This window comes from Gymnoscopelus braueri, assembly GCF_963280865.1.
Source record: "Gymnoscopelus braueri genome assembly, chromosome: 14".
In the NCBI taxonomy this organism is placed as follows: Eukaryota; Metazoa; Chordata; class Actinopteri; order Myctophiformes; family Myctophidae; genus Gymnoscopelus; species Gymnoscopelus braueri.
In genome coordinates, this window is record NC_137619.1 from 16,065,284 (window position 1) to 16,137,372 (window position 72,089).

Below are 72,089 nucleotides of genomic sequence, written 5' to 3' on the forward strand. Positions count from 1 at the left end.
TCCCTGCGTCGCCGGACGACGCAACAAAACTGACCAAGATCGAGACTCTGCGCTTTGCGCACAACTACATCTGGGCACTGACCGAGTCTCTGCGCATGGCTGACCAACGTGCTGGACACGTCGTCTCAGACTGTTTTCCGCCACCATATGATGGCAGCCCGACATGCAGGGTGCTTTCTAACCAACTGGTGGTGGGGTGGTTCTCAACATGTGGGTCCCCACATGATTTTAATGGGGTCCCCAGATGACAGTGAAGGGACAATTTAAGGACCTTTATAATACCTAAAAAATAAAAAGAAGAAAAGTAAAAAGACCACTGCTGCATCAAAAGTAATCAACAAACTATACTATAAAATTGGTCAAACATTGGCCAAATTGTAAATTAATATAAGAAAGAGACATTGCGAGGCGATGAGCTTGTAGAACAGCTATTTACACAATATTTATCTGTGGAACTGAGTCAAACAAAAATGTAATGCCTCAATTTCTACAATTCCAAGTGCTTGCCAGGGTGGGTGGGTCCCCAGTATCATTATTTTGGGGGGGGGGGGGTCACGGCCTGAAAAGGTTGAGAACCACTGTACTATTGGGGGCATAATCATCATCATCATCATTAGGGGCCTCTTATTATGGTACCTCCAACGACCCATCCTTGCATCACATCTGGTAATGACATTACTTATAAGGCGCTTATGAGATGCAGTGGTGGAAAAAGTACTCAAATGTTTTATTTAAGTAAAAGTATCAATACTGCAATGTAGTCCTCTGTTACAAGTAAAAGTTCGGAATTCAAAATTACCGAAAGTGTTGCTATCAAAATGTACTTAAAGTACCAAAAGTAGAATTACTCATTATGCAGTTTTCAAATGTGTAAAATGTCAAAAAATCTTTTGAAAATAGCAGATCTACAAGCTCACAATGCGTCGCATCACGACGCATTGTGAGCTTGTAGATCTACTATTTTCAAAATGTATATAGGGTTGAAGTGGTTAATGTATGTTTCGTAATAATAATCAAAATCTACAAAGTAACTAGTAAGTAAAGTTTTCAAATAATTGTAGTGGAGTAAAAGTACAATATTTGCCTCCGAGATGTAGTGGAGTAGAAGTAAAAGTATTGAAAATTGGAAATACTTAAAAGTAAAAGTACCTCAAAATTGTACTTAAGTAGAGTAGGCCTACTTGAGTAAATGTACTTAGTTACTTTACACCACTAATGAGATGTGCCTTCAAAATCTTTATTTGCAAAAGGTTAAATGCCAGTAGGCAACTTGACAGCACTTGAACATAGTTAGGAATTTTCTTAAAGATCGGGTATCCGAGTGTTTTTTGTTTTGTTAAATTAAGTGTTGAATAGCTTTATATTCTGATAGTATTCATTAGTGTTTGTTCCGTCTCTCCAGCTCTTTGGTAAACAGAAAAAAGGTTGGGATACCAATTGCATACAAACAGGAGGGAGTAAAGTAATGGCACAAAGAAATCAGAAGACCAAATTGGAGCACTATAACAATTGGAACACTATAACATTTAAGCTGATAAATTGGTACCCTCTCCTGATTGGCAACCTACCTGAAAATGTGTTTTCTGTTCATTTAAGAGCTCCAGAGACGGGGAGACCCGTTACTGAACAATCACTCTATAGCAGTGATTACTACCAGAATACAGAGCTTTAAACTTTTAATAAAAAAGTTTTTGTTTTAACCCCAAAAAATCCCTTACCCTAACTTTAACTTGATCGTGATCTTTCCTCGATTACGCCACAATGCTTATTTTTGATGCATCTTTCACACTATCGCATGTACTGTATTTGCAGGACAATCTCACAATGGCCAGAGTTGACAATAAGGCCGTGAAGTACAACCAATCATTTGTGAAGACGAGGTTTAAGATATAAAATATTTATTCAGCAAAATTTTGGTTTCTGAGCGGTTTGGAGGAATAGGATTCGCCTTATTTGTTTAGCATATGAAAAAAAGAATTGACTGTCATTTATGGATTGAATATCATGCAGCTTTACCCTTTTCTTGCATGTCAAAAAAAACATAATAAAACATAACATAAAGCAACATACATTACTTGAGTACAGTGGCTGCATCCCTGTACAAATTACATCGAGCTTCAGATAGATGAATCCGTCACTGTCGGTTGGAACCCTTGTACGTCCAAAACTGTTCTTTTATTTATATTTTTTTCCATGCTTGAGCTTGGAGATCTGCTATTTTCACTACTTTTGTGTGACACTCTTGTAGGATGTAGTAGGGCATTCATTTATGAATAAAAAAAACATAAAAAAGCTGAAATATGGAGATACAAGGTTTCTGACTGACAGCAGTGATTTGAGATTTGTTGGGGAAACAAAGGATTTTTGGTGTACAAATGAGTGCATGTATTACGACATCATAGAATTCATGGGTCTCCTTTTGTACTAATGTGCAAATAGTCAAACATTTACTAATTTACTCTCATGTGTAAAAGTGGCTGCATCGAAGCATAATACAAGTTCATAGTTCGGCTGAAGTACAAGTAAATTCCTCTGTTCATTTATCCATTTGTAACTCTGAGCGTGTCCATGTGGTTACATTTTGTACACTATCAGAGTTAAATGAACACTGAGGATTCGACAGCATAAGGATGAGCAAATGTAATGAAAGTCTTGGATTATGAGGTGTATCCTAATAGTGATGTGCAGTCCAAAAGCCCTACAGAGCAAAGAGCTCTACTTGGGGAAGACAGTGACCACATCGTAGCCCTCAGGTGGAGTCATTCGCTCGCGTGCGTGCTTCTCACAATATATCTGGTCCTCCACAAAGAAATGTCCCTTTTGTTTTAGGTTGATCTCGCAGTCTGTGCAGGAGTAGCATTCAGGGTGACGGAAGTTGTCTCGCAACTTGACGATCATCCCCCTGTTTGACAAATATATCACATCACTGTCCATTCACAGTTTTACATTTCAAACTTCACCAAATCATTACTCTGAGTGTAAAACTAGTCCCTTAAAAAGTATATATTTTTTAATGCGATCAGAATTAAACTGAGGATTTTGCTATGTAGTTTTTGCAGACCCTAACTTATTAACTGTGTTTGAATACAACGTTTCCCTTTAATAGAGGCTATAGAATAGGCTATATAACTTCTGTCAATCATGTCACTGTTCTGTCAATCACTCTGTAGTCTACACAGTGTCATCATGCAGCTTTCTGCCAAGACAATTCTTTATAGTGCAGCCTTTTAATTTTAATTAACAAACAAACCCTGTCAGAAAATTAACATTCCAATTTTCATTCCAAAAGAAATTACACCATTTATATAATTGAAGTCATTGTATTAGCTAAATCATCTATATGGAGAAAAAGAGAATACCTCACATACTGTATATGCCATATCCCAACAACACTATAACTTTGTTTGCTCCACCAAGGGCAAAAGAGGAATATTTTTCATAATAACTGCGGTCAATAGAAAGCATGTAAATTAAAGATGCATGCAATCCAGAAATAAAACCTATTTTAAGCACTATAATATGATAGAGTATGTAAATACAATATAACTAGCACATCTGCAGTGGTTGGAGGTGGTCTCTCTACTTATCTATTGATAAATCTAGACACTGGTGTCAGATAGGACACCTACTGGTTGACAAGTAGCCATGCTTGAAGCTCATAAGATTAATACCGCTGCACAAGCAGGGATTGCCTATTGGTTGAGTAGTAGATGTTTGGTCTACCACACGGGAGACCCGTGTTGGAATCTCAGTGTTGATGTAACAATTACAGAAACAAACATCCACTCACTAAAAACTGTGCTGGGGTCAGAATCCACAAAGAAGAATATAGTCCGCACACTAGGTCATGCTCCAAAGCTTAAACATTTATTTTGGTTCCTTTTTACACCATTGGACAATGGTGTAAAAAGACCCCAACATTTTTTGGGGAGCTTTGGAGCATGACCCAGTGTGCAGACTTTATTCTTCTTAATGTAACAATTACCTCTCAGCAGAGGACGTAAAACACGATTGCATTTAATTTATGCTTCAAAGTCCAAAGAGTCACTGTGACAATGTGATTCAAAAGCTTACTTTCCAAAGTGTCTTTATACCCTACTGACTCTTAGTCAGTAGGCCTTTATAGGAATTAAAATACGACTGACACATAATAAAATATAAAATAAGATAAATAATGTAATTAAAATGTTTGGAATTAATCCATCTAAAGTAAGGACAAAATATTACAGACATTCTGTTTAATAATAATAATAATAATTATTATTATTAATAATAATAATAATAATAATAATAAGTTCAAAGTTCTATATAGAGGATAAAGCGGCTGTTGTTTCTCTGCTTCTTCCTGCAGAGAGGCTAATACTGTTATGCCTTGTGTAAGCATAATAGACAAGTCTTTGTGAGACAACGTTCTTTCAAAGTCACGCATTAGGCTAGTCAAAACACCCTAAAGACATCCCTTAAGTCTTAACACCTCCTAAACAAAGAGTTAACAACCCCTCAATTACATACTTATGGCAAGCATGCAGTCAGCTTGCCAACATCAGCCAATTACACTGTCAGAAACTTTATCCCGTGCTGTTCCTTGAAAGAATAAGATCAACCACAAGGTGGAGACAAAGAACAAAGGAAACCACAATCCTTTTTTTTTTTTTGGAAACCACAATCCTTCTAGGATCTTGTGTTCTGTGTTACATCACAATGTTTTGTCACCATTTGGCAACCTTCCTGGTGTAGAGAGACTGTGCAACATTGACACCAGTCAGTCATCACTTCTGAACCTTTTGAAGGAAGAGTGATATGCTGATGCTGATCTACAGCAGGGGTTTTCAAACTTTAATCACAGACCCCCAAATTGACTTTCATTAGGCCATGGACCCCCATTTCAAATCACTGTCCTATAGATATATGAAAATATGTTCCCCCCCCCCCCCATAGATATTGAAACATATTGGCATAATAGTCACAATTTATTTTGTATATTATATTGTATATTTCCAAGTGACTTATAAATTGTGAACTATGGTGACAGAGGTTAATTTGGCTGGGGACCCCTGGAGCCCCCTCAAGGAACCATGGGGGTCCCCGAAACCCATTTAGAATAACACTGATCTACAGTATGCTGTCTCAGTTACAGGCGGGCTTTTAGAAAATGACCAATGACTCTTCCACACACACACTCTAGCAAATAAATTATATACAAATACTTAGAGAAATACTTACACAATCCCTGATCCACATTTGTCACATATGGGTAATTTATCTGCATTTCCAAGTGATGCTCCTACTTTTGATGTGGGTGCCCTGACGCTCCTGAACCCTGATGGTTTCTCAGGGTCACCTACAAAAATGAGAGTGGAGACAGATGAGCACAGACACTCCCATTTTTTGTTCAATATTTTCTTGCCAACAACCGTTGATGTTCTATGCATTACATAGACATGAGTGCAATATACCCCCACACTTTCTCATTTTAAAAATCCTGTTCTGTTCCCGACAGTATGCAAAGAGAGACATCAAACAGAGGGCGGGAAGTATAATGCTATTTCTTAACCACTTGAACCCTAGGGACCCTATTTTCTGGGCATGTCATAACAGGTGAACATTAGGCAAAAATATGCCTTTTAAAAATAAGCCTTTATTGACAATGACAGTGGAGAGAGACAGGACACAGTGGAGAGAGTAGGGGATGACATTCAGCAAATGGTCCGGTCAGCCAGGAACCAAACCGGGGTCAAAGCATTTGCACCCATGAGGTATGCGCCCTAACCATTCGGCTATCAGGTCGCCCAAGATCGGCTATTTTCAGCAGAGATTTGGTGTAGAGGGAAAGAAGTAATGGGCCAATGATAGACCCCCGGGGGACCCCGGTCAACAAAGTATGCAGGGTTTAAGTGGTTAAAATGACTGGTAGCTGTGTATCCATGGGTCCCTGAACTCATTATCGGGGAATCTGTATGTGATGATAATCTGGGATTCCTACCTGTCTCAAGAATCTCCTGAAGTACTTTGAAGGAGGCCGACTGTCGAGGAGGCTCGTCAGACTCCTGGTTCTCCTGCAGCATTTTGTACACCTCAGAATCTTCTGTGACTGGCGGCCGTTTACCTGGCTTTGATGGATCTGGTCTACAGAACAAAAGGGGATACGCAGTAAAATTCAGTGTGTTAATTTAACTCTCAAATAATTTCAGAGTTAACTTAACGCAAGATATTGCTGTGTGTTTTAGTTTGACTATGGAGCTCATAGTACATAACTATAGCAGACCACCCTTAGCGTAAACAGTAACCAGCCTAATCTATTAATATTCAGTGCCACTGGACGTCTAAAACGTCCGTTGTAATAAGCCCTGTGCCACTGGACGTCTAAAACGTAAAAATAAATAAAAAATGTTCAGAACCCAAGATATTCACTTCTTGTTTAACTTCTTACTGAAAAAGGCTGTATCTCGGCTCCTAAGCACTTTTTTTTTACAATGAATTTTGGCTGTGGCACTGAATGGCACTTTTTTTACAATGAATTTTGGCCAGTGGCACTGAATGAGTTAATTCAAATGAACATACTAGATAAATGGAGTTGTCGTATTTACTGAAAATCTAGTTAGTCTAAGAGAAAGCTCCATGTATTTCCTGGTTGAGAAAAAGGTGTGGGCCCAACTTACACATTGCTGGGTTCAGTAGCAGCAGCAGCAGCAGCAGCAGTAATGGTTTTAACATCATCCACAGCTGAGTTGAAGTTTTTAATGTTCTCTGAGGAGTAGAGACCAGCAGGATTGTTGTACTGATTGGTCACCACCGTGGACCCAAAGGCAGCGAATGGCAGAGCACTCCGGTTGTGAGCGGAACCTATTTGTTTAATCTCCTGTCAATTGCACATTAAATTGTGTTAATAGAGCTTTTTGCATGTAAAGAAAGACAAGAGACTTGCACAACATGCACACTCATGTCAAAGGAAGTTAATGCAACAGTACAGACAGAAGCTTTCAGACAAAGACTTTTTTTTCACAGCCAATGAACTTGGGACTTGGGACTTGACAATGTCTGGAGGATAAATGGAGCATGTCAACTGAAACTACACAACTTCTGCTGTGTTATGGCTGCACAAGCACTGCAGCTTGTGGTCTTTAGAAAAGGAAATCTGGAACACCTCTAAACCTAAAACTGTATTGTATTCATATGGTTCTTTGTCTGAAAACAAACTCTAGCCTCAATTTAAATACATACAACCAAACTTGTGGATGACACAATGTATGACTATGGATTCAGCCTTGAACTTAAAGCTAACCAACTACGTAATATGGACCTCAAAGACACAAGAGTCATGCGCCTGGCATTTCATCAAAGTGAACACATAAATACCTCCAAACCTAGCTCATGCTTCACAGTGGGAACACGGAAATGCCTCCAAATATAGCTCATGCTTCAAGCATCCAACATTTATATTTTAGAATAACCTAGTCTCCTCGCTAGTAGCAAGGGACTGGAGCTACTGTAGATAGACATCTTTTGTTTACCAAAAGTAGGTAAAGTACAGTACAACATGAACAGTGAAAGGACATCCAGGTGGAAACAGACAAGTGCTTGAAACAGTCATACATTATGTGTGAGCAAAACGCATTACAATGGTGAGCTGTGAAAGCCACACAGAATTGGACACACCACACATTTCCTACATGTATTCACACTTTGGCCTCTATTTTCCACTCAGCGGGCAGGAACTGAGTCTTGCGTCAGAGCTTGGCTGATAAAGTACCGTCTCCTAGGAACTCGCCTGTTGGGAAGTAAACAATGACTTCATCGTCGGTACAGTAGTAGTAAAAAACCCCAAGCCTTTGTTGGCTTTGTGGGAACGTGCAGGCCTTCAGAAACTGCATGGCTACCTGGGCACATGACTTCCATGTTGACTCTCTAAATGACAGAGCTCAAGTAATTTTTTAAGACTAATGCCTTACAACATCTTTCATGTTGAGTCAGAAGACACACCTGTGGCTCTGTTGCAAGATTCATCTTGTACGGATTTGTCTTCCCTTCCTCGGATGAAAGCGGCGACCACAGTTTAGTCTCCGATCTGAAAGAAAGAAGAGAGCACACAGAATGCTTCAAGATGTGTAATGGATATGCTATCATCTTGGAAAAGCCTTTGACTGTGCTATAAATCACGTTCGATACTTTCTGAGTTAATGGGGAGTCATAAATTAGTCCTGATTTACCGTTTTGGAGAGATTTAAATTCAATGTGGTTGAAATTATTCGGTCACAGTGCAACTATTTTGGAGCAACTGTGCTCTCAAATGATGGTATCATCAAATGTAACCATGTTGAATTTGATGACCAGGGCCTCATAAGAGTATCATTTTGATACCCTTATGAATGCAACATAGTTCTTTGTAAGTGTCTATTTTGGCGAAGGGATGAGGCCCTTGTTTTGAATGCAACATAGTTCTTTGAAAGTGTCTATTTTAGCGAAGGGCTTCTCACTAATTTCACCCCTCAGTAGACTGTACTTGTTCTCCTAATTTCATGAACAAAAAAGTCCAAAGCCAAACAAACAAAAACATTCTGCTTACTTACATACTTCACTTATATTTATTCAAATTGCTTGAGATCACGACATGCAATAGCATTGCAGTGTGCCATACACATCGGTAATTGGAAAGTAAAGTAAAACCAAGGACAGTCTCGCCTTCCCAAAACATGAACGAACAAAACCACATCACTCCCTCAACAGCTGTACCGTAGCGATGCTGTCTCACATGACTCACTCCTCTACAGGCCTGAGGGCATACAGATCATCAGACAGGAGCAACATCCTACCTGTCTATAGAGAGGACCATTTCCTCTAAGCACTTCTTGATCTTGTTCTGTGCTTGCAGGTGTGTCATGAAGCCGGTAGACTCTCCATCAATAGCCAAGATGGTGTCTCCAATACTCAGGTCGGCCTGTGCAGCTTTGCTGCCTGGGGAGACCTAGAGGATGCAATCATATAGCATGTAATAATAGTCATCAGCATCAGTGAAATGTATGCCAACGGAAAGAAACACTGTCTCCATACGACCGATTAGTCATCAGTATATGTTTTATCTTTCTTAAAGGTGTAGTTCACCCAAAACATGACTTATTTTCAATCAATTACACACCCCATGAAGCCTTGAATTCATGGAGATTATTTGTCGCATTCCTAAACCAATAATTTGATGACCGGTCAGTAAGAGACTCAAGAGTCTTAGGAATGTGACAAAAACAATTCCATGAATTCAAGGCTTCATGGGGTGTGTAATTGATAGAAAATAAGTCATGTTTTGGGTGAACTACTCCTTTAGGTTATGACCTTTAAGGTCATATAGCTAGATGGTTGAGTTTATTTGTACTGGATTATTTATGGAGAACATGGGCATGCCAAACATTCTTTTGGTAATCTTTTGCTTTCTTTGAGATCGGACAGTGTAGACTGAGACGGGGACAGGAATTCAAGAGAGAGAGGCAAGACATGACAGGGGTTGGAATTGAACCCGCGACCCGGGTCCTCACGCCCACGTGGGAGTAAATGGTCTGTGGCTGAGACACCAGGCACCCCGGGGGCATGCAGACCTGGCAACCATTGTTATGTAGAGAGGTGTATTTGAGTCAGTGGCATGGGCTCAGACCTGTCTCAAGAGACACAATCTGTGATAAAAAGCTTGGAGCTATGAGGCTCCGGAATGGTGCTGGAATCCCTAATCACTTTTCCATGGGTGGAGCAGACTGAGTGACCACTGAAACAACATTTACAACCAGGACTATAGGAAGCAGACAGGGAGGAATGACAAAGTACAAAGTGTTTTAGTACTGTGTATCTTCAACCATTATCTACTGCTTACCATGCAGAACTGTATAAAAACTGTAAAACCTGTAAAGCTGTACTATGTTGCAATGGAGGAGCTGGACGCATTTTCTCAGATTAAAAGTCTTCTGTGGTGCTAAAACCCCAAAACAGATACTTCAAAAAACACAACATCCAAAGCTGTAGCACTCAGAGGACTGGGACAGTGACTCAGTTCACCTTTGTGTTTTGGTCAAACAGATCATAAATATGGGGCGGGGGGGGGTACCTTTGAATAGGACACATGAATGCAATGTTTATGAAGAACTATGAAGAATAATGTCATCCAAATCAGCCAAGTTTTATTTATTTGTAACACACACACACACACACACACACACACACACACACACACACACACACACACACACACACACACACACACACAGGTCCTCAACTGGAAACAAGCCCTGAGGTCTTATCTGGGTCATCCTTTTAACATTATTTTCTATAAATCTGTGCCACCGTGCCTTTTTTTTTGCCAAACTGTTAATAAAAGCATTCAATTCAATCAAAACCAAAACTACAGTAATCCCTCTGGGTTTGGCCAATTTAGATGAAAATGATCCTCATGTCAGCAGCACATTTCTCCACTATAGAGTGAAAGTTTGTGAAGTGAAAGTTTGTGAAGTGCAGTAGTGAAAGTTTATGAAGTGAGAAGGGAAACTGCAGATGTAACGCACAGCGCGCTAAACAACAGATTTACAAAGAGAAACTACTTAACATTCAACACTTACCCGCGAGATAGTTAGTGGTTGCTCGAAGTCCTTTCCACCGACCAGACGGAACCCCCAGGGTCCAGGACCCTGCATTACTACACGGACAGGCATGCTAGGCTACTAAACAATCTAGACCTTCTCAGTTATTCGTGTCGTGGAGATCAGATGAAGTTCAGTTCCTAGGACTTCCAACGGCAGACAGAGAGATGTGACATGAGCGCTTGTTACTGTTAGATGGTAGCAGCCCACTGTGCTTTGCAACTCAAGGGGAGGGAGACAGTGTTGCCAGGTTTTGCGAGAGAAACAAGCAACCATGTAAATGAAAACAAGCCCAAAAGAAGCGAGCCCTTCGCCCTTTCAACCTATTATGCACTGCAGTGGATATTTGAAAATAGCCGATCTACAAGCTCGCAACGCATTGTGAGCTTGTAGATCGGCTATAAAAAAACTAAAAAAAAAAATTAAGAAATTTAAAAAAATGTGGAATCTTTTTTGAAACATTTTAACAACCCAAATCTATCCCACTCCCTGGAATAAAATAATTTCAGATGGGGGTCCGCAGACGATAAATATTAATTTGGGGGTCCTTGACAAAAATGTTTGAGAAACACTGGTTTAAACAACACAACTACCAATATTTACAAGCAACTTCACAGAAAAACAAGCACAACGTTTGATTGATTGATTGAATACTTTATTAACAGTTTGCAAAAAAAAAGCACAGAAAGTATTCTATACAAAAGGGATGCTAAAAGGATTGAACCCAAGAAAGCACTATGGCTTGTTTCCATTGGGGTCCTGGGTATTCAATTCATCGAAATATTAAATGATAGACACTCACATATACAATACTATGCAAAAAAAAAACATAATATAAACGAGTAGTAATCAAAAAGAAAAATGTGTACAGTAAAGGGGGATGGTCGCTTATATTAAGCGGACATGGCAACCCTGGGAGGGAGGTGGGGCCGCTGGGCGGTGCCTAGTGGTTAAAAGTTGGACGAATAGCTTCAGAAGGTTTCGCTGATAAGAGCGGCCGCCTAATGTTTGTTTTAGGGATTCGGGCCCTTGCCATTACGTCATCGTATTATATGCAAGCTTACCATTTATGGTAGAGCCAAATCCTCCCAGGATGTGGAGTGTGGAATGTGTGCCGCTCCCAAAGAGCCGAATTCCTGCCCTGTGCTCTGCTGCCACAGGAGGAGCGCTGGTGGAAGTGGAGAAAAACGGGGCACTCGGAAATAGCAGATCTACAAGCTCATAGCGCTTCGCGGGCGGGACGCGTTGCGAGCTTGTAGATCGGCTGTTTTCGGCGCGCGACGCCGTCGTACCGACGACACATAAACCAGGCTTTATACAGTCTGAATTATGTTTTATGTAGTGGTGGAAAAAGTAGTTCAAATTTTTTACTTAAGTAAAAGTATTAATACCACAAGGTAGAAATACTCTTACATAAACGTTCGGTATAAAAACTTGAGTAAAACTACAAAAGTGTTGGTATCAAAATATACTTAAAGTACCAAAAGTAAAATTATTCAGAATATCCCATTTCAAGCTTTCAAAATGTATAAAACATCTTTTAAAAATAGCAGATCTACAAGCTCAAAACACATCGCGATGCAACGTGTTGTGAGCTTGAAATATATGTAGAGCATAAGTGGTTAATGTATGTTTAGTAATAAAAATCTAAATCTAAAAAGTAACTTGTAAAGTTTTCAAATAATTGCAGTGGAGTAAAAGTACAATATTATCCTCAGAGATGTAGTGGAGTAGAAGTAAAAGTATTAAAATAAATAAACCAGGCTTTTATGCAGTCTGAATTTTGTTTTATATGATACTGAAATAAATAAATGTGTGTGAATGTGAATACATTTGAACCAGAGACTTGCAAAACAAGACTTTTGTCTATACTGTACACATACACTTCTAGAGGACATTGGGGTCACTCTAGGTGACACTTACTTGAATTCAAACCAAGCATTTACTTTTCACTGAATTTTCACACCAGAAGGCAAAAAGGCTTGAAACCTAACTCAGACACGTTCTCTCTCGTCTTGTTTTCATCAGAGTGCATTCATTCACAATAGCCCCCCCCGGGCTATGTGCTCCAAATAACAGGTTTACAAGATAAAATAATGCCAAAGGCATCTTTCTACCTGTGAGTCTTCTTGGCCTATTTATGCAGTTAAACAGTAACCACCATGATCACATTGTACCGTTACATGTGGAATGCAGGGCGGATATTTGTGAGACAAATGCAATAGGTCCTCTCCAGTGTCTTCAGGTCAAGGACCCCCAAAAGTGATATGTGTATTATACTGTGTGCCATGCCCCCATAAGACATTTTGTGTTCGATTTCTAGCTTGGGAAATAATATAGTGAAATTAAACGTCCTCATTTTTCTGGGCAGTCGGGACCCCCTGGAACCTCCTCAAGGACCGCTGGGGATGCCCGGACTAGATACCCACTTTGAGAATCACTGGATTAGTACAAATACATGTCGGTTCAAATAGATAGGATACTGACATGCCAGTTGACTCTGAAACATGCACATACATAGTAACTATTGATTTATAATAACTGAATACATCCCTATGCTGTTTAGAGCTACCCACTGTACCCTTTAGACTAGAAATCAAGACAGTTAACTTCAAATTGTTTATATGGTTTATTAAATATTGCATAATACCGAAATCACAGCAGTGTAGGCCTATAGCATCATCTTCATTTTAATATTGTCAATGTAACAGCACTGCAAATTGAAGCAAACTAACCAGAACCTGTTGCAGGTTGTGCATCTCGGCAAACTAAACAACACATTCTTATGATTATTAATCATTTATTCGAAGCATTGTGTCACACTTTAGATACTTGCACAGTAACTGACAAGTTCTTAGTAAATGGTTCTCCCAATCACATAGACTAGGACTATGGGAAAACAATCATAATATTAAATATGTCATGGATACATTTCAGTGATAAACAAACAAACAAACAAAAAAGTAAATGAAAATGAGGCACAATTTTGCATCTGACATAAGGCATTACGTTTCTCACAGGTGGCAGTGTAATGGTGTATAACATCACATCACACTCCCTGTGCTCAATAACTCTTCACTCTGTGCTTTGCCAAAATCCTTCAGGTAAATAAACTGGTGCAACTGATAGAGAGCTCATTTTGACTTTTCCATCACTTGCAATCTGTTCTTTATTTTACATATTTACAATCCTTATTGTGCCATGCTGCTCAATGGTTTGCATGTTCATTCAAGATCAAAGTTAGATATAATATTTTACATATTATGTATACACTCCTCCAACATTCAGAAATTCATACATTCACACATCCGGTGATGTTTTAGGCCGCACATTGTCCTATCAACTTTCTACAGTGATTTCTTAAGCCTGATTTTTACTTAGTTGTGTGCCGGTGTCTTACATCGAAAATAATAACACGTTGCTTACAAGGCACAAAACCAAGTATAAATCAGGCATTAGGGTTTTGGATGTAACAAAATTAGTGAGTCTATCATAAAGTCTATCTGAGATGGAGTACACCTCTCTGCAAATTGCATGTGGATCTTTAGACTACCTTTGTTCTAGAAAATAAAAAGAGTAAAAAGGTATAAGTACAAGCATTACTGATGATAGCCTACAGTTCATACAGAGTCCGCCATCGGAAGCCATGTTTACAAAAATCTTTTTGTTTATGTCTATGCCATGGGAGTATTGATTTCATTTACAGAGATGAAAAAGCATCATACCTCTGTTGTGTGACAAAAAGCCTGATAAGACATATCAGTCAAACCCAGCAATGTATTAGTGTTTATATCTTCTAGAGATCTAAAAAGTACTATCTCCAGCCAACTGAGAGAGAGAAATACAGAACTGTCATATAGAAGATTAATAACCTGTCTATGTTGCTGCCACGTACAGTTTTCAACCATATTCCAACCAGGTTAATATTTCACATTCACATGGCAGAAGTAAAAATGTGTTATTATGTTAGCTTGAATATATTCATTTTGAATAAATCATGTTACAAGTTTTGTATCATATGGCAATCTATGAATTATATGAATCTGTATGGTTATATAGGCTGACAATCTGTGTGACGTGTTTCAAGCATCTGTTCGTTATGGTATGGATAAGGTAATTGATTTGTCTAAACAGACCTGGGCCATGTAGTTTTTACAAACTACCAACATTGACTTACTGTAGCATTTAATAATAATAATAATTTAAAAAATAGATATATTGATTTTAAGCTACACCACATAGTCAATGTTTACCACATCAGGACAATTCAGACAGTGACAGGTAAGCTGTCACTCACAAAAAGTCAAATCATTTGACTTTCACATACATTCCTGTGGTTGTTATTGTCATATGTGGGGACCCCCCCTCCGCCCTCATCCATCTGGTACTCCACGCAGGATAAAATGAATGCTAAAGAATCCCTGCATGTACTATGTGACCCTGTTCTGCTTGGGATTGATTGCATTCTGATTGAGTACAACACGGTGGATGATAACAACGATGAGGAATTTGATAAGAACAAAGGGACGAGAGCTCCATGACTTAAGGTATCACCCTCCGATCTGCATTTGTAGAGGATCTATTCCACCATATGGTGCCTGTCATGGGATCTGATGATGCTTGAGATGGGGGAGCTCTGTTCTCAAAGGAAGACTGATCTGGCGCTTTGATATGGGAGTTCAAAACAATCTTCCCTGAGGGACCTGTTGCTGCCCAAGGACCAAACTATTAAACTTATGATGTCTGTTATTTGTCTGCTAGGCTTACAGCACAAATACTGAGGCAATGGTTGATGCTGTTTCATGCTCTGAATTGATCTGTTGATATCTAGCCTTTTATAGTGCATGCTGTACTGATGTTGACTAATAATACCTTATGAGTTCATTCCAATAACTGTATAACCTAAGTTGTACACAATACATATGAAAATATTTAGCCATATCAGTTAGGCCTCTGAAACGGTTTCTGTACACATTTACATGGCTGGAACATACAATGTTGAGAGGAAGCGCATGGTTAAAATGTCAATGTGCCCTTAAAAATCAGTATGATTATACACTAAACAGCCTGGCGGCTTTCACTTAAAAGACATAACTGTTTTTGTTTCATGATTGATTAATCTACAATTATCTTGCAAAGGGGAATCTCCCAAAATGTCCAAACAGGAAGTTAAGTGCTACCACGCCTGTCCTGTGGTTATGCTGGAGCCAGGCTAGCCTAGGCAGCTGTCTACCATCAGCTACCTTACAGTCATCAACCGTGACCACACAGCTTATATTACCTCTAGTTTTAAGGACGAGGTATGACATTTTAACATGTGAGATATACATGTTAGCTTAAACATGACATATATGATGTTCTTTTTTTAATTAGGCTACAAAAGATGTGTTCGTCTGCCTTCAGAGGTATTTACTTTGTTCCGGCAAGGGACGTTTAATTTATACTCTGTTGTCCGATGGTGTTGCGCGCCGAAAATGGCCAATATACAAGCTCACACTGAGCTTATAGATCGTCTATTTTCGGTGCACAACACAGTTGTACGACAAAGTATAAATCAGGCTTAATACAGTGAGCGTGTCTCAATTTTGTGTTTTGTGATACTGACAGAAATAAAACACAAAGCTAAAGGTGTATATACTATATACATTTGAACCTTAAGGATTTCTGTCATACACTAGAATTATTGCAAAGGTTTTAAATGGAAAACGAAAGCAATACTGAACTGGCAGCCGAAGCTTTTGGACTGCATCAAGTAATGAATTCTCTCATAAGGAATGAGCCAATACTGACAATAGAGTTCTTCAAAAATGCATAAACGGATAAATACTTTTCAATGTATTGTGAATTTTCACACGATAAGGCAACCCCCCCCCCAAAAAAAAACAAACAAAACAAAAAACAAAATAAAACAAAAACAAAAAACAGGGAGCTCAAAATATTCTTTAACTTCAGAGACTTGCAAAACAAGTCTTAATGTACATACAGTACATTTACTTCTGGAGGACATTGGGGTCACTCTTGGTGCCACTTTCTGAAATTCAAACATGTATGGCCTGTTGGACTGCACGGTACATAGGTATGTCCACTGAAACGTTACAACTTATTGGGTATCCTTTGGAAGAAAAAAGTATCCGTCCTCTAAGCGGCATATCATACTGTACATTAAATGTAGTTTTCTGTCTGCATGTGTAGCTGATAGTGAAAAACACCCCTGGTCCTTGAAGGTAGCTGATGACAAAGAGCTGCCATCCCACATGACATCAACACATTGGCAATTTTCAGACTGGCAGCCCAAATCCAATTTTTTGGCCTATCTAGACTGGAATCAGATTGTTTTTAATCATGTCTGAACAGCAAACAACACATGGAAACTGATTTATGAAAATCAGATTTGAACCAGGTGGTCTGAAATGTCATTCAAATCACTTAAAGATATGTCTCAGTCTGGATACTCAAGTCTTTTTTATATCGGATGAGGGTGTCAGCCGCCAAAAATAGCCGATCTACAATCTCAGAGCGTGTCACGAATTACGATAAATCAGCTATTTTAGGCGGTATAAGTTAAGCATAACTCAAGACTATGTCATTACTACAGCAACCAATGCAGATGGACCTACGCAAAACTGATCGGATCACTTGCAAATGACAGTGTGGACAAGTCAGTCCTAAAGATCATACTTGAGAAACCGGAATCAGATTTGCCTGCAGTCTGAACAAAGCCTTCGAGTACCCAAAATCCAGCTCAGGTTAGAAGATCCACTCTTTCATCCATATTTTGCTTAGCTGCTGCTCCCCGCACCATTACGTGCTACGTAAACACTTGTGTACAAAGTAAATGACACTGACAAAAATTAGGCTATAATACTAGTATGTACAATGGTGGTGAGCGACATTTTCGAAGAGTGATTTTGACTTAGAAATGACACTTGTGGTCAAGGTATACACCATACTGAGGTTTGGGTAGTGAGTCAACAGCTGTTCTCTATCTTCGCCTCATGCACTTTGAACATACCACACACCAAACTGATCACCTACCCAGACAAATGGATTCACCTGGCTAAATGACAACACTAACCAACGGCCATGCGCAATAGTAATGACTTCCCACACTCCACATCCACCCCAAGTGTTAGAACCATGATTAAAAATCTTTAGAGTTCTTTACAAGTTCACCTCCTTCACGTAGTTTCCTGGGAACGTCCCAAACAGTTTTGTCCTCTTTGAGGTACCTAGAGAAAAAACAAAAATGGAAATATGTAAGACTATTGTCCTTACAGAAAAACACACAAAAAGTCAACAAACACATCTGCTTTTACACATTTGGTGTTGTGGTTAAAATGATCGCCTGTGAGGTCACACATGCCCATGCTGACTGGGTTGGAGTCCCTCTGAACATTTCCCCCTGTGACCCCTCTACACTAATGGTACGTTCAGCTCGACCCTGTCAACTCGTAAAATCAGAAATTTCTGAAATTAACACCAGGAAGTTGCACTTGAATGGCTTAAGAAAGTCATAAATACCAGGGTAAACTTGGTCCATGATTCACGCGGTGGACAACTGTTAAACAAAGTGTCATGAAACACATATCTATAAAAGTTCCATTCCTCTGTGTGTAAATGATTATTAATAGTGAGCCTGCAAGTAACAAAAACAAACACCAGAGGTTATGCCTGTGCTTCCGCTATTCTCATCTTGCAGTGGGCAATGGGATTGGCCCAGCTTCTATTGTTCACATGATACATTAACCCAGGGGTCTTCAACATTTTTCAGGCCAAGGACCCCCTGATTGAGAGAGAGATGAAGCAGGGACCCCCACTACATTATTGTATAAAATTGTGTTGCAGATTAAATGTTTTCATAGATAGCTTCATAGACTTGTTTGACAGCACTGTCATCAGTGTATGTTGGATTCATGTTAATGTGTATGTTCAGACCTTTAACCACTTAAACCGTTACAACGCCTCACAGTGTGAAGCGTTGTGAGCTTGTAGATCTGCTATTTTTGGCTATTCTGAGTTCTCCTCAGAATAGGGATGCTAGAGTTCAAGTGGTTAATGTAAAAAATAAATCCTATCACACAAAGATTTGACAGCCCCTGTGTAGTAAATCTGAGGACCCCCCTAGGGGTCACGGACCCCCTGTTGAAGACGCCTGCATTAACCTGTTCCCGATGACCATCAGAATGCAAGCAGGTGGTAAATATGACTTGGTCATGTGACAATTCTCAGTCTTTACGAGTTGACGAGGACCAACAGAATGCACCATATGTCCCTTTCCCACTCTTAAAATAACACTGCTCCTTTTAACAACCATATCTCCACATATTTGTCCTCACTAATGCCTACAGGTGGCTGTGGATAGTTCAAGAATGTATCTGCTGATGACATCATTTGCAGGGATTTCAAGCTAATGGACACTAAGTCCTTACTCCTCATGGAATATTAGCATTTTAGCACGTTTGAAATCCCCACCGAACATCCTACTACTATAATTGAAATGACCTCCAAAAGTTTGTCCGAGGTAAAAGTACGTACGATCGCTACACTTGCCTCCAAACTTGCCACAGACTGTTGATCAGTGCTCCGGCTAATATTTAGGCTTCTTTCCCTGCCTTCAATGTACTTACATATTGTACAGTTAATATAAAACTACATTTTAACATTTTAGCCACAGCATCTTTCCTTCTTTTTGGCCGCAGCAGCTTTGTTTTGGCCACTAAGACCCCACCCTACTGCGCATCTCCATATATGGCCATATCAGTTGGATCACTGGTGCAACGTAGCTGTGATGTAGCTGATCAGGCCTAGATGTGAGGGCCGCAAAGCGGCCCAAACATCTAGTTACCTTAATTAGCAGATATAGTACTGTCCTATACTGAGCATGAGTGAGAACTGATATGGAGATGGTTGGAGAAATGGTTGGTGGAAAAAAAGTGTTCTTCTAATAAAGAAAAATTACAAAAAGGAGAGTGGAAACACCGCTCTCCTTTTACAAAACCATTTGAACTATATTTAATCTTCCCGGTGTCACCACTAAACATGCACATTGCACCCATGCAAGCCTCTCCTGTCACTCTGAGGAAACCCTATATGGATGGATGTGACACAGTGACTATGACTATATCTCTGAGGAATCCTATCCTTGGGGCCTACAGCACATACCAACAAACCAGCCGTCATCACACTTCTCCATGACGCTGACAAGATCTCCCTCCTGCAGCTCTAGCTCATCCTCATTCTGTGGCACGTAACTGTACAAGGCCTGAAAACTGGAGCAGAGCAGAACACAGGTTCTTCAGAAACATGATCACTATCGGGTTTGAGACACATGCAAGTAAAGTAGGAATGTATGAAATAAATAACAATAACAAAATAGAAACGGTTCTGCTATTATATACAAAATGTAGGTCCATATATCAGTGTCATTGGTGGACCACTAAACTATTGTAGCGAGGCTGTGTTACAATCACATTACAAAATACTTGTAAATAGATGTTTCCCACTATGTTAGCACAAATAATGTGACCTAAAATATCTGGCATCTTATTCCTTTGATTATAAGAAGATTTGTATTATTGTTATCATTAGATGGTATCCAGTAGATATACTCTGGCATTCTTGATTCAAAGGTGGTGTGTAAGTGATATTCTTTGTTCAAATAAATGTTAAATACCTCTATATTCTGATAGTAATCATTTCTAGTGTTTGTTCAGAGTGTTTGTTCAGTAATATAATAGGTGTCTCCCCATCTATCCATCTCTCTAGCAGTGAACAGAAATTTGATTTTCAGGTCAGGATACCAATTTTATCCAATCAGGAGAGAGAACTCATAGAGAAAGATAAACAAGTGAAAGTGGAAGTGATGAAACAAACAACAACAAAAGAGCAGAAAAAAGTGGATACAAAATAATTAGTGGGTTTCTCTGCCCTGGTTGGATAAAATTGGTATTCCAATCTGAAAATGTATTTTCTGTTTACTAAAGAGCTGGAGAGATGGGATACTCCTGATACTGAACAGACACTCTAGTCCACATCAATGACTACCATAGGAATATAGAGCTTTAACCTTTTAACAAAACACTTTTTATGGCGTGGCTCTCCAAGAGGCTAACTGTCTATGAGTGTGTGTGTGTGAGTGTGTGAGTGTGTGAGTGTGTGAGTGTGTGAGTGAGTGAGTGAGTGAGTGAGTGAGTGAGTGAGTGAGCGTGTGCGTGTGTGTGTGTGTGTGTGTGTGTGTGTGTGTGTGTGTGTGTGTGTGTGTGTGTGTGTGTGTGTATGTGTGTGTGTGTGTGTGTGTATGTGTGTATGTGTGTGTATGTGTGTGTGTGTGTGTGTGTGTGTGTGTGTGCAGAGCTAATTTCACAACCCGCTGGACTGATAATCGCCAAATTCCTTGTGAATACTGCCAGTAGGCCACAGAAGTACCGCCACAAAATAGTTTTCACATGTTTTGTACTTTTTTTTTAATACAGCATTTTAACTCAAATTGCATAATAGAAGTCAATGGGTTTTTTTGTTTTTGTTTTAAACAATAAAATATCACTTACACCACCTTTAACTCGAGACTCCTTACAAATATATGTACGCATAGTAATATCATTAGATATTAAAAATGTGTGTCCTACTGAATTGAGCCTTTGGGGTGGACATTATTAGCGGCATACAAATTATCGATAGGTCTGACTGGAAAGTTTCACTCACATTCCACAGCTGAGGCGGCTGGGCTCCGGGCTGCTGCTGTGGGACAGGGGTTGCTGGGAAATGATGAAAGATTGTTTACTGGGGTGGGAGGGCAGTCTGTGGACAGAGTCATGGCGGTATGACAGTGTGCTGCAGTACCTCACCGAGGTCTCTGCTATATTCATGATCTCATTACACACCGCCTCCTAGTGGTAGGCCGCCACAGAAAGACACACAACAGCCCGCAACCGGTCCAACCAGGCAGGCCGATTGAGAAAGAGATGAAGTTGTGGGATTAGGGTGTGAGGAGTTAGAGGTGGAAGGGTGGGGGGCAGACAGGAAGTAGGTCCAGTAAGTAGCAAGGCAGAAAAGGAAGTGATCCGTTAAAGGCCAGGAAAGCCAGAAGAGATGGTGTTGGAGCCCGGGGAGGAGGTGTAAGCATAGAAAAGCAAGACACCAGAGTGAGTGCAGGTACAGAAAATATGAAATATTAGTTAACGTTTTCATATATATCAAGAGTATGCAGCATTAACCCATTAAGACCTGAGAAGATTCTAGAAATGTCTTCTAAATCCTAAAAAAAAATTGAAAAAAAACCCCTCATTTTTTTCCCCTCGATTTTTCAAAAATAGCAGATCTACAAGTTCATAGCGTTCGGTTCGGTGCCGCGCTATGAGCTTGTATATCTGCTATTTTTGAATAGCCTAAAGAAATCTAAAGTGACACAGATGCGTTCCAGGTATCAATGGGTTAAGGCAAAGATGATAGAATTAGCATACAGAGACAGAAGTAAAGTAAATGTAAAAGCTCTGAAGTAAGTTAGACAATGGAATGGATCATTAGCAATGACAGGTTAAAGAGTTAACGAGATCATGAAGCCCATATCTTCTAATCTGTCCTACAACATAGGCCTATACAACATATTGGCCCATTGTGGAGCTACAAATCTAAATAGCGCCTTACCGCAAATGAGTTCGCATTGTTGTTGTCGTGGATGTCGAACAACATGACAGGGCTTCTGGAGGTCCGTCCTTGGTAGTCAGTGTCATTCTTCACCAGCTGGAACAGAGACGGAGAGAGAAAAACACTGGATTCAGTCTAAGGTTTTTGTCAAAGGAATATTGGCGTTTTGCCAGAGCTGAGTGGCATTTCCCTTGCATTTCCCTGTGGTGCAGCTCTCAAATGTACCACAGCTATTCAAACAATTAAAGCCAACACCTGAAACCTTTGCTGTCAAACTGTACTTTAAGTACAGTATACCTAGAAGAGAATGATCAAGTTAGTTAACCCACATCAACCGTCTCAAACATTAAGTATCACTTCTGCAACATGCAGCCACATGCGGAACTAATTTGACAACAAAATTATCTGATCGCGGATCTTCAAACTTTCCACACTTTATACTATGTGTGGAATGTGGAACCGACCTAAAAAAAAACATTGGCGCGTTAGTAGTGTCACACAACACCATGCAGGTAACTCACAGCCTTAGACAGTGTAAAAACTGGTTTCCTTATGATCTATTCATTACACACCCATCATTTTTATACTCCGGATACAAGGCAAAAATCAACTCCAGATTAATCCGACAGTTAGCCTGCACGACAGTGTGCTGCACAAAATGCTCTGACAAGCGGCCATTCAAAGGCACCATATTGGGCCCTGAAGCCCTTGTCCCAGTGTGAGCTTGAGATGCAACACCGCACACCATGCAGACAATACCTCTGCTGGGCTATTTCGCCAGCTGCCAGGGGCTTCGCGGCCGCTGCCCCCGTCTCTCTCTGTTCCGTCCCCCTCTGCCAGCTCCCTCTCCCCCTTCAGCCATCCCTCCAGCACCGGCCCCCCGCACGGGCTCGTGTTGCGGGACACGTGTGGGGAGGGAGGGGACAGCAGGAAGTCCTCGCCCGGCGGCGGGGTGAAGGTGAGGAAGGGGGTGGCCGAGCTGGGGCGGGGAGGGTACGGCGGCGGCAAGGGGGAGGCGGAGGGGGAGACCCCCGGGGAGTTGCAGTACGGGCTGCCGTGGGCGACGGGGGGCACGGGGCTGGCGGAGAGGGAGGGCGGCAGGTACTCGCCGCAGCGGTAGGACACGGTGGGCAGCGGGGGCAGAGGGGGGGTGGGGGCGGCAGGGGGGCTCGCTCCGCCCACGGTCAGTGAGATCCATTCGCTGGAGATGGCGTGCACCTGGGGGGACACGGACCGGCGCGGGGACCGGGGGAGGGGCATGGGGGACGTGGCCTGACGGTTACGGTACAGCTATCAGAGTGGCGTGGTCGCCCGGGGGAAAGAAGGCATGGCGGAGGAAAAGAAGGAGGAGGGGAAGAGGAAGACAGACAGGAAAGGTAAAGGAAAGGATGAAACAACTTAAGTATGACGTCAACCAAAAAATAAATATACATGTGGGAAAATGAAATGCCGGAGGCTTCATTTGTGAGCAGCACAGTGCTCGCCATACCTGAGGAGACGCGTTGGTGCTGCGCTGAGGCGACTGGCTGACGGGAGGGTCAGGATATTCCAGGCCATTTTTGACGCGGGGTCGTTTGTGCACTTCTATGTAGGTGACAGGGAAGATGCCTTGGCGATTGGTGCCGGAGATCTTGCCCTCGTACCAGTTCTCGTCAACTCTGCGAATCAACGTGATCCTTTCTCCCTGCGCACACAAATTAACACAAACACACGCACGCGTGCACAAATGCACGCACACACAGAGTAGTCAGCATGTGTGCACAACCTCAGGTGATAACAATAGTGTATGTAGGGCATCAAGGAGAAACCACATGCATCGTGTTTCAGCAACATAAATCAACGTTGCCTTTGTGTGTACAGTATGTGACTCTGTGGTGTCTGAAGGGTGGAAATGTAACATGAGGCAAGGTGTTACAGTAAAAATAGCATGCATGCTCAGCAACACTTCACTGGATGGATAAATCAGTAGCTTTGAATGAGAAAAATGGGGGGCTGGGGATTTGCTAAATGGCAATTCCTAACATTAATCTGTTTAATTTGCAATGACTGTGGTGTGTTTCAATTCCATTCCGTATGGTCAATTCCATACCTTTCTGAAGGACATTTCAACCACTGTGTCCCCAGTGAAGTTAAAGCGTGCCAAGGCTTCCCCGTACTCCAGAACCTGAACTGGGACACATTTCTTTGGGTGGGCCTTCTCTGTGGGGGGGAGGAGCTATGGACAAGTAAAACAGTGTGTGAGAGACCACCATTTGACCACATTCTCAGGCCGGCCATATTGCTCTTACTTCATACTCAGGCGAAGGGTAACAGCAAAATGGCCGCCATGTGGTCAATATGACATCCAGACAGTTTACAGTATGTCTATTCAGACTCACAGTAATTGAACAGCATGTAGAAATGTCATCATATTTTAAATTACATTTAATTGGCTCATTGTGAAAGGGTCTGCTATGGTGCTATGGTAGTATGGTTAATACAATTGCACTATTTCAGTGGTAATGTGTCTTACTTGCTATTTTGTCTAGGTTCATTATCAAGAGTTAACACAAAATAAGCCTGCCTACCTCAACGTAACTTCTTGGGAAAATTCCAACTCTGCCATGATGCTCTCCTTCATACCAGTTCTGATCCACCTGTCGGACGATGTACACAATGTCTCCCTTTTGAAACGGCAACTCCCTGCCAAAACACCACAGACATTGATCAGAAAAGATGGTTTAGTGAAATTACATAAATAAATAAAATGGAAAAACTTAAGTTAAGTTGTCAAAGAACATTATACACTAAATCATTTGGCCTAGTCTGGCTCAGATGTGTTACATTATGTGTTGTACATGATGACTGTAAATGTGAATGCTTATATTTCTCTCACAGAATATTTCATGCATGTTGTGGCAAACAGTCTTGGCATGCCATAATGACTTTCACCTACTTTAGAGTCTCAGCTCTGAAGTCGAAGCGGGCCAAGGCTGGAGTTCTCTGAGGATACACAAAGTACAGACGGTTAGAAGACAGGCTTATGGAAAATAACATTTAATTATAAAAAAAAGGGGGCCACCTAATTTAAACATACCGTTAAAATTATACCCTTGATCGTGTTAAGAGCAACAAAAAATCACAAAAATCATCTAAAAGAAAAAATACAGTTGTTACACTGTTTTATAAACGATGTATAATTATCACTCTTGCTATGATGGAATTCTGAGAATATTTGTTGATTAGCCAGTATTAAGAGTAGAGAAGCTCCCAGTGTTGTATGAACCATGAGTCTGTAAGCTCATCTGCCTGTTTTATGACCTTTCTGTGTCCCCCAATCTCCCTAGAAGATTCTAGCAATGACAGGAATGACACTCTTGTGACTGTGTTTCTGTTTCAGCTCCAGCCCGTTCGGGGCTGCCAAGAGAGCAGGCAGACCGTAGTAAACAGTACAAGAGTGCTAGTTCACCTCAAGGTAACGCGGTTATGTCGTTATGACGATTCACTTGGACAGGGTCTCAAAATAGAGACAAATATTCACTGTGAAAATTGCACAGACCCTGGTGTCCGACTGCACATATTCTGTGATAAACTCAGCTGATATATTACTCTGACCCTTTTAGTCCACAACACTGCAGAGGAAGCCATCTGTGAACACAGACACCCCACTGACACATCCCCCCAGCCAGGCACCAACTGACATAGCATCTGCCATGTTATTTTCCTTTAAACCACGTTCAACCTGGCGTCCCTATTTTGGGCGTTTCATTATTAGGCGAAACGTTTCCGAATTATTTAAAGATTTACAAACAGCTTAAAAACCTTCAAAAATAGATGAAATATCGTCTATTTTCACTTTTTGTACACGTTGTATATGTTTATAAGTATATAAGGCGTTATACTGTACATATATACTGTATGTACACAGTAAATGGTATATAAGGCTTTGATGCCAAGTATTTGCCAGTAAGTATTTAGTATTTTTATATGGTATCTGCATGTCATTATAGGCGATCATTTCATACAATTTCCAAATGTTTAAGTATACTGTAGCAAAAATAAATAGCAGATCTGTTGTGAGCTTGTAGATAGATTATTTTCAGTATTCATGGTTTCATAAAGTATATATAGGCCAGGGATTGAAGTAAGTCCTTTTGGTCTCCAGGCTATACCTCTATGCCTGATTTCCTTTTCTCTGTGTTGTCTGTGATGTTGAGCAGGTCTCCGAAGCGCTCGTTGGTAATGAACTGATGGTGGGTCGGGACAATGCCTGCATGCCGCCTCGACGCCGCATCCGCCTCTTCCTGCTCTCGCTTCAGCCTCCGTTGCTCCTCCAAGATTTTCTGTCAGGAAATGAGGACAGGACTGTTTGTCTCAACCCTGCCAGATATGGCTCGCTTTCTTTCCCACTGTTTTATTCATGCGACAGACTTGGCATTATATAATACATATGAATGTATAATGCATGAATATGTGTCTACATAAAAAAAAATCACACCCTGTGTGAAGTGGGCGGTGTCTTGCTAGCTAATCACAATACTGAATGGAGTCAACCAATCATGTACAAAAGATAAATACATTTATTGAAACACTCTTTATGATGGACAAAACCATAACTTGAAAAAAACCAAATTTTGGTTTTTTTCAAGTTATGGTTTCTTATATAGGGCTATGCACATGTGTCATGTGACACTGGCCAATCACAGTCCTGAATAGACTGTGATTGGCCAATCACAGCGCAGGATAATTGTACAAATTTCCTGGGCCCAGATCACAGCGCAGGAAAATGTAAATTTTTCCAAATCTCACTTATAGGGGCGGTTTCACCGCCCAAAAAACTCCAATATGAAGATATTGGAGTTTTTTTTTATGTAGACACATTTCTCTGTGCGGAAACATTTTCCGCGATGATTATTATCATTTTTGCCTAATGCCTAATTTACACTGTTGCTTGCCGACAAGAACTGATCGGTTATTTTCGGCAAGCAACACAGTCACGCAAATGAGTATAAAATTGAGCGTAAAAGATAGGGTAACAGATATGGGACAATTTCAGATATTAATATACTATGAAGTATCTAGACTACAATAGCAGTTGTACAGCCTGAAAAGGTGGCTGTAAAGGTAGTAGAATGGAATTGAAGAAGCATGACATCATGAGTGGATGCTAGTTGTACAGTACCTAATGTATTGACTGTATGTGGTAATATCGGCCTATAAATGTATATTGTAAATTCTATGATTTAAAACTAGCTCTAATTGCAATGCTCTGGAACCCTTTCTACAGCCTTTTTATAGAGAGCTCGGGTGACTTGACCAAGTTGGACTTCTTCCACTCCTGACATCACAGCCTTGAGTATGTTGGGAAATGTTGGGGCGGATTTAGTTGTTCAAACACCGATTTCCAACACTGATCTAACATATTTACTGTTCATGAGAATGCCAAATTATGAAATACTGTAGATACTGGATTTTATTTCACAGCACATCCACATTAATTGAATTTCCACCATTTAAAATGATTTGTTTCCATGTTTTTAAGTGTGTCTCCCCAAGCAAGTTTGTTTTTGAGATTAAGAGGAAGTTACCTCTTTATCTCCATGACGTCTCCTCAACACATCATCCTGGTTCTCCCCATGAGCCGGGGAAGAGTCTGAATCTAGAAGGAAACAGAACCATAGTTATACTGTGAAGCACTGTCTCAATCGCATTTATGCAAGAATAAAACATCGCGGTAAAGTCCTCGATTTCAGTGAATATAATAACATGTAGGAATATATACATTCGGCCTATTCATGCTTTGAATAAACACCATCATGTGTGTAATAAAAACACCAGTGGTAACAATAAAACAAAATGCACACACATCACACATCCAAAAAGCAAACCGTATTCCCACATGCACATAGGAATAAACACAGAGTGATTGAATGTATGTTCATGAAAAAAAGAATGATTAGAAGAAACAAAAAATGAACAAAATATTTTTGTTCTTCTTGGACAGAAAATAAATATGACAAAATGGTTTACTGTTATAAACTGACCAAGGAGCATCAGTTTATAGTAATTTCACTCAGTGAACTACGTAGCTGTGCTATTTAGTTTCCTCCCCACCTCAACATACTGTAGATGATTTCACTGTATTCCCAAGGAAGGGTATTGAGAAATAACTTCCAGCTATCATTCTGTTAGCTGTATTTGTCACCCGCTATACTGTACACAGTGTGTGCGAGAAACAATGCTCCAGCTGTTATCTAAGGAAGCCAAAGCAGGAAACATCTTGCTTGACTTTGGACAAAACCCCATCGTAGTGATAGAATGGAAGATGCAGATGTGAACAGTCCCCCAGACAGAAAAAAAGAACAAAAATTCAAATAATACTGACACTGTAATACATCACTTTGAGAAGAGTGTATGCAATGCTACTGCAGCGACCGCCATAAACATTACAGATTCGCCAGTCTGTTTACACAAGCAATACCATAATGTTACAGCACTGTGACACTGTAACGTTATAGAGCTGCATGAACAACAACACAATTGAGTCACTTTGATTTCAACTTTACAATAATATTTGATTATTTATTTTTAACTTGTTATAATTAAACTTTTATGCAACCTCCAATCATATCCTAGTATAAATCAACCCCTTAATATAGAACACTGTCATGGGTGGCGAGCAATGCTTATGTGGCCTTGGACGTTCTTGCATGCACCTCAAATCTGATGTCACCAGAGGACACGTATACATTACCAAAAGCTGCCTGAGTCCCCTATAGTCACTGAAGTTTTTTGATGGGTGTCTGGGGGGGGAGTTGTCGGGCAAGACCTTTACTCATTCACCATGAAATGGAAGAGAGTGCCAAAACACCACACTCAGAGCTGAGACGGAGGCTTCAGCAACACTTTCTAACACACCACACAGATCAGAGATGGAAGGTTTCAGCGTCACGTTGTGGCAAGAGGGACACAAAAAAAAAAGTGAAGACGAGAAGTCGAGAAAACGAAAATGAAGGGACCACAGAGATGGGCACGCATGTAGGAGCGGGACAGAGGAAGAGGGTGGTGACAGTGGAGAAAGTATGGAGATAGCCACCTCTGCGGTAAGCGGCCATGGGATGCAGTAGGTTTCCGTTGGCGTCCAAGAAGCCCTCCCCGTTAGTCAGGCGCTCTGCGGTGCCTCCCTCCCCGTTGCTCAGCCTCTCCAGGACCTCCAGGGAGGACAGGCGCTGGGGGATTAAAGGCCTACACTCAGGAGATGCACAGCTGGGCCTTGGGCTCCCGGTCATTGCCCTGGTGGCCGTTAAGGTCCTGCGCGCCTGTTGGGACTGCAGGGACTTGCGTAGCCGGAACGGTGCCGGGCCCATGAGGAAGAGGTTACCAGGGAGGGTGGTTGAGGCCTTCTTCTCTGGAGGCTGTGCCGTGGCCTGCTGCCGTTCATGCCTCAGGATGGTGGTGAAGCGTGTGTAGGATGCAGGGCAGGAGCCTTTACACTTGCTGGGTTTGAGGTGGAGGTGGTGGTTTAGGTGGTGATGGTGGTGGTTCTGTGGAAGGGAAGGTGTGGTTGGAGTTGTGGGGCTCTCTGACGCGCTGCTGGTCGGAGTCATGGGGCTCCCTGATGCACTGGCTGCTGGGTGGGATTCTCCCGGGGAGTTGTCCTCTGTCTTAGTCCCTGAGGGGGACCCCGTCCGTTCCGAGGATGCGGCCTCCTCCATCGTTTCGTTGCCCGACGACGAGGCCTCCTCCCTGGGCGCCTTGCCTTTGGCATCCCCCAGAGGGCAGGTATTCATCTGGGCGGGGTCGGCGACCAGCAGAGACTCGGCGGACACAGCGGATGCCATGTAGAGGTGTGTGGGGCTGTGCACGGGGCCATTTCCCTGTCCAGAATGCAGGGTCGGGAGGGAGGAGCAGCGAGTTGGCAGGGGGGTGGATCGCTGGATGATCATCTCGAATTCACTGATCCGTGATGAAACGGCGTCCCGTGGAATGTGCCCATCGCCTTCTGACCTTTCACCCCCATTGACGCTCACCTTCTCGAAAAGAGACGCCAGGTTGCGGACGCTGCCCATCGGGCTGGAGCCCACCGAGCCGGGCCGCTGGATGTGATGCATGGTCCTGTACAGGCTAGAGAACTCAGATACACTCCTCCGAGGTGCCGAGGAGTCATTCCCCAGGCCGTCCATGCAGTTTGAATCGTGCCCACTCTCCCTGTCCTCTGCTCCAGCACAGTCTGAGCCACATGTCCTTGTGTATAGATCCTCACAGCTGTGGGCCTTAGGGTTTCTGTCAGACCTAGTCCTGCACTCCTGACTCTCGCCACTGGGGGGCAGAAGCTTAGGCTTGAACTTAGAGGGGAGGATTTGGGGTATGCAGGCTTTGGCAGCGGACAGGGCCTTCTTATTCTGACACTGGTTACCTATTGCATTACTGGCAATACGACTATTTACAGAGGAGCAGGGTGAAATTATATAGCCATTCCCACCTTTATAATCCACTGGCAAGCATGCAGGACAACAGAATAAACAACATATTAGGTTACAATGGTCACAGGTTCACACACATACACACTAAAACACAGTGTCAGGCACATTTCTAAAGTAAACACCAGCTTCCGTCCAAAATTGATGAGAAGAGGAAGCAGACTTGATGCATTAAATGTACATCAAGTAATCAAATGACTGTTATATTAATAGCATGGAACTGCTGTGTAATATGAAGTATAATGCTTTGTAAAGATGGAGCAGGACAAAAGCTAATTTACTAAGTATATTTTAATCTAATAGTTTACTCTTTTAGTCAAGATCACAGTGAGCAGCAACATAAATAGTGAAACAACACAAAATAATACAAGAGTGTTATGCCATGGAAAGCTATGTGATGCTGGAAGTTAGGTAAAAAAATTGATAACAAATACCCATACCAGAAAACAAAGGTAACGTATACCCTGCACATGCGCATGTCTCACTGCAATATCAATATATATTTATAACAACAACAAATAACAAAAGCATAAAAAGTGAATGCCTATGCACTCAAAACTACTTCAAAACTGCTATCTGCCTGCTCATGACCATATAGTCCTGATATTCCCACTTTGATGTATTTTATATCACATAATAACACAACATTATGCCCCTCTCTGTAATATTTCACTGTGCTCTCTTAACAGAGCTGTACATGACTGCCGTCTCTGCTGATTGGTGCTCCCACCACCATCCAATCTGTCGCTGTAATTATTAATGTGTTCTGCAGTGAGAGTTCAACATAGTGGGGGCATTAGTCTAGCGGTTCCTCATAACGGCGTGATAGCAAAAGCACCACAGATGGAATGAGGAAAGGACACATCACTTTCACACCCTGTGAGAGTCTGCTGAAGCGTGACTAATCTCTCCGTCTCAGTCATGTCTGACAGAGACAAAACGCACAGAGCACAGAAGAGGTGATGTTGATACTAATATCTGAATCTGGCATCGAGAGGGAGGGTAACCCTGATCGCCCTCAGGGAAGTTTAGTGCCTTGAGAGACACAAAGTGTTATTGTTTTATTTATTCATTTTTATAGGCAGAAGGCAGAGACTAGCTCAGTAGCCTTGTGGTTAGAATGTCCGCCCTGAGACTCGGAGGTCGAGGGATCAATCCCTGGCCGAGTCATACCAAAGACTATAAAAATGGGGACCCAATGCCTCCCTGCTTGGCACTCAACATTAAGTGTTGGATTGGGGGTAAGTCCCTGTGGCATACTTGCGCCATGTCCATGGTACGTCAAGCTGCCTCATGCTACGGAAACAGGAGATAGGCTCCTGACCTACGGGCCAAATACCTCGGGAACTGTTGGTTCCCAAGACAGGGACACATGATGAAGGTTATGTTCCTTTTCTTTGTGCTTTTCGACACCGCACTGTGTGCCTGTTGAACAGCCACTGAGTCTATGCATGAAGGTGGTGCCTCTGGCTGGAGATAGGCCTAATGATGAGAGAGTGTGCCAGTCAGATGACTTTGCTCAAGCCTTGCAGCTTTGAATCCTTTGACAGCAGTTTCTACAACTTGATTACCTGAGGATTCTAGTCAAGCTTTTAGACGCATGAAGCTCATAAGCCTGACGCATAATCAGTCAGCTAAAACATCAGCCATCACTTCTCTTCATTTCCTGAATCAAACCCCTTCAGCTACTATAAAAACAAAAATTATAAGTTAGGATTATATACGTTCATCATTTACGTGAAAAATACTAACTAATAGACACATTTAAACACATGCTCTCTGACATGCTTGACTTTGGAGCAAGTGTGACTTCTCGGTTGAGATGACAGGTATTGGGGACAACATTGCCTATTGCGCATGACATGTCCCCTTCCTTTCTCCTCCTTCTCCCTCTCCTCCCCCTCAGCATTTCTCTATCTGGTCATGTGCACTGGCATTCCAGGCTCTGACCTCACAGTGACAGCTGACTTCCTCATGAATTCCCACCCTCTTCTGTTTATCTCACCCCTGTCTGGTTAGGCTGAGAAGAGCAGAGGGCTGTTTATCTCTCTCCCTTTTCCTCCTCATCCGTCCCTGGCTCTAAAAGCCTCGCCCTAAAGCTTGCCTAATGGCTGCCTGCTCACAACTGAAGCACAAGAGGGGAGGGGGGGATCCCCAAAGTTAGCTTCCATTGATCTAAAAAGAGAGCCTCACTCCTTCCATGACTTTTCCAAAGCAGATGGCCAGCACAGCATTCGATGGAAACTTCCAAAACTAAAAACCAGGGGGAAAAACAGAAAAAGAAAAAAGAAAACTGCAGTGGGAATGAATGCTGCGAGATGATTGGCCATTGCCATGATAACCTGGAGCGAAGAGAATGTGTGGATTCCAACGTAAAGTTAAAAGGAAACACATGTATCCCTGACATGTTAACAGCTTAGCATTGCTGTCTCCAACACATTGGTTCTGTCTCAGTGGTTAAAGGGCTTTAAGTGGACCACTGCCTATCTCTTCATTCACAAACGCACACACACAAACACACAAACACACAAACACACACACACACACACACAGTACATACATTTCCCCGGGAACATGTGCTGCATGTTTGGAAACCTACCTTTAGAGGAGGTGCTGCCGTGACGCTTGTTGAGGGCCCGTAGACCTTGCAGGGGAATATCTCCACCCTCCAGCACACTCTTGTAAACATGGCGGTCATTTTCAGGAGCCCCAGGCTCACTGTTGGGTGATCCCCTGTCCGTCTCCACCTCGCTATGTCCTGACGTACAAGAGGAGCTGGGCGGTAGAGAGAAACATTAAAATTACTGCTGGAAATTTAAACACAAGTCTCATTTATTTGGATAAGTTGCGTAAAATGCATTTATTGGAAGAACAGAGGCACCCCCTTTGGAAACAGTAGTATGCTGCCATATGGCTCTCATTCGATTTGGTCTGACGTAATCAACTTAAGCGCAATGCAGATTTAAAGGAGACAAACTAAGCTGGGACACAAATAATGGTGCTTTTATACAAGAATGTGTGGAATTTGGACAACTGTTACGCGGAAGCATGGACTCCTACCCTTATTTTGACATTCCAATGTGAGAGATTGCTAAAAATATTCCCTGACTGTTCCCACATGGTTGCACCTGTACAATTCTCAGGTTTACTCTCTGTTCTGGACGCCACTGAAGTGCTTTGCATTCTGCTCCTCTATTTGTGCAGACAGAATGAGCTCATTAACCCACACAGAAATTCGAGCATCATCATTAATCTAGGTGAAAAAAATAATACATACGCTGTAAAAAAGAAATATTTTTTTTATGTAAAAGAAGGAAAAGAGGAAAACGTAGTTTTTTTTAAACAATTGTTTTTCTTCTTCTTTTTTTTTGCTTCCTCTGCCCTTGCCAAGTCAGTTTTACAAGCGTAGGCCAATTTACAGATATATTGCACTAGTTATTCACCACCTCAACAATAATCCCTTTCATAGATCTCAGAAAAAAAGCAATTTGGACACTGCTGGCACTGGCAGCAGAAGGCCACATTTATAGGTAACAGAAGGCCAACGTTTAGTATAGTTACATTCAATAATTTGAATAAATTCTGCACAGGACTTGTACAAGGATCCGAGTAACGCAATGGAAGATCTCAGCTAGTCTCTTGGAAGGACTTTGGTGAAGTCATAGAGAGAAATAGGAAATTAGGACCCAGCGCAGCAGCATAACCACTAAAGTTTAACTGAATCATGACACCACAGACCAAAAATGTCCATACAAACTCCATTTCAACGGGCACACATTGCCAAACTTGCTGACACATGCTGTTTGATTCACTATAAGAGGTTACCGTACATTGCAAGACTCCTGGAATAGCTCAGTGGTATCCTGATGGACACAATAACTTGATTTGGATGCTATTCGATTTATCTACTAAAATGACTCTCTCTCTCTCTCCCTCTCTCTCTCCCTCTCTACCTCTGCCTCTCCCTCTCCCTCCCTCTCCCTCTCTCCCTCCCTCTCCCTCACACAGGATGTCTGTTACTGACCTCACTCCAACTCAAAAATAACATTAGCTGTTCATTCAGTTATCTGTAACTGACATTAAGAGACATGCCAAGGGAAGAGTTTAGTCTTACAGCAAGCTATTATCTTTGCAAGAATGATCTTCAAACTGATATCCAATTTCAAAGGCCCAAGTGAATTCCCAAGAAAACGTTCCCACCCTAAACACATGTGCCTTTGAAGAAAGTTGGTGTGTGGCTTTGTGCTTTTTCCTATGAAACGTTAGGGTCAATGAACTCTCACTACAGTATCTATCTGGAAGCCATTAAACCGTTTTGTTTGTTGACACCAAAGCATCAGGCATTACTGTATAATAAACGCTTAAAGAAATGCGTGTACCGTAAACTACTTTGTTCTGTCTTCTTTTCTACCCAGTACTGAAGCAAAAAGTTTAGTTTTACAGAAAGGTTCAAGCTGTATTTTAGGGAACTCTTCCCAGTGTATTGGAACAACAAAGCTACACTCCTGTTGATGCTTACTGGCACATAATCATTACAACAGATGGAAAGTTCTCTGCATAAACTGAGGGGGATGTTTTTTTGCTGGACGGGAGCACACGAAAAGTCACCATGGCTCAGTGCAGAATTCCTTACATTTTATTACATAAACAGAAATAGAACACATAAATCTCTTCTGACAGAAACAAAGCCATGGAGGACTTTACGCTGTTTGTTGTCTTGTTGATCACCCATCTCCTTTCATCATGCAACTGTTTGTGTCTATATTTTACAGTGACACACACACACGCGCGTCCATCCCAGAGTGACCTAACGGTTTTTCAAAGATATGCAGCAGGGTGGGTTTGGGACGGAGTTCCCTCTATTCTTATACCATTCAGGTTGGACTCCGTGGACTGCTGCTTTTAAATCAAATCAACACGGAATGGCCATGTCCCCCAACTACCACCCCAAATATACCCTGAAATCCAAACAGAGGACACACTGTTCTGTCAGGTTTTTCACATTATTAACAGGAAGCAGGAGTCCCCTCTGTAGGCGGGCAAGCTCTACAGGATGGAGGAAACGCTTCGATTCCTCATCTGACACTGGGCTACACAGTAGCACAGCATGCCTCGAATAATCATCGGCATTCCGCTAAGAGTCAGACAGCCTTAAAACAGATGCATCAATACAGGAAGAAGAGAAGGGTGGACTTACTACTGCTGCAGGTCGGACGCCTTTTCCAGGGGGCTGAAAGAGGGGGCACTCTGCAACAAACCAAACAAAGAAGTCATTGATAGATCCACAGGAAGGACTCCTCCACACAGAACAGAAGAAGAAGGAGCATTAGCTATGCTCAGATTCTCTCGTCTCTCTCCCCTGCGCGCTCTGCTTGTCTGGGCTTCTCGTCCTCCAGTGCTGGGCGCTTAAGATTTTGCTGGACCAGGCTTGGCATGGGGGAGTAAAGCGTGTGTTTTGACCTGCATGCAAGTTGGAGAAAACAAGCAGCAGTAAGCAGGGAGGGGGGGGGGGGGGGTTGGGTGGGCGTGCATCGGTCAGGGGGCACCCATGCGGGGAGGGGGGCTGTCACAGCCTCAGCCAATAGGCTGCTGTCTCTCGGTGAAGCCATCTCTTTTGTCTGGTATTGAGTCACTCTCATTACCAATGGAGCAGACCAGAGCGGGGGACAATTAACCAGCTGGTGGAGCAAGCGGGCCAAATTACACACGCGCGCACACACACACACACACACACACACACACACACACACACACACACACACACACACACACACACACACACACACACACACACACACACACACACACACACACACACACACACACACACACACACACACACACACACACACACACACACACACACACACGCACACACGCACAGAAAGTCATTCAAGCATACACGTGTCTCCAACAAAACAAACTACAAATAATACAGTCAGGAATAAGACATTTGAAAAATACATGAAAGTTGTTGACAATAGAAAATTGAGATATTATAGAAACAAGCAAACAAAAAGCAAAAACAACATTAGAGATAAAGGTAAAACAACACAAGTGCAGTGTGAGTGATTGAAGCACGAAGGTGAGGGGAAATACAGCTGGTATTTCTGGGCAGTTACTACCCCCAAAACACAGGGAGAGCCATTCGCTGGGGTACCACCCTGCTAGCGTTTTGAATGGTTTAGAGACGGCTAATTTTAGCCCACTGTCTCTGTTGCTTTTCTCCTGTGTTCACGTCACGGAGGGTAAAAATAACGTGACGTGACACAGAGGCTATGAATAAGAGCACAAGTGTTGTTTGCAAATAAGATTGCACAATCCCATGCCAGCCAGCCAGCCTGGCCCTGTTAGTAATGCCACATCCACTTCCCCCCATGGCGAAGCCCCCCCACACCCCGGCCCTGTTCCAACCAGACCAGGAGTGATCTGAACAGCTCATTTCCCCACAACATGCCTTTCCAGTCAGTTGCTGGGGCAGGAGGATCATTATTAACCTTTCAAAATGCCTGTCTTTATAAGAACAGAATTTAAGTCTGGCAGGTCTATAGTCTGATCTATTTATAAAGCCAAATGTTCCATGTCCCTTCAGCCTTTTGAGAACACGCCATGACTCAGAACATGTCTGACTCAACAGAGGGTGAGATGGGGGGGTGTTTGATAGTGTCCCCTGATACCCGTGGGTAATTGGGCTTACACATACGGCGCTGATGGAAAGTCAACAGGAAACGAGCATGAAAGGCTTATCTCAACCCGAGGAATGGAATCTTAATCTTATTATTTACAAGACGTTCTGCAGATGCCCGAGTGATGTCCGCGTGTGTGACAAGACAGTATGTATGTCACGTACCAAGCTGAATTTTAAATTCATCCTAAAACTGGCATGAAAAAGTCTTTCACATCCCGAGAGAGCTGTGTGCGTTCAAAAATGGCTTATGGAATGATTAAGGCGGAGAACATAAAAGTAGGTGAGAGATGATGAATGCACATTTCACTTCACCCGTTGAGCAAATAGAGGTAGAGGGTGATATTGCTTGCCTTATCTATCACACCAGAAGGTGGATGTGTCATTTCCCTGCCACTGTATAAGGACAGGGACTGGAGAATCTCCTCCTAATGAGTCAGTGGAACGCTTGCTCACTTTCACAGGTCTGTTTCCAAACAGGTGTCTCCTATAAGTCATAAGTGTGTGTGTGTGTGTGTGTGTGTGTGTGTGTGTGTGTGTGTGTGTGTGTGTGTGTGTGTGTGTGTGTGTGTGTGTGTGTGTGTGTGTGTGTGTGTGTGTGTGTGTGTGTGTGTGTGTGTGTGTGTGTGTGTGTACGCCCGTTGGTTAGTGTAGGATACTGCGTACTTCATTCGCATTCAAAAGAGCAATCATGAGAAGTTCATAGTAACATGAATCCCATTCTTTCCAACACCTTATATATACTGTATGTTGCTAGGCTCTAATGAAAACAACCGTTCCCCCTGTGTGAGGCGACCTTTTACAGCTAGACACTCGTCTCATCAACACAAAACACTTACAGATAAAAGGTTAAGTGTATGACAAAAGGTCAAATATGAAATCACAATGATGTAGCAGGCGTATGGGTTTATAGCTTGCTTGCTTCCGGTGGTATGGGGATAAGGGGATGGGGGGGTGGAGTCTCACACTCGATGGTCTCCATGTGAGTCTGAGCAGAGACAGAGTGGCAACAACCCCCCCCCCCCCCCCCCATCAGAATATGCGATCCAGATGGAGTCACTCAGTCAGGCGTAGGAGGGTAAAAGCGCTTCTTCCAAACCAGAGTTATGTATGGAATTCCAGCTCCAACAAACCATGTATGTCCACATATCTCTGATTGAACTCCCCCCCCCCCCCCGTGGGTTTCCAACCTGCTAACATTATTCGAGCGGGCTGTGACTGTGCACAGGTGTCGCTGTGCACTAACCACTTGAGAATGTATTTCACTAGGTTTAAGATTGCATCACGTCAGTCTCCGGCATGTTACATGTCAGGCATTTAGTTGAAGTTCCTATTGTCTCAATCGAGGGGAGTGATTGAGTCAATCACTCACTGCGTGATTGACTCAGCCAATATGTTGACATATTGGCTGCTGGGAGATCTTTTCTGTTATCTTCTGTTTATGGGCTGGTCTCACAGAGCCACACTGCCATTATTAGCACTTTTCTTAAGCTAAATATGGAAAGAGAGATTTCCATGGAATCAGAAGAACTTTCGATAATGTGAAGTACTAATCCTTAGACCTCTACAGCAGTCTGATGGTCATTTATCAGAACAAGGGTCCATCTAACCAGAGGCCTTAAGGGCCAGCTTTTCATGTACCCCCTGAGCAGTCCAATCTATTCTGGCTTCCAGCCAGAACACCTCTCTCTAGCCACTCTGACTCAAGAACAGATATGTCAATCAAATACCAATGAGCCAGGGTGTCTGGCCGGGGCCTGAGGTCAAATACTACACATACCAGGTGTAGTTTTAGAAGTGGCTTTGACATTAAACAGGAGCCAGTGGTCAAACCGAGCTCACCCGGCAACCATCCAGGCGGTGATAACACCCACAGAGGGTTAGCAGCCTCTTGTGCTTCTAACCCTTCCCGTCATATTCAGTGACCTAGTGTAGCTGGAGTCGGAGTCAACCGTGTCTATCCATGGACACCCTTGTGACTCAAGCACAGCGGCGTCTGGGAACAGGAGATCCCTCCCCCGTCCTGAGCTGATGCTAGGACATGATCTCATGTCGTAGGCAGGGGTGCCGCCTCATATGATCCAGGGTGTGGTGTTCCGAGCAAAGCTGCCCGGAGGTGACTGACAGACAACACGGACAGGGAACATCTGCTCTGCGGGCAGCCAGTGCCATACTTGCCTGGTGCCAGCTAAGGCCCGAGGCATGGATTTGTCAGGGCACTTCAACCGAGTCATCTATGACAACCTCATTCCCTCGCCCTTCAATCACTTGGTAAATATACCAGATAGACAGACAGGCAGGCGGATGGACAACATTTAATACCTCCGCCAGGAAATCATGCGTTTGGCCTTGTGTGTGTGTGTGTGTGTGTGTGTGTGTGTGTGTGTGTGTGTGTGTGTGTGTGTGTGTGTGTGTGTGTGTGTGTGTGTGTGTGTGTGTGTGTGTGTGTGTGTGCTCGTGCGTGTGCATGTGCATGTGTGTGTCTGTCTGCAGTAAATCTTGTGTACTACTAGGCTGTCATATTTCTTGTGCACATTAACAGCAGGCCATGGACTTCAATTCTCAAAGATTTTCCAAATCGCTGAATGACAATTATGTTATTTTTTGGGAGTTTAGAATCGCAGAGCAATCATCCTTCCAAGCTATGGGATAAGCATGTAGCAAATTACACTTTCTCTTGTTTAAGGGATGTACCAGATCAAGGAATCGCAGACATGAAAGTTCACCGGTACATCTTAATGTTAGATTAACCCGACCACAAACCCCAGAATCATCATAATCTTTACAGAGAGTTCAGTCCTGATGCTCGGCAAAGCTTGCACCAAAACTAATATAGCCTAGTACAGCCGTCTTGAAATCACATAAATGTAGAGTTGCCGGACAAACATGATTGGAAAATAACACGTTTTGGGTGATGCTGTGGAACGCTTTCATGGCTGTAGAGAGTTTTAACTAAATACATCGCTATTATTGTTAGGGGATGCCACCTGGCAGAGATGTGTGCTCTACTGAGCGCACCATTCTAGCTGTGTATTTCAAGGGTCTGGGATTATCGTGGAGTCTAATGCTTGAGTGGACCCCACAGAATCATCAGGCGAAGAGTGACTCGTGCTTCAATCACCTTGTCCAGTCCTCTGTCCTACAGTTATGTCATGTATCCTCATTGGCAGAGTGTGCATCAATGTTTAAAAAAAATACAAATAATACAAAATTAAATGTGTTCCACGTGGGTGTTGAGTTAATGGTATGCAAGAACAGCAACGCTGTGAGGCTTAGCATTCCTGGCCAGGGACCTGAGGATCCTGTTGTAAGGAAGACAATACAAAGATGGCCTATTGCCTAGTGCAGTCACAACAGCTGTTTGATACATCACTTATCCCTATATCATATTCCAATATGGCACTCACTCCATATCACTGTCATTGTGTCTCTGAATTAACACACAGTAAATCTAAATCATCTACTTTACACTAGGTAAAAGCTATGGCTATTGTATTAAGTCGGAATATGTTTCCACTGCCTGTGCCGAGAATGATGCAATTCACAAACAAACTCACTGAGGCCCCTCAGGTAAAAGTAAACAGTCTAGACTTAGACCTGGTGTTTGAGGGAGATCACAAAGTAAAATCCTCAGTGTTCATTTGACTCTGAGGGTGTACAAAATGTAACCAATTGGACCCTTATGGGTCTCCTTGAGTTACAAATGGATGAATTAACAGTGAGGAATTTACTGTGCACAAATGACCCTTTCTTGAGGACGAGCAATGGCAGTAACAGCATGGTAGTTGAATGGGCTTCCGAAAATACTGCTTAGTAAAGCATGGAAACAAGAAAAAACAAAGGACATGAAAAAAGAAATTAGATGTATATTGATCAATGTCTCATTATGTCTCATTGACCTAACCTCAACAGGTCAAAGTAAATTTAGTGCTCAGATGATACAAACTGTGCCCTCCTTACATGCCCTCATGTAAGCCTGATTTTATGTTAAGGTTAAGCATTAAAAACATTATTTCGTAAAAGGACTGGAAATATAAAGTGCCGGGTTTGGAAGAATTTGGAGGTAGTCTTTACAGACAGACACGGTTTGTTTTAGGCATTGTTTAAAACATGGATGTTATCACATGCATATTTCATAATAGAATAACACTGTCCGTTTAAAAGACAGTGTGACCACTTACCGCGTTCCCAAACTCCATCTCAGAAAAGAATCTATACCAAGGCTCATTCTCTAAATCTATATCTTCTGGACTTACATCCTGAGTCTAGGGGGGCATGGCAACAAGGAAAAGAGGAGAAAGACAGAGAGAAGACATTTCAGACAGCACAGAATATACACATAATGAGGCTATGAAACATTCCTGATGGAGCCAACACAATGATTCCCCAGTGTCGTAAAACACTGGTTCTCTCCTGTTCCGGGGAACCCCAGGGGTCTTTGAGAGAGGGGTTCCGGGGGGTCCACAGCTAAGTTATTGACAGTTTTGAACCAAATGGACCCTTTCGGCTCTGTAACTCTGAGGGTGTACAAATGTACCCATACGGAATCCATTTGTACACTCATAGAGTTAAATTAACACGATGATTTTACAGTAAAGATTGGGAGTCTGTGGCATAATGCATGTCAAACTGGGGGTCCTTGGAAATCAAAAGGTTGAAAATAACTAGCATAAATGATCCAGAATTCTAAGTTCCAAAAAATGTGGATGCCATTCCTGGCATTGCTTGACAATAGTTGAGTAAAGTGGATATCTGGCTGCTATGGTGCATCCTTCACTTATGGACTCTTAACTATCCCTGCTTTCTGATGGTCATCGATCCCACCCATGTGTTTCTGTATGTACTGTTAATCTTATTTTTCTGTCATTTTGTGTCCTGCATTGTTGTACTATTTGACCAAAAAAAAATTATAAATAAATGAGCCAGAATTCTAATCAAAAAATGATGTCTTGGGATGTCTTTATGACTGACTGGTATATTAACCAAGCTAGTTCAACAAAAATGTGGTGCATCCTTCAACGTGCACATATTTGTATATGTGCATGTTGTACATATCTATTGCACTGACAAAACACATACTGTTGGCAATAAAACTGTATGCAAGGACAGATATCTGATAGTGATTTAATGCAATGAAATTGTGAGATATTTTTGGAAGGACTCAATATAGAATATAAATATGTTTGGCATCACGGTGGAGAGCACTAGATGAAAACAAGAGAGAACACAGCCAGCTACAGCAACAAATGTACTGACCCGTAATGACTGAGCCTGCAATTACAAAACAAATTGTGTCCTGCATTTGAGAACGGTTGTCAGGACGAATGAGTGCTTAATTGACCAGCTATCAGCTGCACTCTAACAGTAGGGCTGGGCGATATAACTTCAAATCAATATGTCAAATCAATTGTGCAGTATACCACTCTAGCTGTAGTTTTGAGTGGGAGCCTTTTTCACACCTTTCACGCGACTGGTGAACTTTTGCTTCGATTACGATTAATGAAAGATTCTTAAAAAAGAAAATAGTGAAAAGAGAAAAAAAAAAAGATAACATTTATGTTGCAACGTTCAAGACCTCCTTTGGGGAGAAGATTCAGGGACCGTGCTACGTATCCAAGCAAGAAGGTGTCTAAGGAAGCCTAATTATGCAGGTGACAAAGCTCATTATCAAAAGACAGACCCTCAAGGACACAGAATGACGGCACAACATACATCAGCTGTGTGTAGACACGACTGCACTTCCTCTCAAGAAAACACAGTATCCATCTTGTGTGTGTGTGTGTGTGTGTGTGTGTGTGTGTGTGTGTGTGTGTGTGTGTGTGTGTGTGTGTGTGTGTGTGTGTGTGTGTGTGTGTGTGTGTCTGTACACTGATCCCCCTCACACCAAGCCGATTCAGCCCAATAACCTTAAGTTGAACATGGGAAGAACAATGGCTATCCTTGTAAGTGATACTCCCACACTGGCAGAAAGGATCATCTGTCACCGCAACGAGACACCCTCTAGGAATGTCGCACACATGGCAACTCAGGCTGCAAATAATATACTACTACGTCCCCCCTTTAGAGCTGTGTTAGTGAAGCCGCCACGCGCCCGCCAGCTTATAAAACGTAGGGAGAGAGCAGTTACACAACATGCACAGTCAGAGACACCGCACCAGGCGAACACAGGCAATGAAGACAGCAGCTTGGCTTGGCTAGCGTACCGTTCTCTCCAGCTTAAGCACCGATGATTTTCCTGGCTCGTATTCAAAGATGCTCTTGGGTTCCGCACGATACTTCCTGGTGTCCACCTTTTTATCTGGGGGCTCCCACTCGTTCCTATGAAGAGGGAGAGAGGAGAGAGAGGGGGGGGGGTTGAGATGGAGGAGAGCCTATCCTTATCAAGTGGTCTCCATGGCAACCATTCTAAAGATGACGTCCTAGTCATGATGAGAGCTCATCCATTTGGATCTGCTATTTTCTCCCCCTGTTTTCTTCACTTATGATGACGGAACACAAAATTCATTTCACAGGCCTGTCAAAGCACTAATCGAATCAGTTCAACAAGATTGTTTGCTGTGACCGAAACCAGAGCAAAGAATTTCCTCAGATGATACTTAATAGCCAGACTTCAGAAGACAAACAAAATGTAATGGACGATACCATGTATTTAAAATATAAATATAGAGGGATCATTGCAAAAAAATTACATTAAATTAATACATTTATTTGTACTATTTAATATTGATATCAGACTCAAAAATCCAATATCGGTCAGATCAGGCTCTATAAAAATGTGATAAGACTTTATATTAAGGTTGGGTCTATAATGCACATTTCTAATGCATTCTAATGCACTTATAAGGCATTATAACACTTGTTATACATGTTTATTTGTATGCATAACAACTTATAACAAGGTTTATGAAGTATTATAACTTATAATAATATAATCTATAAGTGCTGGTCATAATGCCTTATAAACTCAGTGGAACAGCATATCATAACAGCCAGGTAACGCTTTAATTAAAGGTCGGGTCTATAATGTATTATAATCACATTTATAATGCATTATAATGCACTTATATAATGCTTCATAACACTTGTTATAAATGTTTATAATTATGCAACATAAACAACAACTTATAACAAACACACTTTATAGCTGCCAAAGTTATGGTAGTTATAATGTGCTGTTCCACTGAGCTTATAATGCATTATGACCAGCACTTGTTATACGTTTTAAACGTAAAATGTAAAAGGTTGTAAACATTTATAACAAGTGTTATAATGCCTTATAAGCATATATAAATGCAATTATAATGCATTATAGACCCAACCTTTAAGTAAAGTGTTACCAAAATGTTTTAATATATGATATCGTACAGTAATCGCTGCCAATGTGTTTCATATGGTCAGTTGTTCCCGAAGCAAGCAAAAAATGTACTTTCTCAGGAGACTGAACTTTTATATGGTAGACCGACCGTACCATTATGGTTTTAATTGAGAGTATTCTGTGCTACTGCCTGGTCTGGTTGGGAAATACTGAATTGACTCATTAAATTACAGAAAAAATGTTTAAGCAATACTGCAACAGGGGGGCAGCGGCCTGAGGCTATAACTATTAGGGGTCCTTGGCATGTGAAGGTATGGGAACCCCTGCCCTAGCTAATCTATACAGCATTTGACTAGACTGATTAATTAATACAACAGAATTACCTCTGGTGTAAGAATGAGAGAGCAAGAAGGAACATCAAGTTTCCTTCTACAAACAGATACAGATATGTCTGTAAAAGATACAACTACTAAAATGGCAAAGAATTGACAAACTGCAACTTCCAGTTAATTACTGGTTACTAAATCATTTTGTTTCGTGAGCTCTTTACATAAAAGTTACATCTTAAACAAACTAATCATCACAGTTTTCTTTTAAACCTCAAACGGTGTACATTACGTACTGTTTTTTTTCTCTCCAAAATGGACAAAGAAAGCCCATTCAGTTCATTCAGAGGACAGTCAGTTAGTCATGTCATCTAGAGCTCCACTGAACAACAGTTTATCCTCCGTCACCTGTCCTCCCTTCATCACTCCATCATTCATTCTTGCACATGCTTTAGAGGGTGGATTGTCTTTGTCAGCGCTGACTTTCTGTGTGTGTGTGTGTGTGTGGGGGGCAGGGGGGGACCATGGGTGGGGTCACAGTAAGGCTGTGACCCCACTTTGATGTGGCGTACAAAAATAGTTAAAATAGAAAATCAAGAAGCTCACAACCTGTTGCGATCGAGCTTGTAGATCTGCTATTTTCAGTCGTTCTCCAGCCCCAGGTCACAGCTAGCATGGGAGCTAGTAGGGAGCTGGAGATTAAGGCAGACCGCACTAAACACCAGGTCTGGGGATCTTGCTCTGCTCTGTAGTGTATAACAGTTCTTAAAGTGGGGGCTGGGACCCCCGGGGGTCCTTGAGGGAGTTCCAGCAGGGGGTCCCCAAACCCATGCATCTAAATGATTGATAGTTAGGAACCAAATGGACCCTTACAGGTCTGTAACTCCGACAGTGTACAAATGGAACCACAGGTCCATTTTGTTCCATTGATACATCCTCGGACTTATGGGGGTCTATGGCCTATTGCATACCAAACTGGAATCTGCTATCAGAGCATACAAATATTCATATTCCATTTCACCAGAGACAAACGGTTACTGTGCGTGGTGTCTCATCCTATCTGGTGTGTCAAGTAGAGTGGAAGAGAAACTAAGTTTTGGAAAAACAGGGACAAGAAATGGGGAAATCAGGCCTGTTTAGTACAGCCGCAGGTAAATGATCCCATAAGCTGCAGATGCATGGCAGATGAAGGAAACCCACCTCTTGGGTTTGAGAGAGGAGGTCCGCGTTGGCACGGGCAGCGACCGAGCTCTTGGATCCACCTCTGCAGCACTTTGAGAACGTGGGACCCCATTTACTGAAACAGAATAGAAACAGAATGATGCTCAGCTGTATTAACGGATCACCTGAAATGTATTCAACCACTTAAACCCCATATGGTTGACCGGAGTCCCTCAGGGCTCTATACTAGTAGTGTCTGTTCTGTTCTGAAAATAGCCGATCGACTGTCGATCTGCTATTTTCTTTCCCCAAGGATGCTGGGAAAAAGCCCCATATGTTTTTCTGTTAGAACTAGAAACACAAAAAGAATTCTGTGGAAACTGTCAAGACGTGGCTACATGTGACAAATACTAATTCCTGATTTTGCACATTTATCATGCCTTAATTGGTAGACAAAGTCGTTTTCTTTTAAAAATAAAATAAAAAAATATCAGATTTACTCCAGATAAAAACACATATTATTGAATTTAAGTTGAATTCAATATTTTCTGAATCCAGTGGTACCAAGCATTTGATATAACTCGTAGTTAGTCTCAAGGGGTTACTCGTTTTATCACTTTTCACTAAAACAATAGTGGGAATACAGGTTCTTATGATCACATTTACAAAACAAAGTATGCATCTAATGACCAGATACAGAGAATTTTAGGGAGGAATTATGAGAAATGTAGCTCCATAAACGTGAGTTTACATATACTGTATTTCTAAGAGGTTTATGGGCATGGATGCATTCAGAGAAACCTATAGACCCCTATTCCTTTTTGATATGCCTAATCCACTAAAGCTTAATTTATACAGCATCATACAACAGAGTCATGCACCGGAAACGGCAGAAGCTCATAATGTGTTTTATCGGGCCATTTTGCGAGACTGTAGATCAGCTATTTTCTGCACGCGACTGCCATACAACAAAATATAAATCAGGCTTAATTAAACCCTATAATGCTTTGTTAACCGGAGTCCCGACGCATTGTGAGTTTGTGGATCTGTTATTTTTGCAGAATGTTACCCCCTAGAACAGGGAAGCTATAGGGTTCATGTGGTTATTAACAAACACACTCAAGAGCCAAGAGCAATAAACCGACAAGTTGTCCAGACTACCACCCATCTCCTCATCTCTACTGTCGCCACTCTCACAATCTGGACTCTGGAGGCTCAATAAAAATGTCTTCTCAGTGTCAACTGATGTTACCAGTTCAATCACCTCCTGAGCACTGAATCCTTTTACAGAATGAGCCATATCTCATTTACAGCACCTCCACCCCTGTGGCTGCCTGCCAGCAAGACTGACAGTAGCCAACTGCAACACACCAGATACTGTATGTGAATAAAAATACACCTGCACCCACATGTCAAACACCAAAGACCAAAGATGTTTGTAAACAAGCAGCTGGCTTTGGGATTTATCCTCTCCCTGTGTACAGTGAGTGAGTGAGTGAGTGAGTGAGTGAGTGAGTGAGTGAGTGAGTGACTGACTGACTGACTGACTGACTGACTGACTGACTGACTGACTGACTGACTGTCTGTCTGTCTGTCTGTCTGTCTGTCTGTCTGTCTGTCTGTCTGTCTGTCTGTCTGTCTGTCTGTCTGTCTGTCTGTGTGTGTGTGTGAGGGGGAGAAAGGGAGGGGGAAACAAAGTGTCGATAATTGACTTGGGGTGAAAATGTGAGATCCAAAACAGACATTCTATACATATTGGAAATCCCATTGGAATATATATAATGTCTCAACAGTCAGAACAATATCAATACTGGACCAAGAAAAATCAACCAATTATAATAACCGTAACCCTTTTTTAGTCTATTATTGTAAGTGTCCAGACTAGTGTATCGAAATGTATGAAGATCTGACATTTCTAACCTATTGTTCGAGAGGTGTTTTCACAGAATAAAAAAACTATCACTAACCCCTTGAGACTAATGAATATACTAAAAAAGTATATTAAGAAAACCCTTGCACTGTAGCCTCATAATTTATGTCAACAGATTTGTGCTTAGCTCAGCTACTACTTTAACGTGCTGTAAAGGAAATTCCACTGAAGACATGAAGCGTGACCGCTGGAATTGTAAAATATTTTCAGTAAATGCATTATTTCTTTCTTTAGAAGTGATCTTTAAATTGGGTTCAACATGAAATTGTGTATGCAACAGGGATGCCGACTAGCAAGTTTTATGTAATAATAATCATAATAATAATAGCTCAGATTTATATAGCGCTTTTCTAAGTACACTTTACATAAAGAAAAGGAAGGAACCTTCAGTCATTTAGGTGTCATTTATTCTGCCATGACCAGGACCTGGGTAACAAATTTCATTCTGTACCTGTATGAAATGACAATAAAACTCCTTGAACCTTGAAATGTAACTTACCGTCTTCCAAGTACCCGAAGGGAGTGGGGCCATCGTCTGAAAGAGGAACACAAGAGAATCTAAATCCATTCAATATCCCTCTAATTTAAGTTACTGACAAATTTAAGCCTTGATGCACAAATGTGTTCCAGGATAACATCGTAACTTGGAAATTACTCATAGTGAGTCCAAATATTGTATCAAATAATAACATTATTTTGAGAAGCATTGGGGGGAAAAAAAGTTTTTCAATGTGGTTGTTGCGGTCTCAGACTTTCCATTAGTCTAATCATTACACTTTCACCTACAGTACCTAATCAAAGTGTATGTCTGAGAGTGTCAGGTCAATGTACTTTGGAGGATGCATTACTGAGCTAAAAACAGATCCCCTGACATCGATTTGCATCCATGTTATGAATAAATAATGGTCAATAAAGAAAAAAAAAAGTCTCCACATTTAGAATGAAAACACAGCATCTTTTCTGGAAACAAACAGGATAAACGAATCATAGGGATAGCGCTCAACTGCACAATGAGTCAGTTGTCAGCTGTGGATGAGGATGAGTATATAAAGTAACCAAACATGAACACCAGGAACCATGTGCACCATGCTTGGTACAAATAAATAAAGTCCTCTTTGTCAGGCTGTAGTCAATAGGACTCCAGCAGCACCTAGTGACTAAAATACAACACTACAACTAAGAGCTCATTGTTGAGTACAAGGCAAATGAGTAGACTAGTCATGCTCCGATGATTATGCTGTTTACATGAACACTCCACTATAAGCCACTATCTATCTAATAGATCAGCTCAGTTCTACAGAGTCTGACAATGATGATGAGCAACAAAAGGAAAAGTCAATGAACAAAATGTTATGTTATAATAAATGTAAATGAAGAGACGGGAGGTTTTCATATAGATTTCTTGAACTGGTTAAGAACCAAAAGTTGTCATTCTTCTGAAGATCAGTATGCTCTCAGAAGGATATGAAGGCAACTCTGACAATTCGGTTCTTAGCTATCTTTAAACTGCAAGCAAGCAAAAAAACAGTAATTGAGTTTAACTATGGTTAAATCAAGATAGTGATGTTATTACTGCCAATTATGCCATATTATTGTAAAGCTACAATCCGTAAATCTTATGTCTGCTGTGTCACTCTCCCGATGGAGAGAGGTAAATGCTACAATGTCCAAATTACAGTAAACATACGGGCGCATGTAGTGTCAAATGCGGTGCGCTGTCTGCTTCATGTAACTTTATTGACATTCTCAAAAACGTCTCGAAATGTCTCAATAGAAGAGTAGGAAGGCCAACTCCAACCACTGAGTTCATATATTGAATTAACCCCCGGATTGTAGTTTTAATTCAGACTGGCAATCCTCAGTGTTTCTCTCAGAGTCTCTTTTAATTATTTCAAGAAATCTGCATGACTCTTGTAGTAAATGTCAGCTACATGGGAAATGCTGAGCTATTGGATGGATTGGACCTGGGTATTAAAGCATTTGAAATACTTTCAAATACTTATAATATTTTGTTCTGACTGTTTCCATGTGGTGCCAGATTGGGGTATATTACTGTAGATTTTGTTCTTGGCTGGTGACCAGGCAAGACGAAGATTGAGGACAGCTGAAGTATTTGAAAGACCCCAGGATATGACTAGGAGATTAGTAAAGCCAATGGAGCGGAACGCTTACTGCCATTGGGTACCTTTTGACTTCATCATAGAGTCATAGTTCTCTGGGAAAATGTAGGTGGGACGGTATGGATTTTCCTCAATAGGTTCTGAACATGGTGATGGAGAGACAGAACATAGTGGGGAGGAAAATGACAAACACTCACTGGGAGGGTGATACAGAGATAACATCTTATCAAACACACAAAGATAACAAGAGATGATAAACGGTCCTTACCAGGTATTCTGTGTATCTGTTTGAACATACTCTTATACCAGTCTTTGGACTTCTCCGTGTTCTGCAAGTGAGATATGCAAGTAAGTAATCTTGTGTCATAGGCATAGCAAGTATTTCTGGGAAGTATTTTCCATGTGATTTTTAGACAGCCCTATAATCTGAGTAATGCAGAATGAAATAGGATTGCATAGTTTGACTCTCATCATTTTCATTATAATAATATCAAACTTTAACCAGCACTATGTAAGAGTGACATGGAAAAATCTGAAATATTTCCAAATTCATCCTCAAATCAAGTAAGTCAACGATACACTCACCAAAGAAAAGACAACATCACAATCACAACTATGATTCATTTAGCATTAGTGTCGGCTCCATTATGAAGCTTTATATGTTCAGTAACTTACAAAGAACCAAGCCATGTCTTCTACTACATTTGGACACCTCCTCTGAGGTCAAAGAATCATAAGACTATAACAACAGTAATTAATGTAACAAATTGTGACCTCGACCTTTGACCTTTTCAGAGCATGTCGTTGGGGCAGTCTACTGATCTTTCCCAAAAAAGTTCATGAAAATCCACACATTCGTTCTTGATCTTGACCTTGATTGTGACCTTGAACCAGACACTTAACCCCTAACTGCTCCCCGGGAACTGTATTATTCATGTTGTAAATGCAGAGGACAAAGTTCATGTTTGCGCAAATGTACAGTGACAACTAAGAGTAGCCGACTCAATTATGATAATAATTATTATTGTACTGTAAATGAGTGGCTCACCCGCACAGGCACGTTGGGTTGGTTGAGAGGAGCCAGGACAGGGGAGGGGTGGAATGACAGACGCATCCTCTTTCCATCCATGTCTGGGACAGGGCTGAGGGCTGCAGGGGACCCTCTGTCTGGTTCAGGGGTTTTGTCCCGTTCTGGGGTTGGGTCTGAAAAGCAAAACAAACCAACCGACCTCAAAGCTGTGCCAATGATGACGGGACGAACAAAAAGCATAAGGAAAAAAACCCTGATGTATTTTTTTATGACAGTTTTGAGAGGGATCTGGCATCAAGGCAAGATGTAAGTATTGTGCTTAACAAAATGAATCAAGAGGAAAGAAGGGTCCACACTTAACAAATTGCACAAATAATGACGGTGTGTCAGCATATGATAAATAGTAGGCAAATTAGTTCAGAACATAAAGAAAAATTATATATAATGTCTTATCAGAGCAGTTAGTGGTTATCAGACCTTTGTCAAATGGAATTTAAATATTTATTCTACTCAAAATGGAGAGCCAGACAGAGCAGGTTAAGAGCATCAGAGTGATTGAAGTACAGACCAGCCATCTGGCACTTCCAGTGGGATAAAATAATTAAAAAGTAAAACCTATTTGACGCAAGTCCAGTAGGTGTCAGGACATTTATAAATCACATTTAATATGTATTGGCTGACATTCTATTATTAAGTTAGGCACAATTTGTGTTAGGCATGCTTTATGGTATTTCCATATACAGTAATATGACACTTTTGAAATGAATCATTCCATAATCTTTATCATGGTTACACAAAGAAATCTAACATCACCTTATGTTTGCCTCAATTTAGTTTTTAATCGTTTTCTTATCTTTTTTCCCCCAATTTAGGCGTTAGGCCAATTCCCAAATTGTTCCCCAAACACTTGTGTGTATCACTGCTAACACCTGCAGTTTGGTCATTTGGGAGGGTGTGGGCGAGGACGTGTCTCCTCCGATACACAGCCGTTCTTTTCACCTGATAGTGAGGAGTTTCACTGGGAGGGGCGCACAGAGTGCTGCGCTATGAGCTTGTAGATCTGCTATTTTTAGAAAAATCGTGGACAATTTGTGCAAATCTTTGAATATATGTAATATAGGTTTTAAACACACATATTTAACTCCAATCTGTGCTTCTGGGGGGGGGGGTCACTGGAACAACATATTTTGAGATGGGAGTCCGCGGCCAAATACATCTCATTTTGGGTTGTCCTTGACATGGAAAAGTTGGAGCACCACTGATATACAACATATTTAGGATTTAGAAAACATTTTTAGATATGTATTTGGCTGCGGACCCCTATCTCAAAATGTTTTGTTCCAGGGACCCCCATGAAGCAAAGATTTGAGTTACAAAAGTTCGCTTTAAAAATATTCAAAGATTTGGACACATTTTCAAGATTTTTCAAAAATAGCAGATCTACAAGCTCATAGCGTGGCACCGAGTGCCGCGCTATGAGCTTGTATATCTGCTATTTTTGAATAGCCAAAGAAATCTTAAAATGACACAGATGCGTTCACGGATTGATTGGGTGCCCTGAGCAACCTGCAGGTGTCGCTAGTGCAGCAACAGAGCTCACCCCCCTCCCCACCTGGCTTCCCACTCTGAGCGCCCAGCCAAGCCGGAGGCATCGCAGAGGATTCAAACCCCTAACCTCCGTGGTGGTGGGCAGGAACTTTTTCCCCTGCACCACCTGAGCGCATCAATTGTTAAGGCAGCAGCAGCGGGTTGATGTGACAGATGTAAAAAAGAAGGAAAAAATTAAGGAAAAAAAGAAGAAAAGTTTGCCACATAATGAAACTGGCGGCAGTTGGCCTCATCTTGGAATAAAAAGACAAGTCACAAATATCTGTGAGAATACACCGTAACCTTAATGCATACCTTCCAAATGAGAAAGACTCTTTTGTTGCTCTGCGGTGAGAAAAGGACACAGCGAACAAGGACAAAGACAGGACAGATACATGAGACTGAGGGACACACAGCTAAAAAATGTCACGTGGAAGTCGGTTGGTCATAGAGCAAAATACCACATGTGCTAATGCAGCATCACAATGGTTCACAGTTTATCATATCACAATTTAAATGACCATGCAGCTCAGCTGATACAGCAATGCTATACAAGTCCTCAGTGTTACGGATCCATTTGGTTCCATTCCAGTTACTAATGGATAAATTAACACTGAGGTCAATTAAGTTCCAAATCCCCAGACAACAAACTATACAGTCAAATCGGAAATGTTTTTCTACTTCCGACATGCAATGTGAGTACCCTTACCTCTGTTGTGTTGCAGCAGGACTATGGTGGGGTTGACTGTGGTGGTGGAGGGATACCCGGAGCTGGAGGGTGATGCGATGTGGTTCTGAATGTCAGTAGAAGCCGGCACCTGATTTTCCTTTGAGCCCTCAGGTGAGCTTGCCTAAGCGTGACAAAATAAAATATAACTGAATATATATACGTATAACTGAATAAAATATATCGCACAATAACAAAATGGCATCACGGTTTCTGTTCTGCTGACATTATTTCAATCAACCTTCTTTTTGCCATGTTTTCAACCTGACGTTGCTAAGCAAAATTGTTTTTTCATCGATTTTCTAAACTTTTCTAAAATAGCAAAAATAGACACATTGTGAGCTTGTAGATCAGCTATTTTCGCAGCGTGACAATATCTGTAGAAACAATCATTGTATTTGATTGACACTTGTAAGCTACATGGACGTATATCCTCAAATGGCCCCCTCAGTTTCAAATTGTGCCCCCTCAGTTTATTTTGGGGGGAAACATTTTTTTAATTTAATTTTTTTATAATTATTTTTTTGATAAAACAAAATCGGTAAAATCAGGCAAAAATAAGAATTAAATAACATAAGCCTAACCTAACCCTAACCCTAACCCTAAACCCGAAATAAAGTAACAAAAAAAATGCCCAAAAACGGCCACAATCCGCGCAATTAACCGCAAAATTTTGCGCGCTGGTGTGCCCCCCCACAATTTTCAACTGCCCCCTCAGTCATTTCATCCTGGCGCCGGGCCTGAATGAACATCACTGAAATCTAATAAACATCTCAGTGGATGAAAATATCACCTTGCACTCTAGACTCTAGAAGATTGGAAGGGATCAAACACAGGCTCGTGTTCAATGGGGTGGAAGTGAACGCACCTGGCACTGAGTGTTGTTTACGGTAGGTAAATCAGCTGTGATGTTTCTGCCTCCTTCAGCCAATGCCGCCTTAGAGCTGTCTCCATTAATCTGGCTCGTCCAGCCACCTGAAAACAGTCCAGAATTCTTTCAGTTTAGCAGCCCACAGCGGGCGGGACTAACAAGATAATGGAAATGATACCAGAACGTGCAGCATTCCATTTCACTTGGCACTGAACCCCGTAACGTGAAACCAGAAAAGGGAAACAAATTAATTGGTAATTAAATACATCTCTTCTGTATCCCGCAGGGCGTGAATGCTTCTCCTGGTAGCTTTCATCGACAGAGATGCTGATATCCATGGGGAGGGAAGAAAAAGCGATTCTCCCACAATACGTGAACTTTGTCATCAGAACAAGGCGTCTATTCACTGGGCTGTGAAGGCTGTTTGTTCCAATGGCCTTTATATTCAGGCTCTACAACAATTAAAGAGTCTCCCCCGAAAGCCTTGGCCTGTCTCCAGTCCATTTCCAATGCCCTCATGCAACAAACAAGCCCACAGTCAAGGCTCCCCACCCGTCCCGAAAGTCCAGTGTAGGAAGGGCTCAACAAAGAGCTTCTTTGACAAACTCATGAAAATATGAGCAATCACGGCATCATTGGTGTGCCAGGCAACCAAAAACAAACACACTTCGGAACGTGACAGGTTATATAACTCATCCTGACATCCTGACATATGGCCATGAATTCCAGTTGAGCTCGAAAAGGTATCCGAGGAATCTCAGGTTGGACGAGCATGCATAAACACCCACTAGAATACAGCAACATTATCATCTTCCGCTCACATTCCACAGTTGCTTGTCCCTTTTCACAAAGCATTGCAAATGTCATTGCGCTATAAATATTCTTGCATTACATGGATTACGACAGTATTACTGAAGTGTTATGGCATTCTCTCCAACTTACTTGGCGCTGTGACGCTGCTGGAGTCTTCACTGATGCTGTCCTCATCGTCTATGTGGACGAGGGTGGCTCTTAGGGTCACGACGCCTTTCCCTTTGCACACTCTGCTGGAATCCAACACTAACCAGCGCATAGGACACAAAAGAAACACATGAGAACATGGGAGATGATCATCGTTTCCTCACTCCCTGATTCGTGGAAAGGCTGGCACAGCAGTCCCACTTTCAGCAGGAGATATACAGTCTCATTGCATCAGCACTCGTGGGAAACCAAAAGCTATTGCTACCTCGTGCCCCAAAAGATTAAAATAGAAGTTCAACATCAAATCCAGGGCACCAAATTGATACTCCGCTGCTCTGTAGCGTTAATTGCTCCGCTGCTGGGACATGACTAACACTAATAGGCAGATTAACACTATTAGAGTCAAGAATAGAACAGCTGTAGCATGTATACATAGCTTGTTGCACGTTGTTCTCGTCACAGCTTGTTTAAGTGACTTGCAGGTTAACATAATGAGTTTTAAAGCATCCTTCTAAGCTTCCCTGGGTGTGTATAAGGTGTCCCACCGTGTGGGTGTTGAAAGATAGATGAGGCAGAGGCGTGCGCTCACGTGTGTGTATGTGTACAGTATGTGTACAGTGTGTGTGTGTGTGTGTGTGTGTGTGTGTGTGTGTGTGTGTGTGTGTGTGTGTGTGTGACAGCTCACCTGCAGCAGGAATCAGGTCAGGGGAGCCTTTCATGGTTCTCAGAGGCGTGATCTTGACAGTGCTAAACGAGCGTGGGCCAGGTGAGACTATGACAAGACATAAAACAGATCTTGTAAAAGTAAGTCTAAAAGGCATACTTTCAGAGACTTATAGTCTCTCTCAAGTGCAACATACAATATCATGTCACAGCAATCCTTTAAGAAATAAAAGCTAAAACAAAAGTTTCTTTCCTGGTACATTTTGTTTCTTTGACGGGGGGAAGAAAGATAAATGACAGGGAGGGAGGAGTTGATACTGACAGTCTGTACCATTGATAATATAAAGTGGAGTGCTCTGTTTCTGTTCCCAGTGAGTCACAATAGAACAATCCATCCACGTCCATATCAACAGGAACGCTGTGTGCCTGAATGTGACTTGACTGTTTATTGATCACCCACCCATATCAAAGCAAGTACAGTCCACAGGGGCGGCCATAGCTTAGTGGTTAGTGAGCCCGCCTAGGGAGCCAGAGGCCCTGGTTGCCCCAGGTACGATTCCAGGCCACGCCAGCATATGTGTCGATGAAATGAAATTTGTCCCTGAGCAAGACTCTTAACCCCTAATTGCTCACAGGCCCTCATTGGCAACAAGCCCGCAAGGACTTTCATGAACGTCCTGTTAAAAAGGAATTATCCTATACACTACACCTAGAGGTTGCAGTGGTTCTCAAATATTTTCATGTCAAGGAAATTGATACGCAGGATTTGGTACCAGGGAGGGACCCCATAAGAGAAGATATGTGTTGTTAAAAAAGAAATTTCCCCCAAAATGTGCAAGATTTGACAAAATCTTTATAAAATAGCCTATCAACAATCTCACTACGTATCGCATCGCGACACATCGTGAGCTTGTATATCGGCTGTTTTCATAAAATAGGGTTAAAGCTGTTAAGCGGTTAATTTTGAGGTGATATTAAATCGTTTTGCTGGGGACCCCCTGGAACCCCACTTTGAGAACCACTGAGTTAGTGGACGGCAGATTGACAATAGATGCATTTTAAATTGACTAGCAGCCAAACAAATGATGAGTTCAAACCACAATTAGCCTGCCTTAATTGATACTGTTTTACCATTCATATTTTATTACCATATTAATACTCATTATTAATTCACAATATCTTCATGGAACAGGCTCACTATATAAACCCAGATAATGCAGTAGTGTGAGATTACTACAGTACTTACTGTACAGAGAGACAATTTACTGGATTACTCACACAGAGATAGTTGCAGAGAGATTACTTACTTGATGCTCGACCCGGCCTTACACTGCCCTCTTCTGGAGAGCCCTGTTATAACAAGACAAAACAATTCTCAGCAAATTCCCATAATGTTTCAAATATGAATAAAAAGTGTTTGGGCTGTAGGTAGTTTGTGCAGTATAACACTCTAGCTGTAGTTTTCTACAGGGTTATTTTAAAATCAGCGATTGTGAAAACTGCATAGAAAGTATATTCTGATGAAATTCTTGAGTGGGCGCCTTTTCCACACCTTTCATCCGACTGATCTCCCGACGTATAGCCTGTAGTAGTCAGGACAACACAAAGTTTGGTGTGTAGGCCGCTATATGCTAGCCTCTGACATGCTTTCATTGACTCTAGTGCTGCTGTTAGTGATGCGTAAAATAGCTGCAATCGGGGAGCCCATACTACAGCTAATGAAAATGTAGAGGCACACCTATGGTTGTGTTACAGGCTGAAATGAGATCTAGTGAAGCCAGACAGCGAGGCCGTGAACGTGTCATCATTAGTTACACATCTAGTTCAGAACCAGGGCTGTCACAATCATTGCATTATCACCAGATAGCAATTAATTATGATCATCAAAATTAGATTTGCATTATCGTTCCAATCATCTGTATAAATGCATCTATTGAAAATGAGCTAAAAAGCCTAAATAAGTTATATGTTTTGAATTATATGTTCTAATGTTCAATGCCAAAAAGTATTTGCACAAAAAAAAATTATGTGCGACAATTAATCATCAACTAAAATGTCCTATTCAGAACACATCCAGGTGATGTGGCTGGATGTCACACCATTCAGTAATGGTCTGCATTTTTCATCTGAGAGAAAGCTTTTAAAAGCTGCCTCATAAACAATGTATTGTAAATGTGTTAAACACAGTGGTTCTAAACCTTTTCTGGATCAGAGCCCACTTGAAAATCTTGTTCAAATGTTCACGGCCCACCCATGAGCCTTGTGTATTTTCAGAGCCTGTTTAGTTTAATAATCAATCAATCGATTGTGTTCCGGCTTGGACTGATGGAACGTATAATTTAAGTTGCTATGGGCCCCACAGAAAATCGCTGATCCAACACACAAAAGAGGGACAACAACTTATAAATTTGAAATTGAGTGGTGTTCCTCTTTAACTACAAGCAGGGAGGAGGGAGAGAGAGAGAGAGAGAGAGAGAGAGAGAGAGAGAGAGAGAGAGAGAGAGAGAGAGAGGGAGCAGGCATTATGTTAATTGGAGCTGCATCAGTGGAGCACGCAGGAACAACACCAAGGCCACCAGGGAAGTAACAGAGAAACACTTCCCAACATCCTGCGAAGCCTCCCATTGTACACAGCCAGGAGGTCTGATTTAGGAGACATCCCCATTTATATGCTTATTGAGTTAAGACACAAATACACACAAAGACACTCAGACGCTCACTCATGCATGCAAGTACAAACACATGTTCTGTACACACTCACCCACACAAACACATGCGCCCATGTGCGTGCAAGCGCACCTGCGCACGCACACACACACACACACACACACACACACACACACACACACACACACACACACACACACACACACACACACACACACACACACACACACACACACACACACACACACACACACACACACACACACACACTTGCTCTCTCTCACCCCCACACACACACACAAACGCACACGCACACACACACACACGCACACGCACTCATGCACGCACTATGGTAAAGGACAGCTACAAGTTGCATACTGTAGGTATTAACATCTTTGTAGTTGGCTGGTTTTCATCTGTAAAATAAAGAACCACAAGGTACTTATTTACTGCTCTTTTTTAATGCACATTCCCAAATAATTATGTGCAAAATACATGCTTATGCCTTCGCAAGAGACATGAGAGCAGCACACAGATGGCGGCTTTGCCTAGCAGACACTGCAGACATACAGCCCTGTACGGTGGCAACAAACAGCCCCATGCATGCATGCAGCTCCACAGCAGCAGGCAGAGACAGGGGGGATGTTCCGTCTCCTGAAATAGGTCTAAATGGATGGAGGGAAAAATGGAGAGATTCCAGACGAGCCCCGTGGGTGCAAACAGACCTTTGAAAGATCTTCCATTACTGGAGCGGTACTGTCACAGAGAAGCGGTGCCGGGACCCAGGGATGTTTATTTCCTAATAAAACAGACATGGATCCCTGACCCCCTGCATCCCAGAGAGACAACACATCCATAACGTCATCTACTGCTAATCCTCTCAACTATTTTCTATCTGCTCTTTCCAAACGCTATTAAAGAGTGCTCAGGGTGATCTCAACTGTCACATTCCATACGTCTTACTTCTTACACGCACACGCACACGCGCACGCACACACACACACACACACACACACACACACACACACACACACACACACACACACACACAAACAGTAGAATGTATATACGAAGATACAACGAAGAAGAAGAAGAATGAGGTGATATCTACTCTTCTTGTGACACAAGATATTATATTATAGATCATGAACCCCTGACAGCTACAGTACCAGCATGCACCACGTTGCATAAACACCCAAGAGACAGAGATCACCCCAGGCCTTTTTAGGAAGAGATGCCTACAGTTGTGAACAGAACAGGACAAAGAACGTCAGAGAGAGAGAGAGAGAGAGAGAGAGAGAGAGAGAGAGAGAGAGAGAGAGAGAGAGAGAGAGAGAGAGAGAGAGAGAGAGAGAGAGAGAGAGAGAGAGAGAGAGAGAGAGAGAGAGAGAGAGAGAGAGAGAGAGAATGGGAGAGAATGATAGAGGGGGAGATGAGACCAGTGCAGGAGCACTGGGGGTAGCCAGGCCAAGATAAACATGAGGATAAGATAAGGCATTATCAACTGGAACTGCTTTCCTAAATACATGTACCTACTGCAACTGCACATTCCGTCCTTGCAATCTGCTACACTTTAGTTTAACAAAGCGAGGTCAGTGCCTCGCCTCTGAAGCAAAAACCAAACAGATATCTTATTGTGCTAAACTGGAGAAGATCCAAACAGGGTATATCAAAACTCACATTCTCTGTTTGTACTGGGACAGGAACATGGTAGTGACAGATAGGTTAGTGTAAGCTGTTATCAGGCCATGCATGGACATCTCCATCACTGGCACCGGACTACTACAGAACCACTACCAGCGCTTCTACATTTTCTTTTTCAAATCAACGCATTGCTGTATTAAAATCTAGAACATACCAAAAAAGTGAAAAAGCAATTCAGAAATGTTAATTTTCAATAATAGTAAAAATAGCAGATCTTTTCGACACACTGTGAGCTTGTAGATCAGCTATTTTCACTATATTCAATAGGGCTTACAGTAAGTGATTAGAAATGTGGTCCTAGAAAATGTATGTCATGATGAACTTGCAAAAAAAAGAAATACTCCAAAAATGTACTTAAGTACAGTACTCTGGTACTCCACCACTGTTAGTCAGGAAGAAAATAAAAACTGGAAGACCACATGGCAGACATACTCTCACTCCATAAATGTGACGACTTAAACCCCATATGGTTGAGCGGAGTCCCTCAGGGCTCTATACTATATAGTATAGTGTATTTTCTGTTTTGTGTTATTGTGGGGCAAGCTTTCATTGAAAATAGCAGTAAAGACTTGCTGGGGGGGTTTAAGGAATCCATGGCAAACAATAGAGTAGTTATTCCTCAGTGTAATTATCAGACACATTTCCAGGCATTAATAACAACCCCTGAAATACCCCTCTGCTCGGCAAGTGTTCAATGAAGTCTCAAGGATGCATCCTAGAGGCTACACACATGTGATAAACTCATGTCCAACACTAGGGCTGGCTGATAATAATACGGACTAAATCAAATATCACAACGTTTTTTACCAAATACCTCGATATCAATATGAAGTGTATTGTGATGATAAAACAAATTCTAAAAGATTTCATGTGACACGTTGTGGGCTTACCAATCAACTATTTTCGCCTTTTTTTAATTTGAATCTTCAGGTATAAAACAGGGCTTAAGCGATTAAAACCATGAAAAGACAACACTTGTGCCGTATCACAATACCAAGATTTTAAATCCCCGACGATATTTAGTCTCATATCACAATGTTGATATAGAATCAATGTAATTGTACCCTACTAGCCCTACTAGAGGCTTCACATGTGATAAACTCATGTCCAAAACTCATTTGCAACATGGAGCACCACTAGCTCAGGAGTATTTAACACAACATGCCAGATCTGTGGATTATCGCCTTTTGATGACTCAACAGAGAAGACATCCACAATGAAACACGGCAGCAGTACAATATTCTGGAGTAAAATGCAATTATCAAGTAACCAAACCAACAATGAATGCCCCCCAAAATGGCCCAGCAGAGCTGTGGACATTCCTTACCTAGATGGTGGGCACAATGAGCTCAGTGAGTGTTGGATAGGAAGCCCAGTCAACAAATCAGTCCATGTACTGTAAGTCCAATACCCACTCTGTTAGAGCTCTCTCTTCAAAGACCCCTGAGACAGTCCTGTCTGGGAGGGCTGGTCTAGCTTCTGGCCCCTCACTGCTTTACGCGCCTAGGTTTGACCTTGAGCCTCACTCCACAGGGGGTGTGTTTGTTTAAAACAAAAGGCGTGTCCAGATGGACCTGTCACCACATGCCACCTGGGAATGTGCCACCCACTCAGCAACTGTCAGTGGACCCACTTATGAAAATATTCAGCCCCCTTGGCAAGGCACTGCCAAGGCCAACCAATCACAGAGAGGCTATGTGAGGATATAAGCTACTGGAAAATCCATAAGTTAACCACTTCAACCCTATATACTTCGTTAGTACGTCAAACTGCTAAAATAGCCGATTTACAAGCTTGCGTCACATCGCTTTTCAATGAGCTGCAAAAATTGCTCACACCTGAACTTTTCCTCTGCTTTTGGATCTTCTGGGAAAAAAATAATAAAATGATAATACTATGTTGAGGTACTACCATTATGTTGAACTACAATGCCTTTCAGGTGGGAGGGGTCCCTGCGCGGTTGTTGAAAGGCTGCCTTAAAACTGAGCCATGTTCACACAAAAGAGGTCTCATCACACTCTCTGGTGTGCTGTGGACAGAGAGATGGGGGCCGTTATGTAACGCCGTTTGACGTTTGCTTTGTCGACAAATGGCAGAGAATAGAGGAGCTCTCCAGTGCTCAGCGTGGACTGAGTCCACCAAACAGCTCCAAACATGGCTTGGAAGGGCTGCTCCAGAGCTGCAGCTTATCCCCCTAATTGAGAAGACCCCCTCCCCCTCTCCACCTCCCATAAACAGCTTGCTCCATACTGGAAAGCACGCTGGAATTCTACACATTCCTCAACACAGCTATTTGAGGTTCTTACTTTTAAACAAATGCCACATAAAAGGAAATGTGTATGCAACTTTAACATTACAGTCATAATTGCCCATATGCTAGGTGACCGGACGTTCCTGTTTGGCTTGGATTGCCCCAATTTCAAGCTAGGTGTCTGTCCTGAGTCCAGACAAATGTCCCAGTTTTCAACTTTCTCGACCTAATTGTCCCGGTTTTCACCACAGTTAAAATAATAACACTTGTTTATAGTGTTCTGTTCTGTTGAAAGGTGCCGTCACCAGGTGTGCTAAGTGCTTAAGTAATTGCCCCACATCCTGATGAAAACACCAGGTGAAAATAAAAATACAAAATGTATAAACTTCACAGAAAATCTCAAAAGTTGCAAGGAAAATTAAGACTTTTCAAAGAAATTATCCGAAGTAGTGAAAATAGCCGATCTACTAGTGAAGTATCTCCCAGACCATCATATATGCTAAAATTGATATACATGGGCTTTTACATAACATAGTCATTTCATTCAGAATAACAGCACCCGAAGTGATTGGCCTGGAACTTAACCAGCAACTGTTTCTCTGAATTAAAGTGCTTTCTTCACTAAGACATATTCTTCCAAAACATCTCAGGATTAGATAGACAATGGACAAAGTTAAACACTCAACAGCGGTGATGTAATCTGATGTTCATAGCATAAGTTACTGTAGGCCACAGACCTATCTAATCATTAGATTTGAACACAGAGCTATTTTCCTTTAAAGTATAAACATCCTGGTAAAGATGTTTACAGTAGTTAAGATAAAACAGGTTCTCAGTGATTAGGTGAATTTACTGTATAAAAGTGTGTACTTGTGTGATCTCAGGGCACTGTATTTTGACCTACTCAGTTGCCACTTTTTGTGAATACTCCTGAAGTTGATCAAATAAAAGACTTGGAGAATAATATCCATCGGATCTCGTTCCTTCTGTGTTGCGACATTTTATTGAGGTTTATCCCACGGTATCCCCCGGAAAAGTTACTTCACTAGCTCACAACGCGTCACGAGCGTGTACATTGGCTATTTTCAATTGAATTTAAGTGATTATGGGTCCCAGTTTGTGTTTTTATACACTGAAGCCTGAATTATACTTTGTTGCACAATGGACAATGGTGTCGCTCACCAAAAAGAGCTGATTAGGGACACACATAAAGCATATTCAGAATTCTAATAATGCTAATATCCTCTGCAAAGTCTCTGGAATATACCGAACAAGATGGGATTATTTTCGTAGAGGTTAAAACAGGGGTGCCTATCAGGTTGGCTAATGAAATATTTGTGCCTTGGTCTTGGAGGGGCTAGCTGCTGCAAGATAGCATGTCCATGAGAAAGCCTGACAGTTATTGGACGTGGTGACAGAGCACTTCGTTGGCACATGTGAGGTTCTTGCCATGCAGGGCATTGGTTCATCCCATGGGCACGCTGTCTTATGGACATTGATAGAGAGCCAGAGGCTGCACAATAAGAATGTCACTAAGCTGACAGTTTACCAAGGGGTGATACTTCTGCACAGCAAGGCATCTAGGCTGCTCTCCAAGAACCAAAACACATAACTAGAGAACACGAGAGGCGAGAGCAGTCTGAACGTAAGCACAGAAGCCAAGATGGGTTAAACATGCAAAAATAATTGCTTTTTTATAATATTCCATTGATGATATTTACATATAGCTTTGTCTTGATATAGGTGTCTGATTCTTTTCATTAAAGTATCAGTGCAAGTTATTAAATCATGAGCCTAGACCATCACCAGTTTCACACTAAACCCCCCATTATACTTTAGCTGCGCACCAGTGTCGTGTACCATAAACAGCAGATCTACAAGTTCAGAACGTTGCGCAGCAAGTGTTGTAAGCTATAGATCTGCCATTTTTGGTGCATGACAGCGCGCAACCAAGTATAAATCAGGCATAACACATTTAAGAGAAACAGGCAAAAACATATTCATAACATGTTTAAATCATGCACAATGAATCTGCAGCTTTTGAGCCCAAGCACTCCTTGTGTACATATTTTTGTACAGTTTTGTTTACTTATTTAGTGAAGCAACCCCTGCCTTTGCATCATTATATTCCTGTTATCGCCAAATTTCCCCTTGGGGACAAATAACATTTTATCTAATCTTTTCTTATGTATTATTTTTGATGATTTATTTTTGGCATTTTATGCTTCATTTCAGAGAGGAGAGACATGTGAACCAAGGGTAGAATTCAAACACGGATCCTCGTGCTTAAAAGGAATATGAAATATGGAGATACAAGTTTCTAACCGACAGCAACAATATGGTCTGTGCATGAACCGGTGAGCCAGGCACCCCCTTGTCTTCTAACTATATCACTATAATAACCACCCGACCTGTACATTGGCCAGATTCTCTATAGCAGTGATTCTCAACCTTTTCTGGATCAGGGCCCACTAGAAATTCTTGAAAGTGTTCACGGACCACCCATCTGACCAGTTAACACGTTAAGTGGTCATATGGGTGGGCCGCATGCATATTCAGAGTATGTTTATTTGTGTTCTGGATTGGATGAATGGAACTAACAAGTTCCTTTTTTCTGTATCACAAGGAAAACACACATCATTATGTTTTTTATATTAATGTTATGTTATCATTCAAATGTTTGTATTTTGCCTGTTAGTTGATGGCCCACTTGCAATACCCTTGAAGCTCACCAGTGGTCCCCGGCCGACAGGTTGAGAGCCACTGCTCTATTAGTATGAGTCTGTTATTCTATTTGGGAATATGAAATAAGGGAAACGGCACCTCAATTAATGTCATCAACCGATAACGAGCTCAGCTGTGCACCACAGATTCCTCTGGGCTTAGATAATAGGGCACCCCACACATGGGAGCTATGCTGACAATTCAAATCATTGTCTGAGAGCGTGTTGAAAGTGTTTCCTCATTTGAGGGGGGGATGTTTTGACTCAAACGTGGCATGGAAGCTCTGAGAGTGTTCCCTGATTTAGCCCTCTGAGTGGTTATGTGACACAGGACTTCTTGATTGTTTAATCATAGGATATAGCTGCTAAACGTGCATATACTGGACACACAGTGCTGCGATAATCCAGCCATCTCAAGTGCTTTGAAGGTATCCTCGTGTGAAATGAGTCTACCGCAGGACTCCAAACATACCTCCATCCTCTATCTATTTCAAGAACGCAAGCTCTGTCTGGCTTCTCCCCCATCACACCCTGACACAAGCACCAGAGGCAGTTCTGTCACTAACTACTTGAATTCATACTTGTCTAGAAAGATAATTTTTTTAATTAATACTTTATTACTATTATTATTATTTTATAAAACTGTTGCCCAGTATTGCCACTTGACGTGCTGTTGCTTAATGTTATAATGGCAAAGGAAAATCCTCAGTGTTTATTGATTCTGAATTTAATTTGGGATTTAACTACAAAATGGAACCAAATGGATCCTAACAGGTTCATTTGGCTCCATTTGTACACTCTTTGTACACACTTTAATACAGATACAAATGGAACCAAGTGGACTTCAAGTCCATTTGGTTCCATCTGTTGACTCTCAGATTTAAATTAACACTAAGTATTTTACAGTGCCGGATCTGCTTGTCTTGCGTGTTTGGTGTGTGTTGAGGATGGACACACACGCACGCACGCACGCAAGCGCGCGCGGACAGCCATGTATATCTGCCAAGTGCATGGCTGTCCTTGTTTGCCATCAGTAGCCTGCGTGCGTACAATGCCAGAGAGAGAGGGGGTGACTTGAAATCCATCGCCAACTAGCCATAAATTGTCTTTTCAATGTCTTGTTTACATGCGGCCATGATCGGGGGGGCTCCTTTGTGCCACAGAACCTTGAATAGGCAAAGCATAACACTTCAGGCAGCACTGTCCACTTCAGCCAATGGGAGCAGATGGAGAAAAGGGGGGAGGGACGGGGTTGCTAGGCAACCTGTTATAACATTAACACAGAGTGAAAACAGAAACCTGGTGTCTGGCTGAAACATCCGGCCTGATCCAAACCAATATACTGTATGCTACAATAAATGCAAATATGGTTTATTATCAATACATAGTTTGACTGACAGAACTGGCATACAATTCATACAGTATAACTAAAACTGGTGCTGGTAAAAATGGATATAGCCTATACAATTCTCATTTTTAAAGCTGAAGTACACATAAATATTGACAAGTAAACATAAGACAATATGTATAAAATAATATTACTGTTGCCTTGTTACAGATTTCACCACATTCAAAGACATGACAATTTGATTATTATGCATTGCTGTGTTTTGATACATCTGAAGGATAAAACTAAGAGGAAATATCCTATAATATTTGGTAAAGTAACAGTGCATTTGCTGCACTTTTAATTGGCAAAGTAGAAGGGAAACATACAACTATAATAATATTGTCACTCAAAAGAGGTTAGTTGTGAGCTATTATTACCTAAAACTGATGATGGTTGGTGGTTTTCAAAATGAATAGGGTTTCCTGAAAAAAACAAACAAAGAATGCTGCTCTCTGGGGGACAGCTGGCTTTGGCAAATCTTTGAAATTCTGTTTTGAGATTCTAAGGCTGATCCTTTCTCTCTCTCTCAAATCTAAGGGATCCATGTAACACGATTCTGAACAAGCGTTATAAAATATTAACAGCTATGCTGGGTGCATCCCAACAGGTACCAACCTGATGACTATAGCTTTCTTTGCATGTTCAAAATCCAAAACCATTGATCTTGATCTTGAACCGTGATCTTGATTCAATCTTTCTTTGTTGAAACCGTAAAAACTGAGATCAAATGTTTTAATAGTCTACATATTGTGCTTGACTATAGAATATATTCTACTGTTCTACTGTTCTACCATGTCTGCACAGTGAAATCCCATTGAGGTGCACATGGAAAGAATCTGGTTTTAACTTTGTTAGCAAGACCCAATAAACTGTTCAACAAAAAACCCTAATCACAAAAACATCAAGCCTGATTGTAACCATGGCCTTTAGGTAATTATTTTTAAACCAAATGGAGCTAACGGCGCTTAACACTTTTACAAATTATACCCTTGCATAAAGTTGTTAACTTCCCTTTCAACTTTGGGCATGGAATCAACTCTATATGCAACTGATATTGAGTAATACAAGTTTGAACTTAGTGGAATAGAAGCTTTTTAATTCTCGCCTAAATATTTTCTATAAATAGATGCCTTTATAACACTGCTTTTATCATACGAGCTGGAAAACACAATGTGGCCACAATATTAAGCCTTACCTAGCCCATGACCTTAACACATTTGATTCTGTGAGAAAAATATTAATATTTAATTATATGATATACTATATTTAATTCAAAAAATCACACCCTGTGTGAAGTGGGCGGTGTCTTGCTAGCTAATCACAATACTGAATGGAGTCGATCAATCATGTACAAAAGATAAATACATTTATTGAAACACTCTTTATGATGGACAAAACCATAACTTAAAAAAAACAAATTTATGTTTTTTTTTAAGTTATGGTTGCTTATATAGGGCTATGCACATGTGTCATGTGACACTGGCCAATCACAGTCCTGAATAGATTGTGATTGGCCAATCACAGCGCAGGATAATTGTACAAATTTCAAAACCTCACTTTCAGGGGCGGTTTCACTGCCCAAGATATTTGTACATTTTTCCAAATCTCACTTATAGGGGCGGTTTCACCGCCCAAAAATGTTGTTTTGCGGTTTTCACAGTTTTTCACAGAATCAAATGTGTTATGGTCATGATTCATTCACCAGTAGCCTGGATGGCTTGATTCTAGGCTTAAAATATTTTTGGAAATCTCTATGGGAAAAATGAATGGCCTTTTTTTGAGTGGAACCACAAAATGTCCGCCACTGCTATGCCCTATAGGGTTTCTGTGGGGTTCTTGATGGAAAATAGTTTATAGTTTAAAACATATAGTATATAGCTTGCCAAGGTAGGTGACACACACACACACACACTTATGTACACTTGTTTGTTTCTCTGAAAAATGCAAAAGCGGACGAGGATTGTTAACAGGTTTGCCTTCATTGCACAATGCAAAAGGTCAAGGGTCTGCATTCCTTTCTGAGTGACTGCAGAAAAAACAAATGACCTATAGGGTTGACCCTCTGGGCATAGAACAGATAACTAACATACCTGTTTCATTTAAACATTTACAGTTCCTCAGCTCACTCACACTGCATAAACAAGTAGTCTGGTGTACAACTCTGCTGTGCTGGTTCACTGTCTTTTGCACCCTGAACATCTTGACATTCATCACTGGCACCAGTGGGAACAGGCCCAGCACAGTGTATACAGTATACTGTATATACAACCACCTGTCACTCAGGAGTAAGGTATATTGTCTCTCTATTTGACAAAACTGTTGGAATTAAAAAGTTGCAATCAATATGTTGAACTAGCAAAGACTCCTCCTTGGAGCTTGGAGAAAGATACACACTGATGGTTTGCTGCTGCTTAACCAGCAGCAAACCATCAGATATCCTGTCCTGTCGATGTTTGCACACTGACTAATAGTAGGTTCCCATATATCATGTGTTAAGATAGTCAGAAGGATGTGTATGCTGCTGTGATGCACAGATTTTGTGGGAGCAAAACCTGTATGTCTGCTTTGCATCCTCATTGCTCTGAGAGAGACATACTGTATATTATGTTAAAAAATTCAGGGAGGCCACTAGGCCATGGCCGTCGTTGCCCCTCAGTTTGGCCTTGTGCCCCTCAAAAAAATTGCATGCCCTGAGGCCACAGTCACAGTGGCCTTAATGCCCCAGCTGACTGTACCACTTTCTCCTCTGTTTCTTTCTTGTCAATACAGTATGTAGACCCCAGTGTCTCTTTCTTGTCATGTAGACACCACATATTTTGTTGAGATCTACATATTACATTCTAAATCATCCTTAACCCTTAAATTCAATTAATTCTTTCAAACTTTTATTTGATGGCCTTCCTGCCCTGGCATTTGGTCTTTGTGCCCTCAAAAAATGGACAACACCAAAAGCCAAATGGCCTTGCCCCTAAAATGACGAAATTCCAGGCCTGGTTACATGTAAATCTTGTTTAGTGTGTGTGACATCTCTCAGAGTTTCAATAAATCATCCTCTTCCAGTTAGAATGATGGTGCACTTTGAGAGACTATTTGCTGTCTAACATCACTACTGGGTTTAAGAGTAAAACAAATTATAGACACAGTGGCAGTTGAATCTGCCACTGTACATTTTAGTTGAATCTTCAGGAATTGAGGATCTATTTAGATCCTAAACCAAATTATGCCATATGGTTCTTGTGTATCCTAACCCAGTGGTGGGGTCCACGGAGACAGATTTCCTCGAAGGGGTTCTAAATGGACCCTTACAGGTCTGTAACTCTGAGAGTTATGAGGGTCCTTGAAATTAAAAAGTTTGAGAACCACTCTCCTGTGTCCTCGCCCGCACCCTGGTCTATCTCACCCCCACACCCCCACCCAAACCACTCTGAAATATATTGATGGGACCTGCTTTGTCAGCAAAGAAGTGTAATTTGGGAAGGAACGTACCAAATATAAATAAAGAGGGGTAATGGTACACAGTAAAAGTAATCAGTCAGGATTTGGGCTAAGTCTTTGAGAAGCTGTATGGACACAAAGACAATGCATGTTCATGTCACATGCTGCCAATTAGCCCACACAGGGCCTCAGGCACACGTTTGTCAAACTGCCACTGGAACATGAAAGTTGACATTCACATTGAGTAAACATCCACAGAGGACTCATAGTATACTATAGCACACATGAGTTATGTAACAGATGGGAGCTTGGTTGCCAGGCTCATCATATCATGATAGAAGTTATGGTGGCAACAACAGAACTACACAGTAGGCTACAAATGTAACCTAAGTTCTTGCAGTGAGATAAAAAAAGAAATCTATACTGTATAATCTACTTGTATTTTAAGGAAAAGTAGCCAGAATGGCATGCTGTCATTGACATATAACACTTTCATTACATTCACTCTCACACTACCAAATTATCTTGAAAGATCACATTGAATTGGACAATGTTTTAAGTCTACATTTAAGTAAATTAATCCCACAGTTAACACTCTCACCATGCCGCATAGTGTGCATTTCATTAAGCCTTCTCATACTTTAAGCAGGCAACCTATAGCTAGCGCTGCACAATCAATATCAACCAGTATGGATACATAGCAGGGGTTACGTCTACTGTACATTTACTGTACATTATGGACAACTTTAAGAAAACCAAAGAAACTGCACTGGATAAATTCAGTCATTATAGCTCAATACAAAGAAATAAAGAAGCAGTTTTGGTTCTGTTAGCAGAACTATAGCCTATAATAAGCACACTATTTGGCATCGCCTGGGGGGACATGAATGAATTCATTCTCCACCTCTGCTTGAGAGGGTAACAGGATAGGTGGGCACTAGGGACATCTGGGCACCTCGATGTAAGTGGCTATTTGGTCCAAAATGTAAAAAATAATAATATTGAAAAATGGTCTTAAGTAAAGTAAAGTATACATGATTAGAACATGCTTAAACATTCAGCAATTCAGGTCTAATATTTCAACAATTGCTACAAAACCTGTATATCCAGTCATTTTGGGGCATCAACAAGAAGTTGAAGGATACAATTAGGTCTGATAATGAATATTTTTCAAATTTTGGACAAAATATCCTATTTTACATTGAGGTGCCCAGATGTCCCTATAGTGCCCACCGATGCGGCACATATGGTGGTGGGTCGCATTTGAACCTGATGTGTCTGTACTGCGGTAACTGTCCCACGACACACTGGGGTCGGAAATAGCAGATCTGCAAGATCATAACACGTGGCGGATGCACACGTTGTGAGCTTGTAGATCTGCTATGTTCGGCGCGCGACACAGCCGTACGACGGAGTATAAATCAAGCATATAACATGAGGTAGCGCTTCTGTTAATTTAGTCTGTAAGAAAAAACCCAATGGCTTCTATTCTAAACTAAACAGATGCAAATGGTGTTTTGTATCACACGGCAATGAAGTCCGTTGCTAATATAAGCTGTCAATGTAGAAAAGGTGGTGATGATGATGATATCAGAATATTTAAAGACAAAAATCTAAAATATGATATAGAATGTCTCATGCTTCAACGTACAGAATTACAATGATCGCAAAAACATGCTTACCTTAATCGAGTGGAAATCCAGTGTTCCCTGTCGCGCCACACACGCAGCACTGAGGAGACTGTGCGTGATAAGGGCAGGAGAACGTGAGTCACTGTGTCAGCTCTCTCTCTCTCTCTCGCTCTCTCTCTCTCTCTCTCTCTCTCTCTC

The 72,089-nt window shown here is 41.6% G+C and overlaps 2 protein-coding genes across 2 annotated transcripts; both read right to left on the reverse strand.

Moving 5' to 3' along the window:
• Nucleotides 1–1,881: 1,881 nt before the first annotated feature.
• Nucleotides 1,882–10,795, reverse strand: pdlim1 (PDZ and LIM domain 1 (elfin)). The gene is made up of 7 exons (XM_080450090.1): nt 10,593–10,795; nt 8,811–8,962; nt 7,981–8,065; nt 6,660–6,859; nt 5,984–6,126; nt 5,224–5,341; nt 1,882–2,902 (listed from the first exon to the last, which is right to left on the reverse strand). The coding sequence occupies exons 1-7, from the start codon at nt 10,683–10,685 to the stop codon at nt 2,716–2,718; spliced, it is 978 nt and encodes a 325-aa protein (XP_080306216.1). The 5' UTR covers nt 10,686–10,795; the 3' UTR covers nt 1,882–2,715.
• A 2,441-nt stretch (nt 10,796–13,236) lies between these two features.
• Nucleotides 13,237–57,430, reverse strand: sorbs1 (sorbin and SH3 domain containing 1). The gene is made up of 27 exons (XM_080448624.1): nt 57,398–57,430; nt 56,113–56,199; nt 55,410–55,526; nt 54,465–54,571; nt 53,579–53,720; nt 53,185–53,214; nt 51,301–51,455; nt 50,521–50,581; nt 50,318–50,392; nt 48,632–48,667; nt 46,242–46,338; nt 43,604–43,718; nt 41,582–41,665; nt 35,913–35,962; nt 33,315–33,490; nt 29,332–30,729; nt 27,824–27,888; nt 26,408–26,578; nt 25,192–25,238; nt 24,824–24,938; nt 24,346–24,471; nt 23,746–23,940; nt 23,016–23,546; nt 22,257–22,352; nt 21,315–21,499; nt 19,776–19,882; nt 13,237–17,842 (listed from the first exon to the last, which is right to left on the reverse strand). Exons 2-27 carry the CDS (start codon nt 56,144–56,146, stop codon nt 17,775–17,777), a joined length of 4,383 nt encoding a protein of 1,460 aa, XP_080304750.1. The 5' UTR covers nt 56,147–56,199; nt 57,398–57,430; the 3' UTR covers nt 13,237–17,774.
• Nucleotides 57,431–72,089: the final 14,659 nt, after the last annotated feature.

What these genes read in the sequence shown, in the direction of transcription:
- pdlim1 (XM_080450090.1), bottom strand. Translation starts at nt 10,685, where the DNA reads ATGCCTGTCCGTGTAGTAATGCAGGGTCCTGGACCCTGGGGGTTCCGT. An exon ending in ATCTTGCAACAGAGCCACAG is followed by an intron (nt 6,860 to 7,980) that starts GTGTGTCTTCTG and finishes TGCAATTGACAG; the next exon opens with GAGATTAAACAAATAGGTTC. An exon ending in GCTACTGAACCCAGCAATGT is followed by an intron (nt 6,127 to 6,659) that starts GTAAGTTGGGCC and finishes TTTGTTCTGTAG; the next exon opens with ACCAGATCCATCAAAGCCAG.
- sorbs1 (XM_080448624.1), bottom strand. Translation starts at nt 56,146, where the DNA reads ATGAAAGGCTCCCCTGACCTGATTCCTGCTGCAG. An exon ending in AACCCAACGTGCCTGTGCGG is followed by an intron (nt 50,582 to 51,300) that starts GTGAGCCACTCA and finishes TCTCACTTGCAG; the next exon opens with AACACGGAGAAGTCCAAAGA. An exon ending in TGCTTAAGCTGGAGAGAACG is followed by an intron (nt 41,666 to 43,603) that starts GTACGCTAGCCA and finishes ATGCCCCCCTAG; the next exon opens with ACTCAGGATGTAAGTCCAGA.